This window comes from Bubalus kerabau, chromosome 4, assembly GCF_029407905.1.
Source record: "Bubalus kerabau isolate K-KA32 ecotype Philippines breed swamp buffalo chromosome 4, PCC_UOA_SB_1v2, whole genome shotgun sequence".
Classification (NCBI taxonomy): Eukaryota; Metazoa; Chordata; class Mammalia; order Artiodactyla; family Bovidae; genus Bubalus; species Bubalus kerabau.
In genome coordinates, this window is record NC_073627.1 from 162,148,212 (window position 1) to 162,215,685 (window position 67,474).

The following is a 67,474-nucleotide window of genomic DNA, read 5'->3' on the forward strand; positions in this document are numbered from 1 at the left end:
TGTCTGGCATCCCAGGGTCGAAGTTAAGAGGGCGAGTTCACAGCAGATTGACGGAACTCCTGTATCCACTGTGGGTTCATTTTAAGTGCCTGGAGCGAGGTTGGTCAAGCCCTTGCTGAGCTCGAGGGAGGGAGTCAGTCAGGGAGGACCGAGCTCAGGGTGAGAGTGAGGGGCAGCTAGCGCGGTGAGTCCTCCTCACCTGAGTGGGTTCTGGGGGCACCCTTGAGTTCAGGGGTGCCCTTTCAGTAGCCTCACTGGAGACTTGTTTGGGGGGTGAAGGAGGCAGAAGCCCACTTAGAAGACATGCTCATTCCTAGTGCTGGTGGTTTCTGAAGCAGTTTATACTATTTGGTTCGACTGTGAACCAGTATCCTTGCAGGGTTATGTTTGACGGTGGGCCTGAGCTGTGGGCATGGCTTTCCTTCTCCCACGCACCACACTCCCCTGACGTCTTTTTGGCAGCCCCTCCCCCCTCTGTGCACCCCTGATGATGGGCCTGAGCCCAGCCCCCCTGTTGCCATGGAGCCCCTTGTGACTGAGTGGGTTTCAGGTTCTGGGCTCCTGGGAGACATGCTGGAGGCAGAGCCTTCGTGCCATTTCTTCTAGAGACAGCAGTGCTGATGGTCATAGTGTGAGAGCAGTGTGTGTGAGAGTGGTGTGTGAGAGCGGGGTGTGAGAGCGGTGTGTGAGAGTGGTGTGTGTGAGAGTGGTGTGTGAGAGTGGTGTCTGAGAGTGGTGAGTGTGAGAGCAGTGGTTGTAGTGTGAATAGCGGTGGCCGTAGTGTGAGATCGGTGGTGATAGCTCCAGTGCTGAGCTATCTAACCGTGAAACAGCAGTTGCCCCCGAGTGGGGGACTGCCCCATACGCGAGGATGGGTCGCAGAAGGGCCCGCCTATGGGCACTTTTCCAGCGCTGCAACCCCAAGGCAAAAGCCAAGACAAGGAAGACCTCGGCCTCGGCCCAAGTTCTGGAAGCGGAGTGGACTGACGTGAGAACAGCTGGGGGCTGGGCCCGTAGGATTGTCCCTTACCCAGTGAAGCATTGGGGCTGTGTTTCATTTTGTTAGCATGGTTGTGGGCCCTGCCGGGGGTCCCTGCCAGCCAGGGCGTTTTGGTCTTCTGGGCAAGATCGACCCCAGCAGGTTGACCTTGTAAGTGGTTGTGCAGGTGCTGCGTGGAGGATGGCCGGGGGCCCCACCTTCTGAAGGGAAACGCTGGCTGGAGGAGTCACTGGGGCACGTGGATTGAGCTATAGAGTCAGTCCTTGAAGCAGAAAGGCTAAGCCCCTTATCGTCTCCCATCTTACAAAGCACAGAACAGTGTGTCCAGTATTTTAATGATGGCTACCTACTGCTTACATGTATAACATACACCCTCATAGTTCACATGTCTACTACATGCCTCTTACAAGTGTTGGGCAGTGTTCTAGGTGCTGAATGCTCAGTGTGTAGTAGGGGATATGCAGCCCAGGATTTTTTTATGTGTGTGAAGAAAAATAGAAGAATGAAAGATGCCGTGTGGTTCAGTTTGAGCAAGTTCACCACGTAGATGGCACCGTGTGCACGAAAATTGTGATAAAATACATAAAACATGAATTTAACCCTTTAACCAGTTTATTGAATGACTGTGTGACTTCAGTGGGGTCAGGCTAACAGATGGCTGTGGGGTGCCATCAGCCTTTTTCCCAGAGGAACACTCCAAAGCCTGGTGGCCTTGTAGATCTTCCCTTTCTTCTGCCCTGTCCCCAGTGGTTCTAGGTCACTGGTCTGTGTGTCGTTTAAGAACCTCTTTGTCCAGTTTGTTGTTAGGTTTATGTTTAGGAAAGTTTCTCAGACTTCCCTGGGTCTTGAGAAGGCAGGCTTGGATTCCAGGTTCTCCCCTGCCGCGTGCCTGCCAGATCGAGGTGGAGGCTAAAGGCTGGTCTGAGTTGTGGTGGTCTGTGTGGTCTTGGGGTCAGCGGACCCCTCTTCTCTGGAGGGGCAGGGAGACCCTCTGTGTGGAGGCTGGAGAGACTTGACAGGGTCAGTCTTCAGTCTCGCTCTCTTTTTAATTTGTGTTTGCATTTAGTTACTTACTCATTTAACTGTTTTCTAGGAGTTGGCATCACCTACGGAAGAAGTCAGTGCATGCCAAGAGCAGCTTCTAGCAAGAGGAAAAGAGATTGCCGAGATGAGAGCTGAAAGGGACAACACCAGGGTCAGTAGGGGGATTCTCACGTGTGGACAGTTGCCCCACGGGGGTCACCACTGGGTTCCGTGTTGCTGTCTTTAAACTCTGTCTGGTTTTCAAGTCATTTTTCACATCTTCCCACTGAGCAGACCGGGGTGGATCAGATCGGGGTTCTCATACTTTGCTTCAAATTGATGATGAGAGCTAATATAATTTTAGTACATTTGAGGGGGGAGTTCTCTTAACTTACATTTTTGTCCATGCTACAGTGTGTGTGAGGTCTTAGTTCCCCGACCAGGGATTAAAACTCAGGACCCCTGCAGCAGTGTGGAGTCTTAACTACTAGGCCACTGGGGAAGTCCACTCTAACTTTCGACTGAACTGGCGGGATTGCGACTTGCCTTAGCATGGTTTCGGTGTTAGCATGAGGCTGAGAGGAGTTATCGGCCCTGAATTCAAGTATGAGGTTGAAGGTGTTCCTTTGGCCCCGCCCTGCAGCTGCTGCTGGAGCACCTGGAATGCCTGGTTTCACGCTATGTGCCGTCCCTCCGGAGGAAGATGGGCAAGCAGAAGGCGCAGTCCCCGGCCGGCATGAGAAGCGAGGTGGAGGTGCTCACGGCCCTGAAATCACTGTTTGAGTACCACAAGGCCCTGGACGAGAAGGTACCCGCCACCCGGCCGTCCTGGATTTGGACACTTGCTGCCTTGTTAGGTGGATGATGCATGTATTTATGTAACTGGTTGACTTTTGAGCTTCTTGAATTCTTGTAAATACATTTTTTCTGTAAGAAGTCAGAATGTTATATGGTTAAAAAGTGTTGCCTGTGTACATGCTCATTCATGTCCAAGTCTTTGCGACCCTGTGGACTGTAGCCCACCATGCTCCTCTCTCCCTGGGACTTCCCAGGCAAGAATACTGGAGTGGGTGGCCATCTTCTACTCCAGGGGATCTTCCCGACCCAAGGATAGAACCTGCCCTCTTGCATTGGCAGGCGGATTCTTTACCACTGATCCACCTGGGAAGCCCCAGGTAAAAAGTATTAGTTGGCATAAATGTCTCAAGATTTATTATATTCTGTATATCAATTTGCAATTAAAAACTAGGTAATAGGATTATTTTAGGAACTTTTTTTTCCCTCTCTAACTTAGAATTTAAAGCTGTTAATAAGCAGATTTTCTTGACGTTAAGATCAATGAGATGTATTAAATGTCTTCTGTTACAGTAGCCGTGTTAAATTAGGGTGAGTGTACACTAAGATGTGCACTAACATATATACACACTTCAACACACAGTGACTCGGCCCCTTTTATTTCAGTTGAGAGCGATTACGAGGAGCACTTGAAAGGTGTAGTTTGTTAGAAGAAGAATTAGGTGCCACACATAAAGAGATAAGTTTGATCAGTCATCGTGTAATTTCCGTGAAGGGTTTGTCATTTGTATCCTTTCATTTAAAAGAACTATGAAGGCTGTAGTGGACATCAGATGTTATTTATCTTTCTGATTGAGGACCCTCCCACTTGGGTTATTTTAATGACTAGTAACCTAGACTTGTGGCTCAGAGCTGCAGGATCTCTTAAGTACCCCCTTTGTCCAGTAGAAGACAAAATTCTGACTCTAATCACCTGGTTCTCTTTGGGATGGATAGCATCACCATGTATTTTCTTTTTATGCTGTATTTCAGTTTTGAGTTGAGTTTTTCCAAATGGAGTTTTGCTGTCTTGACTTATTTCTTTATTCTGATTCAAACTTTTGGTTTTAGCTGATGATTCTTAAAGAGAAGAAAAACCCGGAAAAGATACTGATGGACGGGGTGCTTGATGTAAATCCCAAGCAAGAAAACATGCCAAGCGCCGATGGAAAGGCAAGTCCCCGGTCCCACTCGATCTGGTTCTCGTCTTACCATCCAGTCTGTGCAGGGCTGTTGGGACCTCTCACCAAAGCACCATGTAGTTCTGTGAGACTGTGGCAGTCGTGTGAGCTCCAGAGCACAGAAGGCAGTTTTGACCTCACCGGTTGCCCGGAAGTGCTGTGTTCCCTGCCTCCCAAAACAAGGCTGTCTAAGGCTTCCTTTCCCCCTTAGAGAACCCGCGACGGCTCTCTGGCTCGGGTGATCCAGCTCCAGGAAATCATAAACAACCAATTGCGGGAGAGCCAGATGAAGGAGCTCCTGAGCCAGATGAAGGAGCTTCTGGCAGCCCTCTCTGCCCAGGTGACAGAGATGGAGGAGGACCTGGACACGGCCAGGAAGGATCTCCTCAAGTCCGAGGAAGTAAACGTGAAACTAGAGCGGGACCTCCGCGAAGTGAGTGACGGTGGACGTGTCTGTTGTCCTGAGGTGGAATGTGGGTCCCTTGTTCTCCCGGTGGTCTCAGCCTGGGGATGGCTGCGTGAGCAAGAGCAGAGCTCTGGCGAGACCGCAACTGGCTGCCTCCCCACCTCTGCGTCGAGGTCTCGGGGTAGAAGAGGCCTGGTCCAGGCGGTCCGTTGGCAGTGGACCAACATAAGGGTAGCCCTAGCGCTGTGCTGCACCCTGGGTGTGGGCTGCTCATTTCTACAAGTTCTAGGGGGCCTAGTGTGTTCCTTTTTAAAAAGTTCATTCATCCATTCATTCATTGATTTGAGTATAGTTGCTTTACACTGCTGTGTCAATTTCTGCTGTACAGCAAAGTGAATCAATCATAAATATACACATATATATACACACACACACACATCTCCTTTTTTAGATTTCCTACCCATTAACTTCACCACAGAGCACTGAGTAGAGTTCCCTGTGCTGTACAGTAGGTCCTTACTCATTGTTGACTTTATGCATAGTATCAGTAGTGTATATGTGTCAACCCCAGTCTCCCAGTTCATCCCCCTACCTGCCTGTTGAATGTATTCCCGATGATGCTGAAATTTCCTTCTGATTCACTCAGGCGAGCCTGGTGACGTCTGTGGAGCCCGTTCTCTCGGAGAGATGGGAGCATGCTGTGTGGGCTCTGCTGAGGCAGCTTGCCTGGCCATCTTCTCTAGTTTCTGAGGTTCCGCTCCTTGAAGGGATGTGTGACAGTGACACGGCGGTCAGACAAGACGAGTGGCATTTGCTCACCCTCAGATCCTCAGGCCCGTGCTATGTAACCATGTAGAATCATGATGCTTCTGGTGGTCATGTCTGCGGGTATCATGATTTATGAGAAACTACCTAACAGTCATTGTGAAAACAGAAGAGTGTTGGGGGCTCAGGCCTCCTCCTCAGCTTTCCTTTGTACACAGGCAGACAGCCCACCCTGCCCCACCCCTCCACCGTGAGACCGTCTCAGAGAGAACCCCTCCAACATGTTTTCCAGCAGGTGGACTTGTTTAGTAGCCTGGTGTGAGTAATTCTGTGTGAGAACTCAAAACAGAAATATTTGCACATCTTTGTATAACCTGTTCACATTACTCTTTGGCAATAGGAGGAGATTAGGTGGCAGAGTTTAATATGTAGAGAATTCTGGAAAAAGCGTTTTTAGAACCTTTCACTTTTAATGTCAGGACTACATTGGTTACTTAGTGACTACGGAGGGACCTGAAATGGAGTTTGAGCTGGCGGACAGGAGCTGCACCGGCAGCAAGTTCTGGTCCTGGTGTGAGCGTTTCACACATGTGGTGTAACTCTGCTTTAGAAGAACTAGGCTTGAGAAGGCTGCTTCCAGTTGTGTTACACTTTGACTTGTGTTTCCACTCATTGATATTCTTACTTTAATTTTGAGGAAATTGCATGAGATTTTTCCAACTTTACCTGAGGAAATGAACCTCAGAGCTCCCTGTTGGATCTGTTGAAGGTCCCTCCCTGTTCTGGGTCAAGCACGCCTGTATGGTGTAGGAGACAGAGGTCCTCGTTTCATGCCAGATCCCTTCCCTCCTGGAATTCTTGCAATGACAGGGTAGTTTAGTGTACTTTTTGTTTGCTGTTTGGGTTTATTATGTAGAAAAGAAGCTTGGTAAATCGAGTGGCCAGACAGACATTAAGACAGATGGGTGCCATTGTGGCAAATGTGACATTTGAGGTACGCGCGATTTTGCTCACGTCTAAGAAAACTGCCATGTCTAGGAGTTTACTTTTGAGGATGCTAATTTTGTGTTTGATTTGAAACTTAGGATTTAGTCCAGCTTTTTTACTCTTAAGTGTGCTGGAGTATTCCATGATAATGACTTACTTTTCTCCTCTGTAATGCCCGGTGTAGGCCATGGCCCAGAAGGAGGACATGGAGAAGAGAATCACTACACTTGAGAAACGCTACCTCGCCGCACAGCGCAAAGCCTCCTCTGTGCATGACCTTGATGATAAACCTGAAAATGAAATCACAAATAAGGATTCTCTGCATCGACAGGTAATGGCCTTTACTGACCTGTGTCTGACTTTTATAGTAGTGAATACTGAGGAAGGAAGGTAAAGACCTTTTCATGTGACTCCCATGTTGGAAATCAAGTCCCAGTGTAAAGTTCTTATGACCCGAAAATACTGTGCTCGAAAGTGTGGATGTACATCATGATAAATCAACTGTACTGAAAAGAAATACAATGTTTAAAAACTGAGGGTGACTGCAACTTACAGGTTTGAATGGTTTGGGATTTGGTTTAACCATTTTGTGGAATTCCACTCCTGACTCTTTTGTTTTACTTGACTTGAATCTGTTGGCTTGTTAGCATTTTTCCTGAAAGAGCAGAGAGCAGCAGGGAACTTCAGGGCAGCTGGCTGCCTGTTGGGAACTGGGGTCTCTGTGACAAAAGGCAGGGTTAGAGCTCCAGTCTGATTAGGGTGTGTACTTCCTATGGTTTGGTGAGCTTTACTCGCTCCTGTTCCCGTGTGGTCTCAGATAATCAGGACTTACCCAGGAAAACCAAATCTGGCTTCTCCAAAACAAAGTGAGTCAGTCTGGTGTGTGACAAAGTGTATCATTGGCCCCACCACAAAAATAAAATCCTAGAAAGCCATTGAAATTTATGATGCGAAATGCTAATTAAGAGCATTACGATATACAAAATAATGGCTGTAAAAGGCAGATAAGAAAATACTATGTACCATATGCTGTTGTTTTCCGAGGGTTTTAAAGCATATCATATTGTTTATGTGTGTACATAGAGTAATACCCACACAGAAAGCATAAGAAAACTGCTTAGAAGCAAATGCTAACCTCTCAGGAACCCGAGTGTATAGATAACTTAATTTTTTTTCTTTTTCAAACAAGAATCTAAATGTTCTACATTGAAAGTTTTTCAGAGTAAGAAGATCTGTTAAAAGAATAATCGTGCATTTACAAATATTAGTTGACTGGCATTTCACCAGGCACACTCTGATCAGGTCTGTATTTCAGAGAAGATGAAAGCCGTGTTGTGGCTTACAAGCCCGTGGCCATCTGCGGTCGGTAGGGTTCCCTTCAAATGATGATTCTGGTGATGTTTTAAGAAGGGTCAGTACTGAACCCTTATTCCCTTAACTTGTCAATAAGAATGAATATGCTTCTACAGAAAACTGATCTTCTTTAATATATAAGAACTTTTTTTTTTTTTAAAGACTTCTTTGTGGACGTTTCAGATCAGATCAGATCAGATCAGTGCTCAGTCGTGTCCAACTCTTTGCGACCCCATGAATCGCAGCACGCCAGGCCTCCCTGTCCATCACCAATTCCCAGAGTTCACTCAGACTCATGTCCATCGAGTCAGTGATGCCATCCAGCCATCTCATCCTCTGTCGTCCCCTTCTCCTCTTGCCCCCAGTCCCTCCCAGCATCAGAGTCTTTTCCAATGAGTCAGCTCTCCGCGTGAGGTGGCCAAAGTACTGGAATTTCAGCTTTAGCATCATTCCTTCCAAAGAAGTCCCAGGGCTAATCTCCTTTAGAATGGACTGGTTGGATCTCTTTGCAGTCCAAGGGACTCTCAAGAGTCTTCTCCAACACCACAGTTCAAAAGCATCAATTCTTTGGCGCTCAGCTTTCTTCACAGTCCAAGTCACATCCATACATGACCACAGGAAAAACCATAGCCTTGACTAGACGGACCTTTGTTGGCAAAGTAATGTCTCTGCTTTTGAATATGCTATCTAGTTGGTCATAACTTTCCTTCCAAGGAGTAAGCGTCTTTTAATTTCATGGCTGCAGTCACCATCTGCAGTGATTTTGGAGCCCAGAAAAATAAAGTCTGACACTGTTTCCACTGTTTCCCCATCTATCTGCCATGAAGTGATGGGACCAGATGCCATGATCTTCATTTTCTGAATGTTGAGCTTTAAGCCAACTTTTTCACTCTCCACTTTCACCTTCATCAAGAGGCTTTTTAGTTCCTCTTCACTTTCTGCCATAAGGGTGGTGTCATCTGCATATCTGAGGTTATTGATATTTCTCCCGGCAATCTTGATTCCAGCTTGTGTTTCTTCCAGTCCAGCGTTTCTCATGATGTACTCTGCATATAAGTTAAATAAACAGGGTGACAGTATACAGCCTTGATGTACTCCTTTTCCTATTTGGAACCAGTCTGTTGTTCCATGTCCAGTTCTAACTGTTGCTTCCTGACCTGCATACAAATTTCTGAAGAGGCAGATCAGGTGGTCTGGTATTCCCATCTCTTTCAGAATTTTCCACAGTTTATTGTGATCCACACAGTCAAAGCCTTTGGCATAGTTAAAAGAGCAGAAATAGATGTTTTTCTGGAACTCTCTTGCTTTTTCCATGATCCATCGGATGTTGACAATTTGATCTCTGGTTCCTCTGCCTTTTCTAAAACCAGCTTGAACATCAGGAAGTTCACGGTTCACATATTGCTGAAGCCTGGCTTAGGGAATTTTAAGCATTACTTTACTAGCATGTGAGATGAGTACAATTGTGCAGTAGTTTGAGCTTTCTTTGGCATTGCCTTTCTTTGGGATTGGAATGAAAACTGACCTTTTCCAGTTCTGTGGCCACTGCTGAGTTTTCCAAATTTGCTGGCATATTGAGTGCAGCACTTTCACAGCATCATCTTTCAGGATTTGGAATAGCTCAACTGGAATTCCAGCACCTCCACTAGCTTTGTTCGTAGTGATGCTTTCTCAGGCCCACTTGACTTCACATTCCAGGATGTCTAGCTCTAGGTCAGTGATCACACCATCATGATTATCTGGGTCATGAAGATCGTTTTTGTACAGTTCTGTGTATTCTTGTCATCTCTTCTTAATATCTTCTGCTTCTGTTAGGTCCATACCATTTCTGTCCTTTATCGAGCCCATCTTTGCATGCAATGTTCCTTTGGTATCTCTGATTTTCTTGAAGAGACCTCTAGTCTTTCCCATTCTGTTGTTTTCCTCTATTTCTTTGCCTTGATCGCTGAAGAAGGCTTTCTTATCTCTTCTTGCTATTCTTTGGAACTCTGCATTCAGATGTTTATATCTTTCCTTTTCTCCTTTGCTTTTCGCTTCTCTCCTTTTCACAGCTATTTGTAAGGCCTCCCCAGACAGCCATTTTGCTTTTTTGCATTTCTTTTCCATGGAGATGGTCTTGATCCCTGTCTCCTGTACAATGTCACGAACCTCATTCCATAGCTCATCAGGCACTCTGTCTATCAGATCTAGGCCCTTAAATCTATTTCTCACTTCCACTGTATAATCATAAGGGATTTGATTTAGGTCATACCTGAATGGTCTAGTGGTTTTCCCTACTTTCTTCAATTTAAGTCTGAATTTGGCAATAAGGAGTTCATGGTCTGAGCCACAGTCAGCTCCTGGTCTTGTTTTTGCTGACTGTATAGAGCTTCTTCATCTTTGGCTGCAAAGAATATAATCAGTCTGATTTTGGTGTTGACCATCTGGTGATGTCCATGTGTAGAGTCTTCTCCTGTGTTGTTGGAAGAGGGTGTTTGTTATGACCAGTGCATTTTCTTGGCAAAACTCTATTAGTCTTTGCCCTGCTTCATTCCGTATTCCAAGGCCAAATTTGCCTGTTACTCCAGGTGTTTCTTGACTTCCTACTTTTGCATTCCAGTCCCCTGTAATGAAAAGGACATCTTTTTTGGGTGTTAGTTCTAAAAGGTCTTGTAGGTTTTCATAGAACCGTTCAACTTCATCTTCTTCAGCGTTACTGGTTGGGGCATAGACTTGGATTACTGTGATACTGAATGGTTTGCCTTGGAAACGAACAGAAATCATTCTGTCGTTTGTGAGATTGCATCCAAGTACTGCATTTCGGACTCTTTTGTTGACCATGATGGCCACTCCATTTCTTCTGAGGGATTCTTGCCCGCAGTAGTAGATATAATGGTCATCTGAGTTAAATTCACCCATTCCAGTCCTTTTCAGTTCGCTGATTCCTAGAATGTCGACATTCACTCTTGCCATCTCTTGTTTGACCACTTCCAATTTGCCTTGATTCATGGACCTGACATTCCAGGTTCCTATGCAATATTGCTCTTTACAGCATCGGAACTTGCTTCTATCACCAGTCACATCCACAGCTGGATATTCTTGTGGCTTTGGCTCCACCCCTTCATTCTTTCTGGAGTTATTTCTCCACTGATCTCTAGTAGCATATTGGGCACCTTCTGACCTGGGGAGTTTCTCTTTCAGTATCCTATCATTTTGCCTTTTCATACTATTCATGGGGACGTTTAGGAAAAGCAAATACTCTGGCAGGAGGTGTTCTGCCCACTGAGACCAAGCCCAGGAACAGAGAGAAAAATTCCCGTGACGCAGCTTCCGAAACAGAACTAATCCAGTAGACACGTGCATTTAGGTTTTGTCTCAGCTTACTAAAAACGGCAGCGGCTACACCACTTGGCCTGTTTGGATGCTCTGCTCTCCCTTTGTAGGAGGAGGATAAAAACCAACCTTTGCAGGAGCACCTGGAGCTGGAGGAGCAGAAGCTGCAGCAGACGCTGCCCAGGGCGGAGACGCTGCCAGAAGTGGAGGCTGAGCTGGCTCAGCGGGTGGCCGCGCTCTCCAAGGTGCTGCTCTGGGTCCTTGCGGGGCTGGCGCGGGGAGGGCCTGTTCCATGCTGTCCCACCGTGCCCCTCCCCGTGCTGCTCAGTCCACAAAGGAGCGCAGCCGCGGGGAGCGTGCTGCCCGGCTGAGATGGGAGCACGCCCTGAGTGTCAGACAGTCCCGGCTCCCGTGTCATCCCTCCGTTAATTTCCCTCCAGTTTTGTCCTGTGTTCTGAGTGTCCCCAGGACGCTTCAGCTCCAAGTCACTGCTGCTCAGAGTTCAGTCAGCACCTCAAAGCCTAGCAGGATAGAGAGCTAGAAAAATCCCATTCTCGTTTAAAAGATGGCCAAAATAGCTCTGTAATGAACACAGTTTTAAGTCTTGATTCATACATTGTTGAGTAAGTCACAGCGGGGCACGGTGCAGACCCGGGGCCCCACTCCCAGCTTGCAGTCCCCGGGAGCCCACGGGTGAGAGGCCGCGTCCCGGACCCGTGGCGCTGCTGGGGGCATGTTCCCCACAGCCCGCCAGCCACCCCGTCCTTCTGGTGGGAAAGGTGTTGCCCCACACTGCTGGTGGGTACTGGCTGGGCATGGAGAGGTGGGCCTGTGCTGGTGCGGCTGTCCGGAGCGTTGCCCAGAGCTCAGTGAGCGGCTGAGGGGCTTGCCATTCGCGGGAGGCCGGTGGTGCCGGGTGCTCGCAAACCCTCCCAGAGCAGGGTCACTAACAGCCGCCAGGGGGCACCCTTCTGCCTGTGATCTTCCTCTCAAGGGTTGGTTTCTTCTCTCCCCTGACATCTCTGCTGTCTGTCCCCGGTCGGCCTTGTAGTCTGAACTTTGGTCTTCCGGAAGCTCTGTCACTAAGGAGGCTAAACTGTTGGAACTGACCTCCCAGCTTAGGAAGGTAGAATGTGTGCTCTTGTGCGTCCCGTGCTTGCCACTGCCCTGCCCGCGCTGGCTCGCCACAGGCAGTCTGAGGAGGCTGTGCAGCGGCCGCGGGTGCGGGGCCCGGGGCGGGGGTGAGCACGTCTCCTCTCACGAGCCGGTCACCATCACCCTCCGTCAGCCACGTGTCACACGCGAAGCTGCGCTGGCTGCGTGAGCAGGCGAGCGGGCGTGCCCCCCGCGAACCCGGAGCCAGTGGTCTGCACAGAGCATAGCCCGCTTGCCACCCCTGCGGTCACAGCCCGCGTGTCATCAGGACAGGGTTGTTGCGAGTGGAGCTGACGCTGTTCTTGGCCGACAGGTGGAAGAGAGACACCGTAACATCAAGGAGAGGCTGCGCCAGATGGAGGCCCAACTGGAGGAGAACAAGAAGGAGCTGCTGTGGGTGCGTGTGCTGATGGGGAGGCCGCGTCCGGGCCAGAGACGTGGCTTGGGCGGGGGCCAGTTCTGCTGTCTCTGCCGCTCAGGTCTCTGCCGTCGAGTGTGTGTGTATAGCCCTGTCTGCTGGTCCAGGCACCCAACCTTGGGAGCAGGGCCAGATGTGGTCACCCGTAGGTGGTGGGCAGGGGCCAGGGGGTCCCCACGTTCAAAGAGGCTGCTTGTTGCTCTGACCAGCCAGGCCGGGGAGCTGCTCGGGATACAGTTGGACCTTACTAGTGCCCCTCAGACAAACCTAAGGGTGACAGCCTGAGGCCTATGGTGCCCAGCTGTGGAGGTGCTTGCCTCGGACATGGCGCTGGAGTCCCACATGCCCAACTGCTGGTCCAGACATGGTGTGTGTGTGTGTAGGATGGCTGCTCCTAGGCAGGAGGAGAACCATAGTTCTGCTGTGACAGAAGGCCTGTCAGGAAAGGGCGATGGTGGGGGCTCGCATCAGAGAGTCCTGAGAGAGGTTTCCCAGAAGGGTTGGCCACACGGTGATGCAGACCATTCAGGAAATGGAGTGGGGATCCCAGGTCCAGCCTCAAGTGTCAGTACTGTCCCCACCATACCTGTGTTCTTGGGCCTGACTGCAGAGCCTCACACGCGGGCTCCCGGGGGGCTGTGGTTCTGACTCCCATCATGAGACCTGCAGTGAGGCTCCCTCCCTGCTTAGGCAGAGAGGACAAGGTCTCCTGATCGGGGGTGCACTTCCTTACTTTCAGAACTGCTATTCAGAGGCTGTTGCGATTGGGATGCTGTTTATGACTAAGCCAATTCAAAGTCAATTTTTGTTTTGCTTTAAAAATATTTGAATGCCGATGCCTTATTGGGGAAGCTGTGACAGGTTTTATTTCCATGGGCTCAAAAAGGGGTGGCCCAGCCCTGGGGAGGGGTCGTGACACAGACAGAGGGCGAAGGTACTGCCCATGGGGGACAGGGAGCCGGCAAGCCAGCACCTCGAGGCTGCCCCTTGGTTGCTTTGAGGTCATATCTGGGAAATCAAGGCAGGACCTGGGAGAGAGTGGGGCAGGGGGAAGAGACTTGTGGAGAGAAGGGTGTGAGGTGTGAGAGCGGGAGGGTGGCATGGGGCCCAGCAGGCACTCTCCCGTGCATCTCAGATGACAGAGCCGACCTCGCGGTGTGAGGGGCCATCCCCAGAACAGCCCGAGGGCCTGTGCCCTGAGCGGAGAGCCACGGGGGTGCTGGCCCTCCCGTCCCCTGGCTGCCCCTGCTCGCTCCTGTCTGTGTGTGTTCAGACCAGCATGGGAAACAGAGGGCTGGGAACCTGCGAGGACGGCACTCCCCGGTGAACTAGTACCAGTGATAACCTCTGAGGGGGGACCCAGCGGCTGCGGAGCTGAAGGATTTTTTTCTAATTTTCCTTCAGCGTGGCTGATGGAAGCATGGATGTATTTTTTTACTTTTCGGTTTTTGTCTCTGACTCCATCAGCCCACCCTTGTGAATAACCTCATAGGATTGCCTTCCGTCCACACTAAGACCTGAGTGTCACCAGGCCATCTAGGAACTGGAGTCTCCTCCTGCCTGTTTCTTCAGTACTGCTCGCTTAAGAGATGGCAGTGTCTCATAAGCATGGCCCATGTGTCCAAAGTCAGGGCTTCCATGTAAAATTGTGTTCAGTTCCTGATAGACTTGAGCTGCCCAGAATGTCGCTGACGAGACGTGGTCCTGTCGTGCCTAGGTGCAGCCCCTGAAGGATCAGGACCGGGAGCACGGGCAGCAAGCCAGCGTGCTAGCCAACGTGGCCCAGGCGTTCGAGAGTGACGAGGGCGCGTCTGACGGCGAGGGTGACGGGGTCACCCTCTTCAGCTCGGCCTCTCTGCTGTCGCCCAGCGGGCAGGCCGATGCCGAGACTCTGGCCATGATGATTCAGGAGCAGCTGGACAAGATCAACGAAGAGATCCGGTGGGTGCGCCTGAGCCCAACTCCCCGGAAACTCGGTTCCTCTGAGGAGCTGTCTTCTGCTTAGAGAAGTCTGAGTGTTCCTTAGTAAGAAAACGGACTTCAGGTCTGCTTCAAGAAGTTTCAGTTCTGAGCTTGCCCTTGATTATAGAGCTCAGTCAGCCAGGGCATTCTGTCCACAGTGTGGTGTCGGCACTCTGCGGGGGCGGGTGTTGTGGGGTGTCCCCCTCTCAGCTCTGGGCCCCAAGGTGGGTGAGGTGCCGAGGCGGTGTCTCCTGCGGCCCGTGCATCCTCCGGCACTGAGGGTTCGCCCTCGTGTGTCCCTCGGAGCCTCCCACGTTCTGGTGAAAAGCAACCTGGAACAGAAAAGCTGGGGTTCTGGGGTTGGCAAATTCCCACTCAGATCTGCATTTCCTTTTTAACTTAATACAGTGTGAAGATTGGCTTGTTGTAAGATAGTGATATGTTACTGTATGTTACTCTCAGGACATGTGTTTGAGTTTTTCTCATCTCATCAGTATATTTAAAATGTTTTCTTTAGACACAGTCTTGGCAGTTCTAACAGTTTACAAAACAGGATAGAACCCAAAGGCCCGCCTTGTGGTGAGCAGGGGGCCTTGGGGTCTGGGTGCAGCGGGGTGGCTGGGGGCCCCGAGGCCTGCCTGGTGCCACACCCACGCACCTGTGCCTCCCGTCCCGAGTCCACGTTCAGAGTGGCCGCAGGCCGGTGACCCTGCACAGGACCTGGCAGAGCTGCTGCTCAGATTGTTCTTGTCCCGTCAGCCCTGGCCGAGGTGCCCGTTCCTGCCGGTCGAGTGCGGGGGCTCGGGCAAAAGGCAGGGGTGAACGGCACAGCCAGCAAACGCAGATGGTGCCGCCTGCACTTTTGATGCCGAGACAGACTGCCTTATGGGCCGTGTTTGAGCCACAGACAAGCTCAGAAAGACTGTCTTTCCCCATCCCTGTAGGAAATTTGGAACGGTTATATATTAATATTTTTGTTTTTACAGCAGGTGGTCAGGTAAAAGTGATTCTTTCCTTATGCAACAAGTTGACATGATGTAAATGGTAAATTCTGTCCATCAACTTGTCAACAATGAAAAACTTTCAAGATGTGTAAGTAGAAGTGAAACTTGAGAGTTTACTACCTGTAAGGATCTTGTATTTTAATTTGGAAACCATTTGCATAATCATGCATTTAACCTGTATATAAAATCATCCACGACACATTAGGGGAGAAGAGCAGTAACTAAATTCTAGGTTAATACAGCACATTGACATGAATCCAGAAACTCACACAAAGCTGGTGGAGAACTTCAAGTGATGCGTTTGTACATATACAACCTTTAAAAAAAAATTAAAAGATCAACTCAGCACTTCATCTGGTCTGGAGACTCGTGTTTAGAAACTCCAGCTTGCTCATGAATAGCTGTTTTGGTTATACAGAGTTCCGGATTCCCAATGGAAAAGACTTGAGGCACTGACCTGCATCTCTGCCCTGAGGGCAGGGAAGGTAAAGGTTGTCAACTTCAGGTATCTCCTCACATGGAGAGAGTCGCCACCCAGACCCCATCAGAATGGTAGAGTAAATAAGTCAAATCAAACGTGAATGATCAGGGACCACTTTGTAAGACCCAATGATAAGTTATTTTAAGTTTGAGAAGATTCCAAAGAGGGAAAGTTGAACCTTTTTGCTGAGATGTTAATTGAGCAACTGTTCGTGGAATTTGCTAATCGTGACACAGAATGCAAGCCCAAATTTGTTGTCCAGACACATGCCTCTGGTGACAAATGCAGGTGGTGATTTTATTCTATTTTAGGTTGATCCAAGAAAAGGCCGAGGGGATTGAGAGCAGGGTGGGCAAGAGGAGCCCAAGTAACCTTCGTCGTTTTAAAACCTTGAATTCCCTCAACCTGAATCCCGCCTCCTCGCATGCCAGCTCCTTCCCGCCCAGCAGAGGGCGCTCCAAGCCCCGAAGGAGGCGGCGCAGGCTGGCGCGGAAAGGAGACAAGCTGGACATCAAGACTCTGGTATGTGCCTGTGCTTCTCTCCGAGCACACTGTTTTTCTTTTGTTTGTTTGTTTTTTCTCTTTTCACCCAGAAGAAAATCAGGTACATTTGCTACACTCAGAGGTCTAAGATTTTTAAAACTGCCTAGGCTTTCATCGGGCTTCCCTAGTGGCTCAGACAGTAAAGCATCTGTCTGCAATGCAGGAGACCCGGGTATGATCCCTGGGTTGGGAAGATCCCCTGGAGAAGGAAATGGCAGCCCACTCCAGTATCCTTGCCTGGAAAATCCCATGGACCGCAGAGCCTGGTAGGCCACTGTCCATGGGGTCGCCAAGAGTCGGACACAACTGAGCGAGATCATTCCATAATCGCACAGCGACAAATTAGTCTTGATATTTGGACCACCAGCTTAGCACGTCATCATGAACTCAGCCAGAGCCTGCCTCTGTAACGTTGGGCCTGGCCTGTGCTGGGACAACAGCAGCTGCAGGGAAGTTGCTGTTCTCAGGGAGCAGACTGCTTCGTGAGAGTAACCGTAGGCAGCTCTCACGGCGTGTGGAAACCGGGCAGCACATTTCCCACTGGGGATGCCTGGCTGCAGGGTGCAGGGCGTGCGGCGGGAACCAAACCAGGAATCTAAACTGGTCTGCTTGCTGATGGGCCTGGCCGTGCGCTCAGGCCAGCTCTGCGTGTGAAACCAGGTTAAAAGCCCGGTGCCCCAGGGCCCCAGGGAAGAGGTCAGGCTTCTTCACTCTTCCGAGTCTGAAAACGGGATGACGACCTAGGGCTTTTGGTGACAGAGTGTGCAGCTCTGAAGCACGTGTCCCAGCTTTCTTCCCTGCTTGCTTAGGTTTTGTGCATTGCTGTTTACCCATGAAATCAGGTTCACAACACTCTGCTTTGTCACTGCACTTGTATTGTCCCTTTTTTGGTGTTCCACCCACTTCATGTTAGCTGCATTGTTAGTCAGCATATCATTAAATTAAGTGTGAATCATTGTAGCGGTATGTGAAGTGGTAACTAGTCCATTGTGTGGTCTTTGGAGACACTGTTTTTCTAATTTGCATCATTGGCTAATTCGTTGATATTTAAAATTCTTTGACGATTTCTCTGTGGTTTCATGCTTGATTTCCTTCCGAGTATTTGTAAAAGAACAGTTGTGTATATTTTGTCCTGTTGTTGGAGTTCTCTGACGGTGCGTCTGCTTTCATCATTGGTTTTGATTTCCTGGCTCATCCTGTTGTCTGCTTAGTGGTTGTCAATTCAGAGCGCAGCTTCCCACCACTGCCCCCTCTCGCCCCCGAGGCTGTAGTTCACCCATCCATCTCCCCTTCCCCGTCCTCCCACCTGTTCAGGTCATAGCAGTGCTGTGGGTGCACTTAGTCGGGTTTGTGCTTTGTCTTCATGTCTCATTAAATGGTGTTTTTCCCCCAGAGCAGTAAGTTTGAATTAGCCTATCACTATGCAGTTACAAGCATAATGTAGATGGATCCTCAACTACATATCATGTGTAATTCATAAATGAGATTATCCTTACCTATAGAAATGATCTTCTTAAGTGTAGAATTAATGGACTTTTGACACAATATCCTTTCTATGTTGGTGCTTGTATTTAAGACTATAAATCTCATCAGCTTTTGCACAGTTAATGTCTCTACTAGACTCTTTAAAAAACTATCTTCTCTGGTGAATAAAATGTAAAGACTGCACCTGCTATTATGCTAGCTTCCATTCTTACATATTTTCACAGGGCACCTGCTTTAATCAATTTATTTTGAGAAATTTTAAATCAAATTCTAGGTAAGCATTTTACATTAATATCCAATAGGTGGTTAGATTTGTTCAGTGTTAAAATAGGTATTATGGTAACTTCCTCATCAGTTAAATCACTATTTTAAAGTATAACATCTTTTTTATTAAGAGAAACTAACGTATAGAGAAGTTTGGCTGAGAAGAGACAACTGTTAAGGCCCTTTATTGTAGAGAATGCTGTGCTTTAATAAATCATGATGTTGTAATAGAATTGTATCTTCCTGAGTAATAATTTATAGTGTTTAGTAAATCTTGAATAGCTTATTTAATTTCTGTGGTCAAAAAAAATGTTCTGTTTCCAGTTACACGTTCTCTAAATCGTCATCTCACTTCTATGTTTGCCATCATTTTTGCTATACTGTGTTTGTCTATGCTGATTCTTGAAGTTTTAGTTTCAAAGTCACAATAAATCTGGTTTCTCTTCCTTTCTTTGCATGCATCTATCAGCCTAGTTGATAGAGGTAAACTATTTAGTAATTTAGCATGCCTTTGTTTCTCTGTGAAGTATTAGAGAGTCCTTATCATTTTACGTGAATGAACACTGTGTGGTTATGTACTGGTGAAGAATTGACATTTTAATGGAAGTAATGAAACTCACCCACCACTTAAAATATGTTGATGGTTCTGTTGGAAATAGGTCATTCGTTGGGACCATTGTAACAGTTTGCCTATATCCCACTTGTTTGCCTTCTAATCATCTCATGCTTATTTATAGTAGATATAGTATTATTTATTACTTTTAAAATTTTCTTTACTTATTTTTTTGGCCATGCTGCACAGCTTATGGGATCGTAGTTCCCCAACCAGGGATCAGACTGGTGTCCCGACAGTGAAAATGCCAAGTCCTAATGTCTGGACTACCATGGAATCTCCGCTTAGAGTTTTTTAAAAACAAATGACTGACTCAGAGCCATAGATGTTAGATTTGGAGGAAGCCAATTTAATGATGGTGGGTAGCAGTGTGCAGGTGACTCTGTGCGCCAGGCACCGTGTCAAATGCTTTCCGAGTCTGTCATGTAATCCTGCAGACACCCAGGTGAGGTCCAGGCTGCTGTTATCCCCATTCAGCAGACATGGACACTGAGGCTTCGAGAGGCCGGGCACCGTGCCCAGGCTCGCACACCCAGTAGCAACTGTATAAGTGAGACCTGTCTGGACCCCGAAGGGGTTAATCTGTTCCCCACACTGTTGCCACCACTGTCTTTCCTGTCTTCAGACCCAGGACCAGCGGAAAAGCTGGGAGTCCAGGCGAGATCATTTTTTTTAATTAGTTTATTTTTTAATTGAAGGGTAATTGCTTTACAGAACTTTGTTCTTTTCTGTCAAACCTCAACATGAACCATCCATAGGTACAGATACATCCCTTCCCTTTTGAACCTCCCTCCCATCTCCCTCCCCATCCCACCCCTCTAGGTTGAAACCAATCAGTTCTTAGTGAAGACCTAGGACGGAGGAGCCTGGTAGGCTGCAGTCCATGGGGTCGCTACGAGCCGGACACGACTGAGCGATTTCACTTTCACTTTTCACTTTCATGCATTGCAGAAGGAAATGGCAACCCACTCCAGTGTTCTTGCCTGGAGAATCCCAGGGACGGGGGAGCCTGGTGGGCTGCCGTCTATGGGGTCACACAGAGTCGGACACGACTGAAGTGACTTAGCAGCAGCAGTTTACTTTATGTAAACCACAGTAAGCGAACTACACTCAAACTGCAAGTACTTCAGTGTGTAGCCCCCAGTCTGTATGTTACTGAGAAATACAAGCCAGACACATGGTGCTCGCATGGAGGGGTTAGGTACCTTTTCTGTACTTCACTTGCTGTCATGGGTTCAGTAACCTGCATCATCACTAAACATGATCTTGGGTGGTGCTACAAGCTGTTTCCTTTTCTCCTTCAAACAGAAAGGTCTGGACGGCTTTGCTGAGAGGTTTCTTACTCTTGCTAGTAGTGCTCCTGAGCAGCATCTGGCGATGAACACAGTCCTTTCATCAGGGCAGTTCATGCCATGCAGGGTTCACAGTGCTGGCGTGGCTCCGCTGTCCTGCCTGTCGGGGCCATCGGGTCGCTGGATGCAAAGGAGGGCGGAGCCTGGCTGCAGGGAGGCTCCTGGCCAGGATCTCTGCACTCAGTAGGGTGCTCTCGCTGCCCCATGGCCCTGCTTCTCTTGAACAAGACAGTCCTTTAAGATGGCATTAAGCTAGAACAACACATTTTTTTGTACTTGGCGGATAGCATCGCTAATATGTTTTCAAATAAGTTTCTGGTTATAATGTAAAGCCTGTGTGATTGCCTTTTTTGACACAGTCTATCGTTAGCCAGTTTTACACTTACCTCACTCCCTCAGCTGCCACCTATACCAGAAGAGGTACAAGATGACAAGACCGCCATCAAATGTGAAGCCTCGACCCCCGCCTTGCTGCGGTTCCTTCGGCTAGACCGGCTGGACAGGGGGTCACAGCACAGAGCCAGCTACGAGGACATCAGGGACGCCCGCAAGTAAGGGGCCTGTGCGCCTCGTCGTTAGTCTCAGGAGCCCTGCGCCTCTTGTCTTCAAAGAGTTGCAAGGATGATTGTAAAGGAATCCCACTGGATTCGGTGCCTGTGTTTAGTGGTGAACTTCAGGTGCCGGGGTAGAAGAGTTCAGTGACCTCAGTGATTTTAAAAAACATCCGTCTCTATGTGTTGACTCCTGTGGGAGATTTCTTCCTGCTCTTGCTAGAGGTCTGCCCAGTCTGGGACGCGTTCCTGATGGTTATGGCTCCGTGCCTCTCGGATTTGTTCTTGAGGGTCCCTCCCTTTTTCTCAGGGGTCTCCTCTCAGGAGACTGTCTGTCACCTCCTGTGACTGACCCTGTCCTCATTCAGACCCCCACCTGCTGAGCTCCCGTCGTGAGCCAGGCAGCACTCGATGGAGGGCACATGTGGTCACCCGACCTGCAGCCCTGCGCACGGTGACCGTCACTCTCCTGCCACGGCCGGGGATGGTCACCCTGTGAGAGGCGGGGGGAACTGCCCAGAGCAGGGGAGCTCGCCTTCTCTGGGAGGGTCGTCACCTGCCAAGCAGCGACCCTGAGGGAGGGTTGGAGGGCCCTCTGCACCAGCTCGTCTGGAGTGAAGCCCTCCTCAGGGGAGAGCTCCAGGCAGAGAATCTCAGCTTCCCAGGGCCGTTGTCTGTGGCCGGAAGCCTGCATTGCTCGTGTGGAGTGTGGCTGGTGAAGCAGACTCCACTGTCTGCTGTGAGGTTGAGGCACGGGTGTTGCTGGGTGGCCAGTTCTATCAGTAGGTCTTGTGGAGGGGTGTGTGTTTGCACAAGGGCACCGGTTAAAGGTTGTTTTCTCTCCCCAAAGCTCGACAGGCTCTCAAGACAGCCCCGGGGGCAACCCCAGCAGCAGCCAGGACTCACTGCAGAAAGCCCCAAAGAAGAAGGGCATCAAGTCCTCCATCGGTCGTTTGTTTGGCAAGAAGGAGAAGGGCCGGCCTGGACACCCCGGCAAGGAGGCGCTAGGACCAGGTGGGTGCCTCACCGTTCAGAGGGAGGAGGGTCTGCATGCGTGTCTCTTCTGTGTCTCCCCCACTGTCCCCACGAGGCTCCTGTCACTCACGCTGGGTGTCCTCCTGGGAGGAGCAGAGGAGGCGTCTGTCTTCTTTAGGGTCCGAGATGATTGGATCAGTTGATGAATGGATGTGTGGATGGATGGAAGAATTAAGAGTTAAAGGATGGATGGATTAGTGAGTGGATGGATGGATGAACAGATGGCTAGCCAGATGGGTGGATGAACAGAGCACGGAATGAATATTGCAGATGTTTATACTGCAGTGCTAGAAACATACTCTACGAAATGGATTGAGTAGGAGCTGGGCAATGAGTGTTTCCTGCAGAACAGTGACAAGTGTTTGGAAACGGCCTAAGGGCTCATCAGTGAGGGGTGAGGTAAAATCTGTGGACACCCCACAAGGAACAGCACCCTCTTCTTCCTGCCACTTTCCCCATCCCCAGGAGCTCATCATGGGTTCTGCCCATGCCCCCTACTCCATCCCACAGCCACACAGGTCCTCCTGGCGTCTCCTCATCACACAGTGTTATCAGGCCCCCATCTCACTCGGCTTCATCTCCTGAAGGACAGGGTATGTTCCTGCCTCTTCAGCCAGAGATTTGTTGAGTGTCTTGTTTGTGCTGGGTGTGGGATGTATAGGGGTAAGTAAAACAGATATGGTCTGGAGCACAGTTAAGTGAGAAGAGAGAAAAAGCAGATTATTAAATGCTATCCTTATTATTAATAAATATAACGCTGAGATGGATGGTGCATTGATTATATACCAGATGCTGTGTGTGCCCCTTACCAAACAGGTGCTGCCACCTCCCTATTTACAGAGGAGGAGACAGTGATGGTCATGCGGTTAGGGAGTGGTGAGGGCAGGTTCACACCCATGCAGTGTGACCATGCACTTTGCCGAGCCCCAGCCACCTCTCTGGTGGATGCAACAGGAATGAGATGGTTCTATGGCATCACTGATTCGATGGACATGAGTTTGAGCAAACTCCAGGAGATAGTAAATTACAGGAAAGCCTGGAGTGCTGCAGTCCGCGGAGTGGCAAAGAGTCGGACACAACTGAGCGACTGAACTAAAACCTGAGTGTGTGCTGAACTGCTTCAGTCGTGTCTGACTCTCTGTGACCCCAGGGACTGTAGCCCACTAGCTCCTCTGTCTATGGGATTCTCCAGGCAAGAAGACGAGTGGGTTGCCATGCCCTCCTCCAGGGGAATCAAACCCCATCTCTTGTTATCTCTTGCAGTGGCAGGCAGGATCTTTACCACTAGAACCACCTGGAAAGCCCCAGTGAACGCTGACAACTAGGAAATGCAGAAAATAAGGGCTGCTCCTAAGTTAGAAGAGCAGCAAGCACAGATTGTAAAGAGGAAAACACACGATGACCGACAACAGTGCTGACAGAAACAAGCAGGGATGCGTTCACCCACATCAAGAAAATGCGCCCTTCGGAAGAGGAGCCCTTGGAGGGACAGTTGGAACCGGAATGGAACCGGAATGAAAACCGAGGCCATGGTCAGCAGAGCCCACTCACACGGCCCGAGTGAGCTTTCTGCGTCCCCAGAGCTGCTGGTGGTAACATCTGGGCGCTGAGGCCGGGCAACGTCCCCGAGTGAGCTAAGGCATCCCTGCTCTCCTTCCAGTGCTGCTGCGGGGCCCTCTGTGGGCGGCCACCCTCATCCCCTGCTCTGCCACCCACTGGGGCCCGACTGTTCCCCTGGGATCCTTTCAGCCCTTGAGCTTGTGTGTTCCCAGCCCTCTGCCACACCAGACCGGGACTCAACTCAGGACTTGGGCTTGAGATATCGAGGAGACCGTGAATCTGGAAGGACACAGCCCTGGGGCCCTCGAGTGACCACGTGAGAGAGCTGGAGAGCAAAGCCCCCTCGGGGAGGAAGCAGAGCTTTGAAACGTGCCCACACCCACCGCTGCTTCCGGCACAAGTGCCTCTTCTTTGCCTCTCCTTGGCCTGAAACAGGCCCCAGCTGCTACTGTTGTTCCGCAGGTGATTCCTAAAGATGCACCTCCTGCAAGAGCTATCGTCCTGCTGCTCTGGGGCTGCCTAAGTGTGCTCAGGAGTGTCAGACAAGTGGGGCTGCCACGCCTGATGCTGGGGAAGGGCCTGATGCTGGGGGAGTGCCTGATGCTGGACTAGGGCCTGATATTGGGGGAGGGCCTGATGCGGGACTAGGGTCTGATGCTGGGGGAAGGTCTGATGCTGGACTAGGGCCTGATGCTGGAGGAGGGCCTGATGCTGGACTAAGGCCTGATGCTGGGGGAGGTCCTGATCCTGGACTAGGGCCTGATGCTGGGGGCAAACGTCTGATGCTGGCGGGAGGTGTGATGATGGTGGGCAGCCTGCTCCCAGATGTACACAGAGTTGTGATTATAAATATGAGAAATGTTTTTTCATACTTTCCTGACCACCTTGCTATGTTCTTTTTTTCTGAAGCATAATTGCTGTGCAATATCGATTTGATTTCTGCCATACATCAACATGAATTAGCCATAGGTGTACATATATCCCCTCCCTCTTGAATCTCCCTCCCACCTCCCTTTGCTACATTCTTGTTTCTATGGATATATGAATAATAAAGACTGTTGACTAAAATAACATAAAAAGCTCCCACACACAAGTATGCACACGCACACTCCCTAGTGCATCATTCGGGTCCGCGTCAGGGTTGCCCTCGGCCACCCCGCCCTGGGATCCACGGTGAGCCTTGACACCTGCACTTTGTTCCCACCCTCGGCCCACTGCCCACGCCTCAGCAGCAGAGGGGCCCTGTCCCCACAGATGCTGAAGTGATGAAGCCTCTTGTCTCCGGAGCCAAGGGTACGAACACCTAGTCGGTCGTCCTTTGGGGACACCTATACTTCCGCCTTCTAGCCTTTCCATTGTATCCATCCGTTTCTCTTAACAGAATGTCCGTGTGATGACACGGGCTCCCATTACCAGCTCTGGTCTGTTCTCAGACCAGAGATTACAGAGATTACTGTTACAGCTTACCCTCGGCACTCTCTATTGGCAGCGGGAAATTTTGCTCCAGTACTTTATTGAAGCAGTGAGTGCAGTGAAGTCGCTCAGTCGTGTCCGACTCTTTGCCACCCCGTGGACTGTAGCCCGCCAGGCTCCTCTGTCCATGGGATTCTCCAGACAAGAATGCTGGAGTGGGTTGCCATTTCCTTCTTTAGGGGATCTTCCCAACCCAGGGATCGAACACGGGTCTCCGGCATTGCAGGCAGACGCTTCATCCTCTGAGCCACCAGGGAAGCTCTGACTTTATTGAAAGAAAGCAATAAATAATACTGTGATAAAAATAGTTCAAAAGTAGACTGGACATACTTTGTCACATATTCAGGAAGATCACAAAAGATTAATAGAAAAACAGAATGGTAACAATGAATTGTACAAGGAAATTAAAGGCAGAACCCACATGTAGAGAGACATGCTGTCTCTGTCTACCGAGATATCAGCTGCATAAGGCAGCATCATCTGAACGCATCTCTTACTAGCTTCTTTAATGTGCTGCCGAAAAAGTAAAAGTTACCTTTGCTACTTAAACTATCCAAAATGGCTATGTCATCAAAATCTAAAAATGTACCCCTAGGTCCATTCTTTAAACATGTTTACAAACAGATGTAAAAAGATGATTTACGTAAGAAAAATAAGGCCTTTGTCAGAGCTGCACTCTGCTGTCTGTCTGTCTGGGATGTGGCGCCCTCAGTGTTCAGCTCGATGGCTCCGCAGCGGGTGCAGGGCACCGCGGTTGGTCCTCGAAGAGTCTCACTGGAGGCGAGGGATCCAGGTCCACAGAGACTAGGTTACAGGAGAGATTTTCATAGTCTTCTTCTAGTCATCCTTTCAGCCCAAATTTCATTAGAAGCTCACATTTAACACCCAGTACTTTGAAATCGCTTCACACTGCAGACAAAAAGCATGTCTTCCTAGAAAAAAAAGTACAGTTTAAGTCAGTCGTTAAAATACAACAATTGGTTGAAATTAAGTTCGCTCATTTCAGAGTGATTGTTGGACAGCTTGGTTACATTCTGGAAGGATAATGCACACCGCGTCATGATGATTTTACAATCGCAGTAAAACCCCTTCTCTCATGGTTTAACATTTAAAAATTAAACAAGAATAATTACAATAAATGCATCATTTACAAAAGCCCTATATTTGTTCATAGGATTTATACAGACAAGCATTACAGTACATTCATTTGAAAGACTAAAATCAGGTATCAGAACATGAACTGATCTGAAAGGAGATTCATAGCCCGGATATACAAGAAAAAGTAAGTATATAAATGAAGTCATAAGTTTACATAAATATAAGAAACATTAAATTTTAAAATATTTTCTCTGTGGTATTCATGAATTTTTCACTAATTAAAAACTCTGTAATAAAATATCTTAGGGTCCATATAACAAGTATTCACAGATTAAAGATTGCATTGAGTTCAAAATGTAGTCTTTGTCGTATTCTGGACGCTGTATAATCGCCTGCAGAATTAGTGCAGGTAAACTGGAAACAAACAGACGAGTCAGTCCAGGGACGGCGGCTGGTGCCGGAGCCCCTGCCCCTTCAGACACCCCACCCCCACCCCATTCTGGGCTTCAGCTGCTTTGAGAATCCAGAGAAACACGAAGGACCAAGCAGATCAAGGAGAGAACTCTGTGGCTGACTTTATTCTGACATATAGCTAAAAGCTGCTGGTAAAAAAACTTAAAACTCAATCCAGCTTTCCAGCTGAGCCGTGAACAGGACAGAGCAGACAGCCTCGTGCTCTCAGAGCGGCTGGAGCAGGGCTGGGCTCCCGGGCTGGACCCACCAGAGGACCACCCAGAGCAGCACCTGCAAGGGACGGTGGCCCCTCAGCGGCAGCCGACCCCCAAATGCTGGTGCACTTCAGTGTTAAACACTGGCCTCCGGACGGAGAGGCCCAGGGCAGGGCAGCCTCGTGAACCCTGATGCTCTGGGCCCTGTTCCCTCTGAGAACGTGCACGCAGGGCGTGGCCAGCAGCACTGCCGCTGTGGGAGGGACACCCGTGTGCATGGACGCGAGGGAGACTCGGGCCGTGCTCTGACTACTCCGGCGGCAGCCAGGTGCCAAGGTCATGTTCTCTGCTGCTGAGGGCTCTCCCGGGCTGACCTCCGGAGACTCGCTGACCCTCCAGTCCTAGGGTGTCGCCTCCATGCCCTTGCGGGACCAGGCCAGCCTGTACTCACCCCGAAACTCAGCACCCCGAAACTGTAGCAGAATCCAGCCTCTGCATTCCCGCCACGCTTCCTGGTCCCAAGAGTGCGGGAGGAAGCGTGCAAACACAGACTGCGGGTAGTCGTGGAACGTCACATGGGGCACAAGGACACTCACACTCACACCCGCAGCAGCGCCCACTCCTACTGAGGGTCTGGGGAAACTTTTAGAGGGTGGATGAGGCGGAGAGAGCGAGCCTGGGGGCTGTCACGTGGGGGTCCCTGCCACCTGGGGGGGCGGGGTGGTCACACTAGAGCAGCACCGGCACATTCGATGACAGAAACGCCATCATGGGGACAGCTACTCCACGTGACCAGCTAGCTGCCAGTCTCTCCTGAGACCTCCAGATTCACAGAGCTCCAGATTCACATATTCGACACAGTCTATTGTTACCCAGTTTTACACTTACGTCATTCCCTCAGCTGCCAGCTTTACGGGAAGAGGTACGAGATGACAAGACCACCATCAAATGTGAAACCTCGACCCCCACCTCTCTGCGGTCCCTTCGGCTGGACCGGCTGCAGACGGGGTGCTGTGCACGGCCAGCCACGGGGACCTGAGGGACGCCCGCAAGTAAGGAGCCTGTGCGCCTCGTCGTCAGTTTCAGGAGCCCTGTGCCTCTTGAAAGTGATGGTAGGATAATTTTAAAGGAATCCCAGTGGATTTGGTGCCTGTGTCTAGGGGTGTGTGTGTGCGTGTGTGTGTTTTCTGGTAGGCAGGTTTCTCTGGATCTGGTGTTAAGGTGGATGTCTAACTCTGTGTGTGTGTGCGCACATGCACAAGTGGGTTGTTCTTTGCTCTGTTGCTACACGTGGCAAACTCTAGGAGGTTCTGGTGGCTTCATAGGGAACAATTCAAAGTACGAAGATTTTCTGACCACAGAGGATAATCTTAGTTCTGTCACTCAACCAGAGACAACATTGACTCAGGGAAAATGCCTTATCTATAAAACGTGAAAAAATGTTTTAGTATTCCAGAAAAAAAATCACTTGAATATAGTTTAACATTTTTGGCATTATAGATGTGAGAATCAGTTTGTTTCTCAAAACTATTTTCTTTCTATTAAGCCCAATTTGTCTCAAAGTTATTCTTTTAATTGCTAAATGTACACAGCCAACGCATCCACTTTCAGAGCATTTTTGAGGGTTGGTGAATCTCAGATTTTCACGTTGTGTGGAAACTCGCAGGGAGAGCACTGCAGGCTCACCAGGTGCTGGACACGCTCCGTGAGGAAGGGAGGCCGAGGCCGCGGGACCGTCCGCATCCCTGTTGGTCATCGCAGTGTCCCGGGCGTGCGGGGACTCCCCTCAGGCATCACGTACCTCCTGCTCCAAATGCTGTCTTTCCTCTTCCCCGTGGTGGACACTGTCACGCGCCAGCTCCAGGGGAAGCCGAGTCAGCAGGTGTGCTGAGCTGTGTGTGTCCTGAAGCCTCCCCGTGGGGCTCGTCCCCAGCTCCAGGCTCTGAGCTGAGCAGCGCTGCAGGAGTGGGGCATGGTGTTGGTGAAGGGGAGCCCAGCGAACCCTCGTAGGAGGTGCTGGGCTGTGTGGACGGTCAGTCTCTGAAAACAAGGCCACACCTGTTGTCTGGGTGGTGCCACGTGTGTAGCATTTGATGGGAAGAAGCTCACACAGCCATCTTGTTAGGAAAGACAGCTTGACCGTGGTGCTCATGTCCTGCTTTAAAGTGCCCGTTGTCATCCACAGATGGTGTGGCTTTCTCTCGGGCGTGTCTGTTCCCCATAGAATTCACGGTATTTCCGAATGTCTTTCTCCTGTGACTCTAACTTTAAGGCAAGGAAGCATGCCACGTCAGTTGACTGCTAAGCAAGTGTTTTGACGAATTGTACTTGGGGTCTCAAATTTGACCCTCGAGGGGGCAGAGGAGGTCTGAGCTAAGTAGCCCCGCAGGGTGGCCCGAGCAGGGTCACCACAGCGTTCCACAGAGCAGGTAGCCCCCCAGGCTCGTCTCTGAAGCTGTCTCTGTAAAGCTAGGTTTCAGCTGAGAGTGAGCCGGTGACAGCAGAGTGATGCAATATCCTATAGCCGAGGAAGGAAATAAACCCCAGCAGAAGCCAAGCGAGTCTTCCATTTGCTTCTGGATGGTGGTTGTGGTTGGGACGCAAACTCCAGGCACGTGATACATGCCTTGTTCCCCTGGGATATGGGAATTTAAAAAGTTTGCCTTTTTTAAAAACTCTCCCTGAGCTATTAAGGGGCTTCCCTGGTAGCTCAGACGGTAAAGCATCTGCCTTCACCGATGTGGCAAACCTGGGTTTGATCCCTGGGAGATCCAAGATCCCCTGGAGAAGGAAATGGTAACTAACCCACTCTAGTACTCTTGCCTGGAAAATTCCATGGGTGGAGGAGCCTGCTAGGCTACAGTCCATGGGGTTGCAAAAAGTTGGGCAGGACTGAGTGAATTCACTTTCACTTTCACTTCTTGAGCTATTAAGATACCTGTTGTGTTTTCTGGTATAATTATTCCTAGAAAACAGAATATTTACTATTCTAGGAAACTTAAGGTTGACTTAAAGGAACAGTTACTTGAAATTTGATGTGAACCATTTCGAGCTTTAACCATACATAGACTTCACAATCTTAAGTAAAGTCTAATGCCATTTGAGTGTATTGAAAAGCCACTGTGTATCTTTAGGGAATTCCCTAGCAGTCCAATAGCTAGGACTCTGCACTTCCACTGCATGGGGCCTGGGGTTTGATCCCTGGTTGGAGAACTAGGGTCCCACAAGCCACACAGGGGCCTAGTCAAAAAAGAATGACCAGTATCTTAATTTAGCACATAGCTAATTAGCTGAACAGCAGTGTAGGATAGAAACAGCCCCCATCCACCTCTCTCCTTGCTTGCTGTGTTAGAGTGCTCTGTGTTGAAAGTCTGCGCTGCTGTTTGTGTGTCTGTTGTGAAATGCTGTGCATCCCTGAAGCTCTCTCAGGGACAGGTTCCTCTGCTCAGACCCCGGTGTGGTTTCTTCTTCTATGTATCTGTCCTCCCTGTTTAGAAAGGGAAGAGTGGATGTTTTTCCTTGACTACCCTCCTCCCTTGGATGTGCAGACTTCTGAATCCTTTAAGGTTGGCAATAACTCTTTCATCGGGAAGGATGTGATTCTATAAGGAATTGCGGGGACTCATTCAGCATTTCATGACTCAGGGTTCTTTGTAATATGTCTGAACTCTCATTAAGTAGATGGCTTAGAAGATTAAAGGAAAATGATGGGATGCAGACTATTTCACTTTTGCAAATTTATAAAGAGAATAAATACTTAGGTTAACTTGTTTTATACCCGTGTGTAGTAGTGATTCTTGAATTTTGAATGTTTCGTTACTTGTAGGCATGAGTTGCTGGAGGAAGCCTGGAGACAAGGCGTGCCTTCGCACAGTGGGACGGGCCAACTGTTGTGGTCTGGCTGGAGGTGTGTATGCGCCCCCCCACCCCCACCCGCACCCGCACCCCTGTCCTGGGCCCCGTGTGTCAGTCCCTCCACAGCCATGCATAACCTCTTGCCTCCTGTCTCCCGTCCCAGTTCTGAGTCGGGTTGCCAGCCTGGTACGTGGCTGCTTGTGAGCCAACGTGAAGAGCGGCGTCATCATGCCTGCCCTGTTGGACATGGAGATCCAGCGTGAGATCGGCATCAGCAACCCGCTGCACCTGCTGAAGCTGCGCCTGGCGATCCAGGAGATCATGTCCCTGACCAGCCCCTCCGCCCCTCCCACGTCCAGAACGGTGCACCTCCCTCCTTCCGTAGGGAGAGTTCGCGCCCCGTTTGTGTCGCTTCCGGGGTTCTCTATACAGATGTCCACTGTTCCAGCTTAAATAAGGTTCTAGCATTCAAAACCATGACAGCTTTTCATTTGCGGCAGTTGTGTTGTTAAGATAGATGATTCAATACTTCAGACAGATCATCTTTGTAACAGATGGGCTGCAGCGGCAGTGTAATAGAGAAATGGGAGCTTTTGAAAACATGAAAAAGGGACTTCTGCAAACGTGAAAATTGTAAAAAAAAAAAAAAAAAAAAGGAAGTTTTTGAAAATGTATTAAAAGAAATGTAAATATAAATGTCAAGAAAGTGAAAGAGAAAAGGCTTAGCCTCCAGGCTGCATTGTTTTTCCCTCATTTGACTTGTCAGGCCTGTCCTCTTCAGCAGATTCCTTTTCAGGAGCTGTAGACCCTGGGCTCTCAGGGTTTAAGAGTCCATACATCCGCCAGGTCACACCAAGTCGTATCGTGCTCATCCAAGTTTCCTCCACGTGGGAAGACCTTGAAAGTCCTGTAAGAGGGTCCTCCTAGTTAGAAAAATTAAAACGAATCTGGTGGAAACGTGGATTGTTGCCAGGAGATCAGGGCCGGCCAGCTCCTCATTTCTCGAGTGCAGACTCAGGACACAGCTCAGTCCCCACGCTTGGTGTGTCCATTCTGGAGAGGAACCCTGGTGAGGAGACATGACCTCCCAGAGGTACCTGCCCTGAGGAGCAGGTGGAGCCTGACTCAGGCTCACAGTTATTTTACACAAAAAGCGTGAAGGCTTTCTCGTCCGTTTGTCTTCCTTGTTTCTAAGTGTGAGCGTGAGGGTGGTCAATCACCCCGCGCTGATGCGCTTGTTCCTAGCGTGTCTGCTCTGCTCTCTGTGCCCGAGGGTTCACCAGAGCCACCTTTTTAGAAATGAAGGTGCTGAGGGTTCCCCGGAGGTTTTATTAAAGTATCTCAGTAAAGGGAGCTTCTTATGAGTTGAGTTTAACAGGTGGTGAACTCAAGCAGCACCCCCGTGAGGATGGGGTTGGGGGTGGGGCATGCGAAGAATCCTGATGAGCTCCTGGGGATGGGGAAGGTGGCAGGAAGGAGGGGGAGGGCTGTTCCTTGTGGGGTATCCACAGATTGTACCTCCCCGCTCACTGATGAGCACTTAGGCCGTTTCCAAACACTTGTCACTGTTCTGGGGAAAACAATTATTGCCCAGCTCCTACTCAATTTTGTAGAATATGTTTCTAGAATTGCAGTGTAAACATCTCCTTTATTCATTCCATCCTCCGTTCATCCACCCTTCCAGCCAGCCAGCCATCTGTTCATCTATCCATCCACTCACTAATCCATCCATCCATCCACTCAGTAATTCATCCATCCATCCATCCACCCATCCATGCATCCACCTGTCCATCCAGTCAGCCAGTCATCTGTCCAGCCATCTATCTACTCACTAATCCATTCATCCACTCATCCATCCATCTTCCATCTGTCTATCAATCCATCCATCTATCCAACCACCCATCCATCCATCCACCCATCAACTCATTAATCCATCCAATCATCTGTTCATTTATCCATTTATCTGTTCATTTATCCATCCATCCATCTATACAAACTTCCTCCCTCCCTCCCCCAATCCTTTCCTTCCATCCTTCGTTCCTCAGTAGAACTTTACGATTTTGTGCATATTGGTATTTTATTCCTCTTAAGTTTAATCATAGAGTATTTCTATTTCTCCCAGCACCTTGCTTTTTTGGATTGCATCCTTTCTCCGCTGCAGTTTCCAGCAGGTACACTGATTCTTTTGCCAACAATAACTCTGGAGAGTTGTTAGCATCTGACTCCCTGACAGAGCTGTTCTATTATCACCATGTTTCAGCTGATACTTTTGAGTTTTTCAGGTAGGCCATCATATCATCTTCAATCAGTGGCTATTTTATTTCCCTCTTTCAGCAACTACAATTATTATTGACTTTTCTTGTCTGATAGCACATTCTAGAACTTTCAGAGCATTGATAATTTGCAGAGGTGATCACAACATCCTTGACTTGTCCCTGACTTTAATGAGACCACTAGTAACACATCACTATTCAGTGCGATTTTGGCCCTTGGCTTGAAATAGATCTTTCTAACTCTGTTTCAAAGCTGTCTTTTTTGCTTTTAAAGAGTTTTTAGCAGGAAGATGTTCAGTTCTATCCAGTGAAGTGGGAGACAGAGGATGAGATGGTCAGGTTGCATCACAGACTCAATGGACATGAGTTTGAGCAAACTCCAGGAGATAGTGAAGGACAGGGAAGCCTGGGGTGCTGCAGTTCATGGGGTTGCAAAGAGTAAGACACGACTTAGCAACAGAACAACAATAACAACAGCGGGAAGATGTTGCGTTCTATCCAATCTCTTCTTCAGCTTCAAGTCAAGAAGACCACACATGGAGGGGATTGTAGGAGGCCATGATTCTCCTGCCCTGGCCTGTAACTGCCCCCTTTGCCACATTACTTCGCAACATTTCCTGTAAAGAGGCATGGCATATTTCTACAGCTTCTGGGCTGGCCTTGTGACTTGGCTTGGCCAACAGAAAGAGGCAAAGTGACAAGCTTCCAGGGCCTTGAGAGCATTGCTCTCTGGCCACTTCCCTGTGAACTAGCCCAGGCCAGCCTGCTGGAGGACAAGACTCCCATCATTATCCCTGCCAACAGCCAGCTTGTCCATCATGAACCATGGCCACCCTTGAGCAGCCAACCTCAGCTAACCCACCAGCCGACTGTGGACGCAGGAGTGTCCCCACTGGAGATCGACCACACATCAGGCCCCCATCAGCCCCCCGACCCACAGCCTGATGAGAGAGAATGTGTGGCTGTTTGCAGCCACTAAGTTCTGGGTGGTTCACTGTGCAACAGTAGATAACCCACAATGGCTGTTCTCTTTGGGCCTGTTGAACATGAACTGTTATTTACAGTTGTGTCCTGGAAATCATAGAATGAGCCTGTACGTGTGATTGGGCCCAATTTTTTGACATCCTGCCGAGTTGCCCAAAACTCAGAAATGTGACCAGGCACTCTTTATCAGAATTGGCTGAGACTTTATCAAATCGAAGGCTCCATTTGTCTTATTGCTTCAAAAAATGATGCTACTGGGATTTCCCTGATGCTCCAGTGGCTAAGACCCCATGCTCCCAATGCAAAGGGCCTGGGATTGATCCCTGCTCAGGGAATTAGATCCCACATGCCATGACTAAAGATCCCACGTGCTGCAACTAAAAGATCCAGCGCGATGCAGCTAAGACCCAGCGTGGCCAAATAAGTAACTATTTAAAAACTGGTGCTAAGACCCAGCATGGCCAAATTAGTAAATATTTAAAAACTGGTGCTGGAGCCAACTTGTGGGAGAGGATGTGGTATGCTCCCTGGGTTGCCCAGGATGCTGGGTTCCAGGTGTGCGATGCTTAGAGGAGAATGAGTGTGATCTCCAGAGTGAGGACACGGTGGCCGACACCCAGAGGTCTTAGGCCCTGTAGACACAGCCAGCTGAGGCCACTTTCTGACTGGGGAGGAGGGAGGGGGGCTAGCGACAGTTGGTACCGTCCCGTAGTCCGTCACAAAGTCTAAGCCGAAAGAAGCTCCCAGAATACTGCTGTCCCTGGGGTTTTGCTGAGGTGGTTTTAAATTATGTCCTCAAGTTTTGGGGTGTTCCTCTTCTCAGAAGGGAACCCAATCTCCCTCCCCTTAAGTATGGACTGAGCTTAGTGACTCGCTTCTAATGAATAGAATAAGGTAGAAATGACAGCATGTAACTACTGAAAAGAGGGCCGTCAGAGGCATTTCAGACTCTTCCTCACTCTCTCTTGGACTTCCTGCCTTGGGCGAAGCCAGCCGCCATGTTGTGAGGACGCTCAAGCAGCCTGAGGAGAGGTCCGTGTGGGGAGGAGCTGAGGCTCGGCCAACAGCCCTGTGAGTGTGCCATCTTGCAGGCTGATCTTCCAGCCCCAGAACGACCTTCAGAAACCTGCAGCCCTCCATGACATCTTGACGATAACCTCATGAGGGACTCCCAAGCCAGAATCGCACAGCTAAGCCATTTCTGAATTTCTGACCCCACCGAAAGAACCTGAGATAATAAATACATGTTATTTTAAGCCACTAGGATCTGAGGTTGTTTGTTACACAGTGCAAGCTAACTAATATACTTCTTATGGTGGCTCTGGGTGGTCAGTTCATCCATGTCAACTTGTTCTCTTTCATGGACTCAAGGTTCTGGCACAGTTTTCTCTGCTCTAAGATCCCACTAGCATAGACCTCTTAGTTTACTGGATACCCTACTTAAAACATATGCCAACTCTTTGCTTGATAAAGAGTGAGTTTTGGTGTCTGAGACTGGTGTTGTACCTGAGAAGCAGGTCTCTGACCAAGGCTCTTTTACGACCTCTGCAAGAGAAGACCCCGGAAGCTGCCTGACATCTGTCCTAACCACCCTGCCGTTGGTCTCTCACCCTTGTGTAGGGTTTGGCAGCAAGCTCAACACAGGATACCCCGTGTAGACAGAAGTCATGTTATGGATAATTCCATGGTGGGATTACATGGTTGGTGAGAATGCGGAGGTAGATTGAAGCAGGGGTGGGTTCCAGCACTGCCCTCTCCTGATGTCTTCAAACCATCTTGTGGGAGCTTCACACATGGGCCAGAGACAGGCACACACGATACCTTTTTGGTAATGAAGCCCTTGCACACGGCCAGCACCCAGGAGCCCCCTTCCTGATCCCCAAGGGTAAGCCACTACCCCGATTCTTGTCTGCTCACAACGCTTCACTCACCTATTTCACTCACCTGTCCATCTGGACACCAAATTTGCCTCCAAATCCCCAGACGGAGTCAACCTGAAAGCAGTGCTTGGAGAGCTTTGACTGGTATTCATGGCCGACAGCTGACTGGAACAGGGGCAAAAGTGAAGCATCAGATGCCACCAGCATTGCCACACTGGACCCGCCCCCCAACCCTGAGGCAGCCTGCCCTTCTGCTCAGTGTGGGTGATGCAAACAAAATCACTCAACGTGGAAGCCGGCCCAGAGGGAGGTAACTCCAGGAGGCATCGCAACACCAGGGCCCCCTAGTCAGGTGTTCCTGAACCCTCTCCACACCAGGCTCCCCAGAAGTCTCCCAAGAACCCCAGCCATAGAGAGCCTTCTGAGGTGCCTGAGCATGAAGAAACAGGAGGCCAGCCCCCAACCAGAACCACAGAGCCAGCAGCCTGCCAACAACTCCTAAGCCCACTTCCAGGAAGACTGCTGGCAGTGATCACCCTCTTCAGGTGGGACACTGTCAAAGCACGTGACCCAGGAATCAGGGCACAAACTGGAACATGGATGACATGCTTCAGGCACACCCCACGTTCAGGGTCAACACCTGCCACACATCCAGCCCGCCCAGGTGTGCAGTGGGGCCTGCCACCGCCTCATCAGACCCCAGTCAGGGAAGTGGGTCTGGTGACTTCCCAAGCCCACATGCTGACTGAGCAGTCCACCCCGAGCTTTGCGCTGTGTGGTCAGCAAGCCATGGCCCATGCCCACCTCCAGCACCGAGATTCTTTGTAAATAAAGCTTTCTGGAACATACATATGTTTCTGAACAGTTGTTCATTTACAGAAAATCGATGCCTAACTTTGTGTCAAGACACTACAGCTAGTTCAGGAGCCATCCGAGACCCTGTGGTGGCCAGGAAGCTAAAAATATTTACACCCCGAACCCTGAGTGGCCCCGTGCTGCTCTAGTTGCCCAGGCCCGACCCTTAGAGGAAGGCACCAGGCTCCCTCGGCAGAATGGAGAGTGGTCATGGACCTCTCTGTGCACACTGAGGACACAGGACAGATGACTGACGCATGACCCAATGCCAGGCGAGGAGGCGGCTCGTCCAAAGCCTAGTTCCTACTTAGGGAGTCACCCCCACCTTGGCTCCCTCCTACAATAAAGCAAGGGGCCTGCCGGCCCACTACCAACTCCTCTCCCACTTGTTTATCTGGAACTTCAGCGGCAGCTTAGGGTCCAACCCCCACAGGGTCATCACCACTTCTGACAACTCTGCAGGCAGCTCAGGGAGCGCGTTCTTCCACAGCCGGGGAGCAAAGCAGGTTTTACTTTCCAGTCTGGAGCTGTTACTTTCTCTCCCTCCCAGGCTGGATCCAATGCCCACAGTTAACAGCCAATCCAGAGCACCGCGACCTCCAAAAACCTGTGGCAGAGACCACCCATCTGCAGCTTCAGGGGTCTCACCCGGAAAACATCAACAAGGGAACATGGAGGCAGCAGCACCCAAAGGATCTCCCAGCATGACTCTTCATCACTAAGAAGTCAGAGCAAACTCTTCCAAAAATGTGGCCAGAGTGAAAGCTTAGCGATTCTCCCAACTTTCTGATCAAAACAGCTTTCTCCCCCAGATTGGCCTTGGTCTTACACTGACGAGACTCTATTTCTTATCAGACAGTCAGCACCAGGCAGAGCACTGCAGGAAGCAGGGATGACACTCTGGTCGTGGGGGGCGCCCCTCTCTCAAGCAGGTGCTGGGCTATGAATGAAAAGCCCTGTCATTCTGGGCTGAGTCTGATCTGGGCACAAGGGGGACGGAGTGGAATTACAGAGGAACCCGACCCCAGCTGATACCTCAGCACAGAGTAAAGGCAGACATCTCAAGTTACCCAGCCTGGGAAACTCGCACCCACTTCACTGCAGACGCAGCACACCTGCTCCAGTCTACTGTCCTCTCTGCACAGCAGACACAGCCCCCAGCTGACTCAGCCTGCGAGGCCCAATAATAGCCATATGGGAAGCTTAAATAGACCCAGGAAATGAAAAATGTCTCCATAAAATCAAGATCGATGACCACTGAACAAACTCTGTGTTAGACAACACATGTAAGACACAGTATGGAAAAGAAAAAGACTTCGGAAGTAAAAAATGGGAAGGGAGAATGAGAAAGCTATTATATTGACAGAATTGTCTGGTCAGAATACAAGCAGTCTACAAAACGAAAATAAAATAGAAGGTAATGCACAGTTGGATGACATCATCGACTCAATGGGCATGAGTCTGAGGAAACTCCAGGAGATACTGAAGGACAGAGAAGCCTGGTGTGCTGCAGTACACGGGGTCACAAAGAGTTGCCCACGGCTGAGCGACTGAACAACAGCAACAACAATACCTGCTTGTGTCAAGTGAGTAGGAGAGATAATAGCTGTTGTCTGTGTGTGTGTATGTGTGTGTGTTAGTCGCTCAGTCGTGTCCAACTCTTTGTGACTCCATGGACTGTAGCCCACCAGGCTCCTCTGTCCATGAGATTTCCTAGGCAAGAGTACTGGAGTGGGTAGCATATACTTGTATGAGTCATACATGTATGTGTATTGTCTACTGGGTAAATGCTTCAAAGTGAAATTGTTGTGTCAGTGGGTTAGAGAATTTTATACTTTTGCTCAGATAATGATAAAGCCCTCAAAAAAAAGAAAAAAAGGCTGGACCATTTTAACTCACGCTAAGAGTAAACATTCAGAAAACTAAGATCATGGCATCTGGTCCCATCACTTCATGGCAAATAGATGGGGAAACAGTGGAAACAGTGAAAGACTTTATTTTTTTTTACTCCAAAATCACTGCAGATGGTGACTGCAGCCATGAAAATTAAAAGACGCTTACTTCTTGGAAGGAAAGTTATGACCAAACTAGACAGCATATTAAAAAGCAGAGACGTTACTTTGTCAACAAAGGTCCATCTAGTTAAGGCTATTGTATTTCCAGTAGTCATGTACGGATGTGAGAGTTGGACTATAAAGAAAGCTGAGCACTGAAGAATTGATGCTTTTAAACTGTGGAGTTGGAGAAGACTCTTGAGAGTCCCTTGGACTGCAAGGAGATCCAACCACTCCATCCTAAAGGAGATCAGTCCTGAGTGTTCATTGGAAGGACTGATGCTGAAGCTGAAACTCCAATACTTCGGCCACCTGGTATGAAGAGCTGACTCATTTGCAAAGACCCTGATGCTGGGAAAGATTGAGGGCAGGAGGAAAAGGGGATGACAGAGAATGAGATGGTTGGATGGCATCACTGACTCAGTGGACATGAGTTTGAGTAAACTCTGGGAGTTGGTGATGGACAGAGAAGCCTGGCATGCTGTGGTTCATGGGGTAGCGAAGAGTTGGACACGAGTGAGCAAGTGAACTGAACTGAAGAGTAAACAAGTTTCCCTGTCTCCCTACACCCTCGCCACATTGAACTTAAATCCTTTGCTAGTCTAAGAAGTAAAAATGGGGCACCACAGTATTGTGGTTTTAATTTCCATTCACATCACAGGAAAGATTCTTGTGCCTTTCCTTTTCATGTACAATGTGGGCTTGTCAAGGTGTCAGGATAGGAAAAGGGAAGAGCTTGTTGTTTTAGTCGCTAATTCATGTCCAACTCTTTGTGACCCCATGGACTGTAGCCCACCAGGCTCCTCTGTCCGTGGGATTTCCCAGTCATGAATACTGGAATGGGTTGCCATTTCCTCCTCCAGGGGATCTTCCCGACCCAGGAATCAAACCCAGGTCCCCTGCCCTGCAGGCAGATTCTTTACCGTCTGAGCCACCAGGGAAGCTCAATTCCATCCATAACTCCCCCTTAGTTTGCCTTCAGTGGTGTTGTCCAAACCAAGGAAGACATTTGATAGCTTCCACATCTCTCATTCCTTCCTTTTTCACCACAGTCCGTATGGGACTCATAGCATGCTTAAGAAGAAATATAAATATTGCACATACAGGGGCAAAAAGTCAGAGGCTGTATCTATAAATCTGTCAAATTAAAGGATAGATCTTGGGTCTAAAAAAAATTAAGTGCTATTGTGTCCACATAACTGGAGGGAGAAGATTAGACTTTCACATAACCTGTCAGAAGCCTGTGGGTCTCCAGTGGAAAACCCCAGGTATTATAAAAAGATTATTTTTTCTATGCTTCTACCACTTCTAAGTTGATCCAAAAAAGCAGGTATGATGGGTATTGTAATTTTTTTTCACTGATCTATATCCTTGCACAAACAATTATTTTCAATTCGTCCCTTGAACCAAAGCAAAAGTTCTTGGGCTTTTCCCTCCTTTTGTGCATCTCCACTCTGCCACAAGGAATTAATATCAGCTGTCTTTTTAAATGGCACCCCACTCCAGTACTCTTGCCTGGAAAATCCCATGGACGGAGGAGCCTGGTAGGCTGCAGTCCATGAGGTCACTAAGAGTCAGACACGACTGAGCAACTTCACTTTGACTTTTCACTTTCATGCATTGGAGAAGGAAATGGCAACCCACTCCAGTATTCTTGCCTAGAGAATCCCATGGACGGAGGAGCCTGGTGGGCTGCCATCTATGGGGTTGCACAGAGTCGGACACTACTGAAGCGACTTAGCAGCAGCAGTCTTTTTAAAACGTCGATCGATTTTTCCTTTGTGAACAAGTCTGTTCATATTATTACCTTTCCCAAGAAAGAAATAGACAATTGGTTGCTTTGTACGATACATATGCTTATATTGTCCCTGAAAGAATTTTCCAGTGACTAAACATACTTTTCCATTACTTTAGAATCTTGACCTGGCTATTGGTTTTCAAACCAGAATGAAAGGGAAGCTAGGAAATAAGTTTTGTAATATTGACAAGTCATTCCTACTTATTGTAAGACTTCTCGAAGCTGATCTCGAAGTTTTGGTAAGATATTCCAAGAGTCCAGAAAACTTATCTGCTTTTAAAACTTCTGGGATTCTCCAATACAGCTCTGCTTGAAGTGGCAAACTAAACTGTGGTCAAACTCCTTTGTTCTGTAAGTCCTCTGAGGGACCAACTATATATTCATCCTTCTTAAAATACCGAACCACGTTTCTCTGAGGCTTGGCCTCTTCATTTTGCTTAATATTGTTCCTGGGTTTTAGAAGGAAAAAGTAATCATCAAAAAAAAAAAAAAAAAAAATCAAAGGGCTTTTTCAAAGAGTTTATCCAGTAGTGAGACAAAAAGCTTTTCCTGTAAGATGGAGAATAAGACCAGGATGCGCTGTTTTACTACTTCTCTTCAATATCTTATTGGCAATTCTATGCACTTTATTTTGGCTATTATGACATCAGCTCCACCTCAGATCATCAGGCATTAGATCCTGGAGGTTGGGGAGCCCTGCTCTAGGGGGTGTTCCCTCTGTTGTTGGGGGTGGGCTCTGTAGGCGGTGTCACAGGCCTGGTTGCTGGGGCCTACCCTGTGTGGAGGCTGCCAGCGGTTCATTAGTGGTGCCTGGTCCCAAGGAAGCTGGCTGCAGAGCCCCATGGGACCTGGAGCTAGTGCTGGCTCACTGGTGGGCATGGCCAGGGTCCAGAGAACGCCAGGGCTGTTGCCCACCTACTGGTGGGTGAAGCCAGGTCCTGGGGTTAGTGCCAGATGACTGGCAGACAGAGCCATGCCCTGGAGTCTGGCTATAGGGCCCAAGTATCCCGAGTTGGGGTCAGATCACTGGTGCAGGGTGGGGGTAGGGGGTAGTTCCTGACACAGTTGGGGATCGAATCTGGCATGTCCTGAAGCTTGTATTGGCCTGCTAATGAAAGGTTGTTGTTGAATCACACGAATACACCAGGATTCTTGGCCCCCGGAGGAGAAGAATTCAATCCGGGGCCAGAGACGAGGCTTGATCGCTCAGAGCTTTTGTGTAATAAAGTTTTATTAAAGTATAAAGGAGATAGAGAAAGCTTCTGACATAGGCATCAGAAGGGGGCAGAAAGAGCACCCCCTTGCTAGTCTTCAGTTGGATGTTATATAGTCACTAGCAGTCTGTTAATAAAAGAAAGAAATGTCTTATAATTCAGAATAGCACCAGGCCCCTCGCCCATAAGATGCATTTTGAGATAATCTTGGGCCATAAAATAATTAACTTGAATCTTAAAGAAGGGCAGACGACCATACAAATAGTTTCATTTACATAGATTAGGGGAACAATATCTGAGTATAACATACTGGTTTGTCAAGTAGGTTTTGGGCCAAGAGGCGGAACCAACTTGGAGACAGAGTTTGGGGTAAAGACATAGTACATTAGCATAGCTTAAGACAAACATTTCCATAAGAAAAAGACATTGGTTATCTCTAGGCTCAAGAATAGCTAACTTCAGGTGAAACCAGGTGTCATTATGGCAACACAGTATTTTAAGAGAAACCTCTCTTTAAATTTGTATAGAGAAGGAAAAAAATATTGCTAGTATGTTTCCTCCTGCCGCTTAAGAGAGAGATAAAAATGTCTGACACTTGTAGGCTATTTCTTCCATTTGGAGACCCCTTGCCTTCCTGCCTGTTACCCTCTCACTAACAGGCAGGGTTGGGGCCCAGTTGGTCCTAGGACAGGGTGTCACCTGCTGTGTACAGGTTGCATCCACAGTCTGCAGGACTGTGGTTTTCTTGCATTCTGCCCCTTGGTGGGTGAGGCTGTCTGGAGGCTAGTGAAGGTTTTCTGGAGGGCAGGGCCCTTACCTGCCCACTGGCGGGGGAAGCTGGGTCTTGGCCCACTGGTGGGCAGTGCCATGTCTAGAGGCATGCCTAGAGGTGGCGGTGGGCTCAGGACGTCTTTACTCAGCTGTCTGATGATGGGTGGGACTGTTAGTTGTTTGGCCTGAAGCATCCCAGCACTGTGGACAGTGACTGCAATCATGAAATTAAAAGACACTTGCAGTTTGGAAGAAAAGCTGTGACAAACCTAGACATTACTTTCCGACAAAGGTCTGTATCGTCAAGGCTGTATTTTTTCCAGTAGTCATGAACAGATGTGAGAGTTGGACCAAAAAGAAGGCTGAGAATTGAGGCTTTTGAACTGTGGTGCTGGAGAAGACTCTTGAGAGTCCCTTGGACAGCAAGGAGATCAAACCAGTCAATCCTAAAGTAAATCAACCCTGAATATTCATTGGAAGGACTGATGCTGAAGCTGAAGCTGAAGCTCCAATACTTTGGCCACCCGATGCAAGAGCTGACTTATTGGAAAAGACCCTAATGCTAGGAAAGACTGAGTGCAGGAGGAGAAGGGGGCAACAGAGAGTAAAATGGTTGGATGGCATCATTGACTCAGTGGACATGAATTTGAACAAATTCTGGGAGATAGTGAAGGACACAGAAGCCTGGCATGCTACAGTCCATTTACATGCTGCAAAGTGTTAGACATGGCACCCCACTCCAGTACTCTTGCCTGGAAAATCCCATGGACGGAGGAGCCTGGTGCGCTGAAGTCCATGGGGTCTCTAAGAGTCGGACATGACTGAGCTACTTCACTTTCACTTTTCACTTTCATGCATTGGAGAAAGAAATGGCAACCCACTCCAGTGTTCTTGCCTGGAGAATCCCAGGGACGGAGGAGCCTGGTGGGCTGCTGTCTATGGGGTCGCACAGAGTTGGACACAACTGAAGTGACTTAGCAGTAGCAGCAAGTGTTAGACATGACTTAGCAACTGAACAATAACAACAACCCAGCAGTGGTGACTACAGGCTGTTGGGTGGGGCTGATCAACCCCACCCAACTCATTAGCTACTGGGGCTATGAGCTAGTGGGAATCCCACAATAGTGCCTATGAGCACCCGTGTCCACCAATAGAAGAAGCTTCCAAGTATGGCTGTTACTGTTCAGTTGCTAAGTTGTGTCCAACTCTTTGTGACCCCATAGACTAGCCAGCCAGGCTCCTCTGTCAATCCCCTTTATGGATCACAGTCTTGTCATGGCAAAGGGGCTTGCGTAATTCAATGAAGCTATGAGCTTATGCTATGCAGTGCCACCCAAGATGGGTGGGTCACGGTGAAGAGTTCTGATAAAACATGGTTCACTGGAAAAGGAAATGGCAACCCACTCCAGTATTCTTGCCATGAGAATCCCATGGACAGTGTGAAAAGTACAGCTGTTACCAGTGTCTATACCCACAGCCTGAGCCACACCCACCCACTGCCCCTCTGGGACACTCTTTAAGACCAGCAGGCAGCTCTAACCCAGCTTTCCATCAAGTGACCACTTTTGCCCTAGGTCCCAGTGCATGTGTGTGCTCTTGAAGACTGAAGTGTCTGTTTCCTCCAGTCCTGTGGGACACGCAAAATTAGGACCCTGCTTGCCTTCAAAGCCAAAGGCTCTGGGGGTTCATCTTGCTGATGCAGGATCCCTGGGCTGGAGAGCCCACCTGGGGCTCAGAACTCTCCGGTGGAAAAACCCTGCAATATAATTCCCTACTTTGTGGGTTGTCCACCCAGGAGTATGGTACTTGATGATAGTGTGAGTCTGCCCACTCCAACCATCTCAGTGTGGTTCCTGCTTTATGTCTTTAGTTGTTGAAGATCTATGCTGGTGGGTTCCTGTCTTTTTTATCAGTGCTTGCTCTGCAAATAGTTGTAATTTGGGCTGCCCATGAGAGGACCCAAGCTCAGGGTCTTTCTGCTCTGTCATCTTGCCCCATCTGTATTGTGATCTTGTTTTCAGAATGAAGACATGCAAGCGGGCTTCTCCTGGTGTCTCCTCCCCTTCTCTGGCTCCTCCTCCATTTGCCCTTCCCAGTTCTTCGTGGGAGGTCTCCTTGCTTGAGTACTCTTAGTGTGGAAGATGCACTGCAGCACCCTCAGCCCAGGGAGGGCAGATCACTTCCTCTTACTGTAAAAAATACTTTGTAAGCACTTCAGCCCTCCTTCCACCACACCTATCTCTATAGTATTCCAGTCATGGCAGGATGATGTTATGAAAGTAGTACTTCTCAGTTGATCTTTTCCATCTCAAAACTTTGTGTGCCCAAGACTGGCATGGCTGGACCCAAACTAGAATTGGCTGAATATTTAGGGACATTCAGGGTATGGTGCTCCAGTGGAGTTTGGTAAGGGTCCTACCTCAGTGGCCTTGGTGCAATAGTCCTTTCCTCTTCCCTTTCAGAGGTCCTGCCCTACTGCCCCCTGTTCCCTGGAAGTCACGTGTTTCTTGCTTTTGCTGTTCCTTTTGTGGAGGACACTCTGCCTTCATCTTCAGAGGAAGATAGAAATGAATTCTTGTCAATCAAGTGTCAGGTCACTTATCCCTTTCTCAGAGGACTTCCTTAGTGCCCACCTAAAGTATTAGCCTTGTCAGTGTTCATCATGTTTATTTAAGGTAAGCTTGATGAGAGCATGAAGGTGCCTTGTTTTATATCCAATCCAAAGAGCACCTGACCCACGATAGGCACTTAATTGTTTCACTAGTGGTTGTTTATCTTTTCACTCTTCTCTCCATTGGAAGTTCTTATTTTAGAAGAGTTTGTTGGAAATATCAAACAGTACAAGAAAGGCCATTAGGTACAAAATCCTCATGTGTTTATGAATTCATGACCAAATTAAATATGCAATTTTATATAAAAAGAGGCATGTTTGTGTTTTCCTCCCCCATCCTCCCATTCTCCTCTAGAGTTCTGAGTGATACGGGTGCAGGTGTGTGTGTTCTTGCCGTGTGACCCACTCCTTCCTTCTTGCTTTTATGCCTCAGGCTCAAGCTTGCCCTGTATGAATGTGTCTCCCGCTCTGACTCAAGATTTCTGGGCACCAGGTTCCTGGGGGACTGGAATTCAGCCCCTCCTCCATCCCTCTCCTCCCTGCCCTTCCCCTGACTGGGCTGGCCCAGGTCCCTCACAGCCTCCCCAGGTGGTATCTCTGAGTCCCACCTGGGCTTGCTGGGCTCCTGGAGGTATGGACTGGCTCTGACGGAGCTATTGGGAAGGGGTGCCAAGACCCTGCCTGCTGGAATCCTGCTGTGGCCTCTCACTTGTGAGCCTCCTGCCACCCCTGAGCCGCCTTCCCTTTCTGTCCCTGCTGGCCTTTCTGCATCCTCATCTTTGGGCCAGACGACTCAGGCCTGCAAGCTCATGGAGACCTAATTCCCCTGCCGTTAGATTTCAGGTCCTGGCTCTCCCATCCCCCTAGAGTTCTTTTTTTTTTTTTTTTTGGAACCCCCTAGAGTTCTTGAGAGGCCCCCACGGCCCCTCCTACAGCTTTCCCAGAGTGAAGGGGCTGGTGCAGAGCAGCACACCCCACCTCAGAGGGTCCCCTTCTGTCCCCTTCACCTCAGCTTCAGCCTGAGCTCAGCAGAAGTGAGCTGACCAGCCAGTAGAGGGCAGCACATGTCTGGTTTCCAAGCCTGCCACCTGGAGGACTTGGAGGGGAGGCAGCCAGGCCTTGAAGTCTAGGGCTCAGACACCAAGGGTCACAGCCATTCAAGACCTACTTGACCTGCCACCTCCTGCTCCTTCTCTTGACAAGGCCTTGACCTCAAATCTCTAGGTCTTGGCACCACAAAATTCATGCAGAGGTTCCATTTTGGGGGGGGTTGCTCTATGCCACATTATTGGGGGTGGAGCCCCCCACACCGGGCCCTGGGACCAAAACCCAGTTCCTCTCCCTAAAGCATCTTTCTTAGATGAGTCCTGAGTGCTGAGGACAGGAGCTCAGTCTCTCTGGCTCCACCTTCATCAGAGGGACCCTGTGTTCTGACTCTAACAAGGGTGTGTGGAATGAGATACAAATCAGAATCAGAAAAGGGGGACAGGGTCAGTTGTGGCCCAGCTTTCCCCCATGGGGCTGCAAGATACTGTCTTAATCCTCCACCATCCTCCAGTCTCCTCCCTCCTCTTCTTTGGACTGACCTTGGTTTTGCTCCTGTTCAATTCCCCCATTCTTCCCTGTTATCACCAACCAGCACTGGGTAAGGTCACGTACTTCATTACAATCCTTCTTTGCAAAGACTCCTATCCTCCATGTCAGTGCCCTTTTCCCTGACCTTTGACCCCTACCACATCCCACCCCTTCAACATGGTCATATCCTATGGAGTTACCTGCTGAAGTTGACAACAGACTGATTCTCACGATGGGTCCAACACCATGGTGATTCCCGAGCCCACCCTCCCCGCCCCTGCAACCTCATCCCCAGCATGCTGAAGGCCTGCACCGTGCCCTCCAGAGTCAGTCAGTGGGACCAGGACGTCCTTGGTCACAGCCGGTGACACTGCTTTCCTGAAAAGCATCGGAGTCAATTCTCCCACCTCGACCATTGCCTCATCCACATGGGGACCCCTGCTTGGCTTCGTAAGAATGAGAGCCATCCAGGGTCTTTTTCTGCTTTTCTTCCTTTGAGGGGACAGAGGCCACAGTGTTTTTGTCGGTGGTGATTTTGTTCATTGTGTATTTTTGCAAAATTTACCCTCTCCCCATTAGAAGCTGTGCTGGCCAGCAGCAGGGGGGAGGAGCCCAAAGGAGCATGGGATTGCTGTACTCAGGTCCCATCACCCTCTACTTTCTCTCCCCCTGTTCCAGTGTTTCCTTTTGTTTCCATTTCCAAACCTGAGCGGTAAAGGATGGGGGGAAAGAGAAGTTTCTCACTGCACCAAGAAGCACTGCTTCCAGGGCTGAAGCTCTGGAAAACCTCTGCCACCTTCTCAGGCCTGGTTGCCCACAGCCCCGGAAGCAATGCTGGCAGAGGGCAAGCCTTCTGCTTGCGGCTTCTGGCAGCTGCACCACAGAGGTGGAAGCCTGGAGTTGGGCTCTGAAGGCTTAATTTCTACCCTGACTTTTCCAGTGAGGGTTTGAGTAGGCTCCACGTGGAAAGGCCCACAAAGCCACTATAACCCTTCAAGTCCATAAATGGAGACGTGGGGCCAACAGAGGTAGGACCCTGCCTGCCCACTGCTGCTCCCTGGGAGGGGGCCGCCTGCGCAGACCAGGACACACAGCTTCCCAGCAGGAGAGTTTCCCCTTTGATGCTAGGGTTCTGCGACCCACAGACAAGATGCCACAGTCCTCAGCTCTCTCCCCGATGCCCGCCTCCAAGAGTTGTTTCCCGGCCAGCCATGGAATCAGGACCTCTGCACAGGGCCACTGCTCTGGTCCACGAGGCCAGGCTCCCTCCTCTCTGTGCTGAGCTATGTTGGCTGGTGAGAGCAGCTCCACCCAAAGGGTCCTGGTTATGCGAGTCCTCTGTCCCTGGGAGGTGGAGGCGGCGATGCGGAGGAGCAGAGGGGCAAAGACAAGTGGGGACAACAGAAGCAGGGTCAGAAGAGGGTGGCAGCATCTCAGACCACAGCCGAGGAGGAGGATGGGGATGCCGAGGAGGCGGCCGAAGAGGACGCCAAGGACGGACTGTTCCAGAACAGCCAGCGCCGCCTGGGCTGCTGCTTCAGGTGCAGATAGTCCTCCTTCTCACGCTCCTTCCGGGCCCGTTGGTAGTGGTCTTCCTCCTTCAGGTACCAGACTGGTGGCCACCGGTGTTTCTCGAAATACTGCTGGTTTTCTGGGGCAGAACGGCAGTAGGGCTGGGTGAGGAAGATGCAGGAGGAGGGGCAGAGGGACTCCCACCCCTGCCCCGCTGCCATGGAACATGCCTCTGGTCCTCCTAGGCCCACATGCCAACCCCTGGGGACCAGAAGCGGAAGCCCTGCCTTCACTGAGCGCCCAAAGAGAGTCAGTTGCCCAGGGAGTGGAGCCGACAGTCCACACTGGGGAAAGGCATTTCCACTTGCATTTTTCTTCAAAGGCAGAGGGAAGATCCTATCAAGGCTTGGAGAATAAAGCAGGCTGCAACAACAGATGAGGGAGAAATGGTGAGAAGAGCTGTGGGCAAGAAGATGCTCAGCCTGGCTGGGCCGACAGCAGGTGCAGCTGGCAGAGATGAGGTTCTGAGAGGGGAGGTGTGGGGGTTGGGGGTATGCAGGAGGTCAGATGGGAGGGAAGGCTAGGCTGAGGGGTTTGGACTTCTTCTAGAAGGTGTGGGGGCTCCACGAAAGTTTGGGACCAGGGAAGTGAGGCAGTTGGAGCTGTGCTTTAGAAAGAAAATGCTAGAAGGGTGACGAGGAGAGAGCAGGAGTGGGAGACCTGGTAGAGCACTAGTGGGGAGTAGGGTCACAGCAGAGCAGACGGTGCCCAGTGAAGAAACTGGGGGAGGCCAGCCACACCTCTCCCTGGATCCCATGAATCCTGGACCCCTGGATTCCTGTCAGGCCCCAGGACCTGAGACATCAATTAAGCAGAGACCAAGCTGCAGGGACCCCAGAGGATGCCCAGATCTGTGTTGTCCAAGCTGTGACTTGTGCCCATTCCTAGGTTATGAAATTAATGTCATGAGTCGTGAACAGTATTAAAAACAACTGATGAATTTTTCAATATGTGTACTAGGTCACAAGATACAATGTAATTCTTGATAACCTAGAGGGGTGGGATGTGGGGATGGGAGGGAGGCTCAAGAGGCAGGGGATATATGTATAATTATGGCTGATTTGCATTGTTGTTTGGCAGAAACCAACCAACATTGTAAAAATTAACAAACAAACAAAAATGTTTTTCTTAATGTGGAGTTTGGTCCACAAACATCTAAAAAATACCACCTCTAGTCTGACTGTACCTGTGAAAAGCAGGAGCTCAGAGGGGCAGAGTGAATTGCCCAAGGTCTCTGGTGGGCCGGGGCGGGGGGGCCGCCCTCCACACCAGTGCTTTTTCCAGGACCCCCTCCGCTGGGCTGGGTGCATGTTTGCAGGCTACTCCCCACCCACAGGGGTCTTTGGCAGCCTCTGGGCGCCCTGGGTCAGAGGCTTGGACCCAAGGAGAGGGAGATGACAAATGCCGCTGGGGATGCTCACCTGGGGACATGGCCTTCATGTCTCGGGGGAACTTGCGACACACATTGTTGTAGTTGGTGCAGATGTGGTGAAGACACCAGTCAGCCGACTGGTACGCACAGTGGAACTGGGAACAGACAGGAGCATGTCTGTGCTGGGACCTCTGGGCCAAGGTCTGCACACAGATGTCTACTTTGGCCTTCAGAGCCAGAGCTTTGGCGCAGGTGGGCAAAGGCCCTGAGTCACAAAGAACCCACCTCGAGAGGCAAGGCCACACAAAACCATGACGGAATGACATGGATTTGCTCCTTGGCCCCACCACCACCACCACCTCACCTGTGACCTGTCCCCAGCAGCCCCAGAAACCCACAGTCCTATGAGGTAGCCTCTTACTGGGTCTGCCCTCCTCAGATCTGACCCCTCATCCTCCATGCTGGACCAGAGCAGCCTGCATTAAGGTGCTGACAACCGGGCTTAGAGAGCTGGCCTCCCAGGCATATCTGCCATATTTTAACTTCATAAACTAATCTTTAGAATGTTTGGCATCCTGAGGATTCGTAGGGGAGATTTTGCTTGCCTGTTTTGGGTGGCTCAGACAGTAAAGAATCTGCCCGCAATGCAGGACACCTGGGTTCAATCCCTGGGTCAGCAGGATCCCCTTGAGGAGGAAATGGCAACCCACTTCAGTATTCTTGCCTGGAGAATCCCATAGACAGAGGAGCCTGGCAGGCTAAAGTGCACGGGGTTGCAGAGAGCCAGACATGACTGAGCAACTGACACTATCACTTGGGAAATTGGAGGAAGGAAGTCCATCTTAGATGGAGAGTCCCCAGTGTGTCTTAAATGACCCCAGCAGGCAGCAACCACGTCTATACAGGGCTCTGGTTTCCCTCTCCGGCCCAACGGTTGCCTGAAGTCTCCGTCCCTTCCTGCCACAGCCAGCCTCTTCTCTTGGCATGTTGGGGTGAATCCTCTGGCCTGCAAGATAAGATGGGTCTGCCCACTGGGGGAACCAAGTCTGTCAATGGGTTCCCTTCCTACCCACCACCTCCCGAACCCTCCCCATTTGCTGCCAACAGGCAGAGCCCAGAGCTGAGAATGTTGGAGAGATTCCTTCCCTGCCATCCTACCTGAGCCAGTTCCAGGAACACAAGGACGTCCCCGTCGATGTCCACCATCATCTGAGTTGCTTCCATCAGCCCAGTCACTGTGTACTGCTCTGTGACACACACACAGCCAGGAATGGGCTGAAGAACCACAGGAGTGGACAGGCACTTGTTTATCCCCGCCCCGACCCCAGCAGGGGCCCACAGCAGGGCAAAGAGAGGTCCAGGGCAAGTCTCAACAGGCCAGGAAAGGCCACAGGAGATTTAAGTCGGCTCCTACCAGTGAGAAAACCAGGATTGGAGCAAGACTTTCCCACTGGAGAGGAGGTGGGAAGTGAAGGCGGAGACTAGAATAACCTATGAAGTTTTTTAAGCTACATATGTTGCAGCAAGGAGTTATACAGGTGGGGTGAAAGCCCCCACCCCTGAGAATCAGCCATTGATACTGATGGGAGGGGGTATTAAATCTCAAATTTGCTGAGAACTATCGATTAGAACTAAGGATTAAATCAAGTTGTTCATTTTAATTTAAATTTTGTAACAAATTGTGTACTAACCTTGCATTTCATGTTAAGACCTTTCTAGGGAAGAAGTAAACACTTTGAGTTCTGAATTTTAACTGTAGCAGTATAAACTGATAAAGTATTTTATCTTTAAAAGTAATGTCTCTCAGCTGAGTCCATGGAAAAAGACCCAGAAAGAACAGCCATCCCAATAGCAAAAGCATTGCTAATGCAAATACTGTAGCCTTGAAATCCCATTTCCAACTACAGGAAGCCAAGACTTCCTAGAGAAATGGCTGATACCGGGTATGGGGCAGGAAATGTACACAATGAACCTGGCACATCTTGTCATTCCAGAGCATTGAAAGCTCCTCTACAGACTCTGCAGCCAACTCGAGAAGACTTCTACAGGTTAAAGGAACAGCAGAGTATCTGAGTTTCCATAAAGCTAATTGCAATGATTTAAAACCGATAGCTGGAATCAAGATTGCCGGGAGAAACATCAGTAACCTCAGATATGCAGAGGACACTATCTTTATGGCAGAAAGCAAAGAACTAAAGAACCTCTTGATGAAAGTGAAAGAGGAGAGTGAAAAAGTTGGCTTAAAACTCAACATTCAGAAAACTAAGATCATGGCATCCGGTCCCATGACTTCATGGCAAATAGATGGGGAAACAATGGAAATACTGAGAGACTTTATTTTGGGGGGCTCCAAAATCACTGCAGATGGTGACTGATGCCGTGAAATTAAAAGATGCTTGCTCCTTGAAAGAAAAGCTATGACCAACCTAGACAGCATATTAAAAAGCAGAGACATTACTCTACCAACAAAAGTCCATCTAGTCAAAGCTATGGTTTTTCCAGTAGTCATGTATGGATGTGAGAGTTGGACTATAAAGAAGGCTGAGTGCTAAAGAATTGATGCTTTTCAATTGTGGTGTTAGAGAAGACTCTTGAGAGTCCCCTGGACTGCAAGGAGATCCAACCAGTCAATCTTAAAGGAAATCAGTCCTGAATATTCATTGGAAGGACGGATGCTGAACCTGAGACTCCAATACTTTGGCCACTTGATGTGAAGAACCCACTCATTTGAAAAGATCCTGATGCTGGGAAAGATTGAAGGCAGGAGAAGGGGACGACAGAGGATGAGATGGGTGGATGGCATCACTGACGTGATGGACATGAGTTTGAGTAGGCTTCAGGAGTTGGTGATGGACAGGGATGCCTGGCATGTTGCAGTCCATGGGGTCACAAAGAGTCGAACACGACTGAGCAAGTGACCTGAACTAAAAACCAATAGAGTATGTTCAAGTCCAAAAATTCATAATCACATGTAATATTAATAACAAAAAATCAACTGGTCACTCTCAAAGGATGATAGGAAACAAATGTGTGTCTTGAAAACTGGTAAACAGGGACTTCCCTGATGGTCCAGTGGCTAAAACTCTACACTTCCAATGCAGGGGACCCAGGTTCAACCCCTGGTAAAGGAGCTAGATCCCACATGCCACAACTAAAGATCCTTCATGCCACCACTAAGACTCCACTGCAGCCAAATAAGTACATGAATATGAGAGAAAAGAAAAACAACTGGTAAATTAAAATGCCACATATTCACCTGCCTTTCCTACATGAACTATTCTACTGGGAAATCAAACTATAGGTGAGGGAAAGTTTCCCTCCTTTGGAAAGTATTCTAACAGATTAAAAAAGAAAAAAAAAAAGACCTGGAATATTACCATTTCACAACACTTAATAAATAAATGGATCCAGGCAATAAAACTCAAAGGCTGCTAACACCACAAAAAGAGAGAAAAGCAGATGATCTGTTTCTTGATGAAAAGCAGAAACAGCCTACAAAATGTAGTCTCACCAAAAGAAGACTGGATCTAATCTAGCCTCTAGACCTGAAGGCCAGTTGATAGGAAGGAAACATGGTGGATACAGAAAGGCGATCAGTAAATAAATCTAGGTTCCCTGGATCAGAGGGTTTTTCCAACATATCGCAAGGGAAATTTCTGTTTTTGTTTTTAACAGACAAGGTACTTACAGATTAAAAAAAACCTTAAAAGATATACAAAAAATAAAATCATGCTATAGTGTTTCAGGATGCACACTTGGATGACATAACTATGAAGAAGAGTAAGGAAAAGCTCTCATCAAATCTTAGCGCAATAGGCAGAACGGTTACTCTGGGGTGGGGAGGGCCTATGGTTGAGAGGGACAGACTGGGGGCTCCGGTGTGGCGAGCAAGGGCCACTTTGGTTTGTAATAATTTATTAAGATGAACACATATGACATGTTTTGTGCAATATTTAACATTTTAAAATTAAGCTTAAACTAATAACTTCATAGTAAGCTTATATCACAAAACATGTCACTTATTATACAACATTTGGCATTTTCCACTGTTCCTTGACAAGGTACATAGAAACGTATTTTTTAAAGATGATTTTTAGCGATTATGAAGCAATTCAAAGGAAAGGCCATTCAATGTTATTTTCTATAAGCCTTTCCATGCAGCAGTGAGAGGTAACATTTTTAATGGCTACCTTGCAAAATCCATCCACGTGTGCTTAACCAGTGTGCCTGTTTGACTTGTTTCTGATTGCTTGCTATGATGAAACAAACTTAAAGAAACACCTGAATACATTTTTTTTTTCATTTGGGCCATTTCTTTGCAGCAAGTCTTTCAAAAGTTATTTAGTCTAAGAGTTTAGACTGTTTTCTGTGTTCTGGGAATGCTGTACCACTTTTTCAAATTGTTGCAGCTGTGATCTTATTTATTTTTTATTTACTTATTGGTGGCATCACTCAGCATGCGGGATCTTAGTTCTCTTACCAGGGATCGAACCCGTGCCCCCTTCAGTGGAAGTGCAGCCTTAACCACCAGACCACCAGGGAATTCTGCAGTTGAAATCTCTAGAAACCTCTTACTCCCTGCCCTAAAGCCCTCGGTGTCCCCTGGCCTGCCTCTGCAGGCTCAGCTCTTGATATTTGATTCTGGTCTATCATTTCCACCTCTTCCAGGGACCAGGCGCCACTTTTCAACTCATTTATCATCATAGGATCGCTGCTTCCCTCATAGCCAAGTCCCAATCTTGATCATCTGCCAAGGGCCACAGCAGGTCTAACACCAGGTCCTTCCCTGAACCTCAGCTCAGTATCTGAGGCTTTGCTCTCTGCCGCCGACCCACCCAAGGACATTAACCTGGACATCAATGCCAGTACAGGTACCAACACCAACATCAAAGGAACGCACATGCTGACTCCAGCTCAGGAGCTCCACCTGTCGGCGGGCACCAAGGGCTCCAGACGGCTTCTCATCTGCACTGCACCATCTCTCCTCCTGCCCTGGCACCCCAAGCGCTGCTCCTTGTCTCCCTCCTGCCCCAGTCCCTGCTCCACCCAAGCCTCTGGGGTTGGTCCATCCTGAAACCTGAGCTCTAGCTCACAGGATCTTCCAGGAATCAAAGAATTAGGAGTGACCAACAATTAGGTCAATGTTTACTGTGTTTCTAGAAGAAGAAAGAGAAAGGGAAGGTGGAAGAGAAGAAGGAAATGAGAAAGGGGAAGAGAAAGGGAAGGTGGAAGAGAAGAAGGAAATGAGAAAGGGGAAGAAAAAGGAAAGGCAGAAGGAGGAGATGCAAGGGTAGGAATGAGGAATGGTGTTCTGTTCTTTTTGGCTTCTTAAGCTTGCCTGAGTGTGGCCAAGCTGAGAACCTCGAGCCCTGGCATCTACTGGTGCCCACTTGCTGCACCGCAATAACCTCTAGAGAGACCTATAAGGTGACCCCACCAAGCATCCCTCTCACACATCTCTTTACATCCACGTCCTCACCGCAACCCCAATATGCACAGATGTATCTCACGCTATGTTAACATATCCCCTTGGTGCTGGTGGCCTGTCCCCTAGGAGGAGACAGGTGAGAGAAGAAATCATGACTCCCAGGGGATCCCCTGACTCCTCCTCCTCCTCCCTGGAGGCTCCTCCCCTGGGCTTAGCTACCTGTGAGGGTGACCAAGTGCGGCAGGCAGAGGCGGTTGGCCAGGATGATGAGTTTCATCTCGTCCAGGTCGGGGCTGGAGGTGAACATGCCAGTGTACAGGTACTCCAGCATGGCCCACATGCAGCTTTTGCTTGTTTAAGGAAATACCACCTGTGAATGGGAAGGAATGGAGCAGGCTGCAGCAAGGTCCAGCTTTAGGGAAAGAGCAGCAGTTCCGAAGAACTCAGAAGGCTCTGGCCTGGACAGTTGGTCTCCCATAGACAGGCTGCCACCCCTCTGCGGTCCCTGGACCTGCTCAGAACCCCTCCTTCCCTAAAGGCTAATCTCCCACACCAACAGCCTGCAATGAACCCATCTGCTGAGCACCTGTGAGCAGGGCTCCAACAGCTTTTAAAAGGACCTGGACTCGCGTTAGCATCTTTCTGGTTTGGAGGAACCATGAAGGAGTCCTTCTGGTCACCTGCACCCAGCCCCACTCTATCCTTCGGGGAGCAGTGCAAGTGGGATGTGGATGAATGGAGCGAACACCAGCTGGTCTCTCTGGGCTGCTCAAAGCTACAGCTCTGGGCCTCTGGGATCTCTCCAGAGTGGGACCAACACAAAAACTGCTTTCTCATCAGCCGCCAGCCTCTCCAGGCTGCACTGGGAATTGGCTGGAACTTTACAGCTGCTTCTGTGGCTCTGAAGAGTTCCCATCTCACACTTTGCACATCTCAACCCACTCATGCTTCAGGGAGCAGAGGCAACTCAAACCTCGAACTCTCCTCTTCACCTCCCAGAAGGACTCCCTTTCCAGTGTGTGCTAAGTCGCTTAAGTCATGTCCGACTCTGTGTGACCCTATGGACTGTAACCCGCCAGGCTCCTCTGTCCACAGGAATCTCCAGGTAAGAATACTGGAAAAGGGTGCCCTTCCCTCCTCCAAAGGATCTTCCAGACCCAGAAATCTTAGGAAATCCCTTCTCAGGGTTATAGGATGCTATGCTCTAACATTCTTTGTTCAGCTTTTCATTCAAGTGTTTGCTGAGCACTGACTAAGGGACCAGAGCTGAGAAGGGTACTCAGCAGAAATAAAAGACCTCATCCCCATACTCAAGGGAAGCCTCAGATCAGCTGGAGAAACTTGGTGTGGACCCTTGGAACTTTAAGTAGATTCACAAAGGAGGACACTGTTAACTACAAGGCTGAGGGATGGACAGTCAGTGTCACAGTTCAGAGAAGGGCAGAAAGGAGATCAGACTTGAACTCCAGTCTTGATTTGGCTAGAACTCCCACTGACTCCTGATGTTTCCTCTTAGTAATTTTCTACCCACTGACTCCCACCCTACACCTTGACTATAAACCCCACTTGATCATGCTCAATTAAGAATTAAAACCACTTCTATACTGAGGTCTCTCTTCCTCTATTGCAATAGTTTCTGAATAAAAATCTGTTCTTACTGCTTTAAGAAAAAAGTTTTTTCTCAACTATAGAGCTAGGATGTGACCATAATGGTCCATCTTGGTATATTGCAAAGTCCATGACTATAGGAGCCATCTCATAAACTTCTCTTGGGCCCATCACTTGGTGGTTTGTACAGAGTCAAGGCTGAAGGAAGTACTGTGAAGTAACAGATGCCTCAGATGGAAAGGGAGTAAACCTCTCTCCCTCCCAGCCGTTTCCATCCTAGCCTTACCTCCCTGGTGGAACTCTCCACAAGTGGCCCCCCAAACATGGCAGCCATCTAGTCACAGCTAGAAATCAACAGGGGCTTGTGGGCGCTGATGGTGCCATCGTCCAGGATGAAGGTCACATCTGTTGAGTGAGAGAAGATGCATCACGTGAGGATGGGGTGAAAGAATATGGGACAACCAGCCCCACGGGTCGACACTGCTCCCAGATGACTGCTTCCTCCTGAAGCCACACTCTGTGAGCACCACATGACCACAATCTCAAGCTGGGGGCTCTAGGTTTCAGGAGCAGAGCCGCAGTATCTCCAGGACATCAGTGGCTGAGATGACTCAGAATGCTACTCGGACCAACCCAGATTCTGCAGAAAGAGCCTGGAGGGAAGTCCCCTGCCTTTGGGACACCAGCTCCTAAGCCTGTTTCATACCTGAGAAGGTGCCTTTGGCCAAGCACTCCTTAACCCGGTTGGTCCGGTGGACATGGAAGGCCTTGGTGATCTCCTGGTTCATGAAGGCCTCGTTGTTGAGGATGTTGGCCACCATCAAGTGCAGATCAAAGACCTCAAGCAGCTCAGCGATGTGGGCGATGTGCATGAGGTCTTGCTCATTCTCGTCCAGCTCCCCTGTGTACAGGTACTTGAGAACAGCCCGGAACGGCCCTGGCTGGATGGAGTTGTCCATTTTCACCACCACCATCAGCCGGGATTTATAAGTCAGTGGGTCTTCTGTCATCTCTTCCTGGATGCTCACAAAGGCTCGGCTCCAGGAAGACAGCACTCGACCCCGCCCAGGCAGGTACCCTGTCCCATTGCCCCGTAAGATCCCGTCGCTCGTGGATGCCCGGAGCCCAACAGGCCCAGAGCCCCCGCCCTCCTCCACGCTCTCACACACGTCAAAGCTGGCTGCCCGGAGCAGGAAGTCCCGGCCATGGTGGTGGTGGTGGTGTTGATCAGGGTGACCCCGGTGGTCCTCTGAGCGGGGACCCCCTGACTCCGAGGGTCCCCCAGCTCCCCCTCACTCAGGTCCATGAGGAACAGGTCGTAGAACTTGGAGGAGGATGTGGAGAGGTAGATCTTGTGGGCGAAGATGCGCACCCGCTCCTGAGGCACAAGGATGACATCTGCACACATCGGGTCCTCCAGGAGGTGGGCGGGGCACTCCTCGCTGCTGGAGGGGGGGTCGGGCACCACAATGAGCAGGGGCGGCGGCTTGGGGGGCAGGAAAGGTGCCTGTAGCAGGGGCTGCTGCACATTGCGGAGGTGGGACTTCCAGAACTGCAGGTGCCGGCGGGAGATAAGCGCTGCCCGGATGGCGTTGTCGAAGACATCCTTGATACCGAACTGCGCCCACACTCGTCTCGTAGTAGGGGATACCCAGCTCCTTGGCCACCTCTCGGCCCTTCTCTGGGGGAAGGATCTCATTGGGCTTCATGGGCCTGGCACATTCAAGAAGGGAAGCCAAATTCATGTCGGTGGTGGAGGGCTGGGGGGCAGGGAGATGCATTCCCCCGATCCTGTGTGTTTTTCTCCTGACTGGGGGCATCCCTGCTGAGGATCTGGGTCTAAGCCCCGTTCCTGCCCTGCTCATTTCCACTCCCTTTCTCCTCTGTTTGGCCAGATCCTACCATTCTTTCAAGGCTGACTTCTAAGCCCTTCTTCTTCCAGGAAGCCCTCCATGGTAGGTAGGCCTCTATGGCAGGCCTGGGTGATCTCCCCGGCTCAGAGTAGTGGGAGGGCTGACTGCCTCTCTGGCAATTAGCATGCTGGTTTTTAACATATTCACCTATCCAGTTCGTCTCCCAGCAAGATTATAAGCTCCTTTCATACAAAGATTACCTCTCCTTCTCCTTCTCTCCTCATGATGCTTAGCCCAGTATTGCCCACTCAGTGTGTAATAGATGGATGGATGGATGAAAGAATGATCATTCTAACTGGCCCCCTATGTGAATCTGCTTCAAATGGAGGGAGAGAAGTGAGGCTCTGTGCATTCTCTCAGGGCTGAGCAGAGAGTTGAGAGACACACAACCTCCCTCCACCCCCTCTTCCCCTTCCCCATCTGCCACCTTTCCCTCCCTAGGCACCAGGACTCCCTACCTAGCCAGGGTCTCCTGGCCCTATTGACAGCATCCAGGTCAGCGTAACGCAGGTCCAGCTGGCAGCCCACCAAGATGACAGGTGCTCGGGGGCAGAAGTGCTTGATTTCTGGGTACCACGTGGTCTTGACATGGTGGAGGGAGTTGGGGTTGGCAACGGAGAAGCACAGAACCACCACATCAGATCTGGGGGTGGGAGAGAGTGAGGTTATAGGCAAAAAAAGCTAGTGATAGGTTCCCTGCTGCTGGAACAAGGGAGAACACATACCCAACGGCACCCCTACACTGCAGCCCCACAACTGTCATATGGATCGGCTCACGTGATCTTCCCCAAAACATGTAATCATAGCACCTCCTATTTCTATACCCCCAAGTTAGCACTTGAGAGCTTTCAAAGACTCTTGGGTTGACCTCACAGCTCTCTTGAGATTTAGACATGACCACTTTTACCATCTCATCTGAGAAAACTCATCTCAGAACAGCCTTCCTAATTGCTCAAAGTCCCAGCGTTACTGGTTAACAGGGGAGAACTGAAACCTGGCCTCCTGATTGCAAAGCCGGCTCCCTGCCCAGCCCGGGCTGCCTTCCCGTCAAGGGTCTCCCAAGGCTGTTTTCTCCACTCCTTCCTCCCAGTTTCACAGAGTGAAATTCCTTTAACTCAGTTTCACAGAGTGTCCTCATACCTCGGGGAAAAACCCCACCCACTTGGCTCCCTGCAGGCAGCGGGGGCCTTCCCTACCTCCCATAAGCAAAGTGCTGGTCTTTGTGGTGGTCTCCGAAGGTATCCCAGAGGTGGAGAGACACGCTCACATTGTCCACCACGTCTCGGGAACGTTCTAGCATCTGGTGGGGGTGGGAGGGGGCGGGGTGGGACAGGGAGGGGGGGGAAGCGAAGGCAATGGTTCCTGGGGGCCCTGCATGCCAACTTGGGGTGGGGTTAGCTCACTCCTGGGTCCCACAGCATGGGGGCTTGAGGGACAACTAGTGTCTCCCTCTGTGTGTCCTAGAACACCTGAGTCCCCTAACAAGAGCTGGCCAGGACAGAAGAGACTCCAGAGGGCAGACAGTCACGGGAGTGATGCGATCTCCCAAGGAGCCCATCCTTGTTCCCAGCTGTACCTGCCATCAGATGTTTCCCAGCCTTGGGTCTTTGGGTATCATTAGCCAGCAGTTTCTTTTCTCCTGGCAGCTCTCATCTCTCCAAAGCACCACCCCTTTCCCAGCTCCAGGGCTTCCCATTACTGGGGGCTATGTTACACAAGATGCCCCAGGCTTCTGCTCAGACAAACACAAAAGGCTGGGGACTCCTCCCCTGGAGTGGGCTCCCTTCAGGCCTCTCCCAAGGATCTGTGCTCTTCAGCTGCCTCTACTCAACCTTTAAAGGGCTTCCGTGAGCTCAGCATAAGGCCCCTCTGGAGAGATCCCTGGGGAAGAAGCCCAGATGAGTGAGGCCATAGACTTGCAACCTTACCTCTTGGCATACCCGATACTGGTCAAGGGCCCAAACCGTGGGCACGTGGGTAGCAAGCAACTGGTACTGGGTGAGGGTGGCATTGCAGGCCCAGGCACAGATAAGCCTGGTCTTGCCCACAGCATTGTCCCCCACCACCACACACTTGATGGTCTCTACGTTTGGCCTTTCATAATCCATGTCAGAATCCATTAATTGGGACCTGAGGGAGAGAAGAGAAGCAGTCAAGACAACTTCGCACACCAGCCCCTGAGGGCCAGGGCCAGCAGCTCTTCTCTGCCGGGGCTGCCCCCTCTCTGAGCATTTGAGCAGAGAGCAGGACAAGGGAGTGGGTAGCTTTCCGGGCACAGGCTCCACATGGGCCCGAGGAAACAGGAGTCCCTTCAGGCTGAGAGGCACAGCTCCACTGGGTGAATCTCTGGTCTTCCTCCTGGTGTCTCCATCCTCCAGCAGCAGGGCTTCTGGTTGGGGAATGCCAGAGAGAGATCCCAAGGCGGAGTCTGCTCGGGGGCTGGTCCCCACTCTCCTGGGAAGAGAGGTGTCTGCCTAGGCAGCTCATTTATCATCTGCTCTCCTCCTCCAGCTTTGTCTTAATTTTATTTCCTCTTCAGGTCCCATTCCAGCTCATGTCTACACCCCTTCCCCACAGTATATGGTGATGTATTTTATAACTTAGAAAAATTCTGTATCCCTAAAACACGTAGTGTTTCTTTTGTGGGAAAAATATTTATGAATGAGATTGTATGATATTGTGGCAGGAGGTTGGGTGGAGGACAGTAGAGAAGTATCAGTGAGTATAAATTTCATATTTTGTACCCAGCACATAGCTCGACACTTAGATATTATTCCATTAAAAAAGAAAGAAAGAAATCACCTAGACCTGCATTCTGGTTTCATGTCTATTGGTAAAGAGCTGCAGGCACTCAGAGAGGCAGGTTTCCTCTCAGATTCCTCCTCTGTGAAGTAAAGGTTTCTACATTATGATCTTGAGTTTTTTTCCTAGCTCCTGCTTTCTGATTTTAAATGTAGTATCTCCTGTAAATGTGTGATTGCAGAAATCCTCTGGTTCTGGGGAGTCTGAAGAACAGAGTATCACCTAAACATCAGTGTGTCATGGCTGTGCTATTTCTATACCGATGCCCCAATATGTTTTTGGCCAGATACTGAAGCAGCCTAACTTCAGCCATAAAGTACAAACATTGCAGATATTTCAAACTCTGCAATGCCTCTATGATGCACAATGCCCCATGTCATTTCTCCTGCTTATTGACAATGCCTCATTATTGTTGTATAAATATGCATACCCTGTTGCATTCCCCATTTATTTCTAGTTCTCATTCCTATGATTTACAGCCATTAGGACTTGGCAAAAAGAGTAATGAGAAGGAAAATACATTATTCTTAGCTTGTGAGATTTACTAAAAGATGCTTACTCCTTGGAAGGAAAGTTATGACCAACCTAGACAGCGTATTAAAAAGCAGAGACATTACTTTGCCAACAAAGGTCCGTCGAGTCAAGGCTATGGTTATTCCAGTGTGCGAGTTGGACTATAAAGAAAGCTGAGCGCCGAAGAATTGATGCTTTGAACTGTGGTGTTGGAGAAGACTCTTGAGAGTCCCATGGACTGCAAGGGGATCCAACCAATCTATCCTAAAGGAGATCAATCCTGGGTGTTCATTGGAAGGACTGATATTGAAGCTGAAACTCCAATACTTTGGCCACCTGATGCGAAGAACTGACTCATCTGAAAAGACCCTGATGCTTGGAAAGATCGAGGGCAGGAGGAGAAGGGGACAACAGAGGATGAGATGGTTGGATGGCATCACCGACTCAATGGACATGGGTTTGGGTGGACTCCGGCAGTTGGTGATGGACAGGGAGGCCTGGTGTGCTGAAGTTCATGGGGTCACAAAGAGTCAGACACAACTGAGCAACTGAACCGAACTGAACTGAACTGTGAGGTTTACAGAGGGAGAAGGCAGGCTTGTTAATATTCTATTCAGGCACTGCTGTATTACGGGAGACTTTCCCAATCTCTTTCTTTCCTCTTCCTTCCTTCCTGCTCTAGGCTGGATTAGGTGCCGCTCCTTATCCTTCTGTAATCCTGTGTTCCTATCATTTATTGTGCCAGATTGTTTGCTTTCATTTACTTTATTATTATTGGCTGCACTAGATCTCTGTTGTTGGGCGGGTGGGAGGTTTTCTGTCCTTATAGCAAGTGGGGGCTACTCTGCGTTGCAACGCATGAGCGTCTCACTGCGGTTAGGTGGCATCTCTGTTGCAGGGCACAGGCTCTAGGGGCATGGGCTTCAGTAGTTGCAGCTCCTGGGCTCTAGAGTGTAGGCTAAGTAGTTGTGGCACACAGGTTTAGTTGCTTAGAGGCACTTAGGATCTTCCCAGACCAGGGATCAAACTCATGTCCCCTGCATTGGCAGGTGGATTCTTATCCACTGTACCACCAGCGAAGTCCCCCATGTTGTTTTCTAAGTTTCTGTTTTTGTGCCTGTATCTCTGACTAGCTGAAGTGCCCTCCTGTTACGGACTGTGTTGTTAATTATGTGTGTTTCTAGCACTGTGCCTGGCATATCTGGAGGACTTTGTTGAATGAATAAATGAATGAATTTAATTGACCAAACTCTGAATAAAGAAACACGTCTCCCTGCAAGAGTACATGGCCTTTATGATCAGCCGCGAGACCGAGAACGTCAAGTCCAGCGAGGAGATTGAGAGTGCCTTCCGGGCCCTGAGCTCCGAAGGGAAGCCTTATGTGACCAAGGAGGAGCTGTACCAGAACCTGACTCGGGAACAAGCCGACTACTGCGTCTCCCACATGAAGCCCTACGTGGATGGCAAGGGCCGCGAACTCCCCACTGCTTTTGACTACGTCGAGTTTACCCGCTCGCTCTTCGTGAACTGATCCTCTGCTCCTAGGTTAGCCTGGCCCACACTGCTTGCCCTACCGTCGCCTTGCTGCATGTCAACTCCTCTCTGTGCTCTTAAGAAAAATACTCCAGACAGTGTTGCTCTCCAGTGTAACCTTAACTTGCTTAGCTTGGTTTAAGATTTAGTAGAAAACGGTGCTTCAGTAACCGGCTTTAGGTCCAGTTGCCATTGCCATGTTGCTGTGGGGACCCAATTCCTGTCTCAAGGCCGGCTGCCCCATTCCGACTACAGAAAAATCTGAGCAGCCAGCTAGTTCCCCTCTTGTTCGCCCTCCCTCAGTTTTCATGTAAAAGACAAATAAATGACTTGACTCCCCCCCCAAAAAAAAAAAAAAATAAAGAAAGAAACAATTTAATCAAATTGTTATCCTTTATTGCATAACAATATTTACCTGAATACAATGTATTAATACAATAGTTGAATCTTTGATCTGTTCGAATGACTGTTTGTTTCTTAGCTGTTTGGGGCCGAAATACCTCTAAATTTAATTGCCTCCATGTTCAGACGGAGGAGTTTGAGCAAAGAACAGGTGTGGGAAATCCCTTTTCTTTCTTCAAAGCACCCAGACCACAGAGGCTGTTGCTATCTACCTATTAACAGCCACGACTCTTTAGAATGACTCAGTGACCATTTGTGATTCTGTTCAATTTTACTCCAAAGAATTGATCCCTGTTTATTTTTTTAATATTTATTTATTTGGCAGTGTTGGGTCTGAGCTGTGGCATGCAGGATCTTTTGTTGTGGCACCTGGGCTCAGTAGTTGAGCTTAGTCACATGTGGGATCTTAGTTCTTTGATCAAGGATGAAACCCATATCCCCTGCATTGGAAGGCAGATTCTTAACCACTGGATCACCAGGCAATCCAAATGTATCACTTTTTCATCTCACTGTCTTCTCTTCCACTCTTTCCTTCTAAATTGTTCTATATTTCCAGTCCAGCATAAAAGTAACTTGGAAGCCATCATTTTGTCCTAACAAAGATCTGAAAAACCAATAAATGAACAACTCTTAGACCCATCAGAGAACTGAGGTCAAAGGGCAAACTTCTATCACCAAAACTGGGGAAACAGATAAGCTACAGAGAATCACACTTACCAGAGCAGACACCTGCAAGAGAAATCCTCCTTTGAAACCAGTATCAAAGTATCAAAAAACTATATGTGGATAAGTCTGAAAATTAAAAACACCAAAAACGCCAGTCTTAGAAGGAATCCCTCGAAGTGAGGAGTTTTACTTCCAGGAGCTCTGCCAGGTTCTCACAGTGAAGATTAAAAAAAAATCCTGTTGCTTCCCGAAGGGAGGAGGGGGACTCTAGCAATTTGAAACAGGGTTTAGGAGAAACTTATTTTTGGTGTTCTTTGGAAGGAATGATGCTAAAGCTGAAACTCCAGTACTTTGGCCACTTCATGCAAAGAGTCGACTCATTGGAAAAGACTCTGATGCTGGGAGGGATTGGGGGCAGGAGGAGCAGGGGATGACAGAGGATGAGATGGCTGGATGGCATCACCAACTCGATGGACATGAGTTTAGGTGAACTCCGCGAGTTGGTGATGGACAGGGAGGCCTGGCGTGCTGCGATTCATGGGTTGGCAGAGTCGGACATGGCTGAGTGACTGAACTGAACTGAACTGTGGTTTTATTAACCATTCAAGTACAATAGGATCTGGGAGTGTTAGTCTCAATTGTATCCGACACTTTGTGACCCCCATGGTCTGTAGCCCACCAGGCTCCTCTGTCCATGGGATTTCCCAGCAAGAATAATGGATTAGTTTGCCATGCCCTCCTCCAGGGATTCTTCCTGACCTGGGGATCGAAACTGGGTTTCCCGCATTGCTGGCAGATATTTTACCGTCAAAGCCACCAGGGAAGTAGCATCCAGGAAGATGTGGGCAAAATCAGGATTTCAAAGTTTCAGCATCTTAACAGTATGAAGGAAGTCCCTACATACGCTCCTCAAAAATGCTTTTCTGCATCTTTTGATATGAGCAAACCATTTTCTTCTTTAGCTTGTTGATGTGGTGGATTATGCTGAATGATTTTCCGATATTAAACCAGTCTTGCATACCTGGGGTACATCCCACTTGGTCATGGTGTATAATTCTTCTTATGCTTGATTAGATGTGCTAATGTTTTGTTGAGGATTTTTGCATGGACATTTGAAAGATATTAGTCTGTAGTTGTCTTTTCTTGTCATGTCTTTCGTTTTGATATTAGGGTAATGCAGGCCTCATAGAATGAGTTAGGAAATATTCCCTCTGCTTCTATTTTCTGGAAGAGACTGGAAAATTGGTAGAATTTCTTCTTTAAATGTTTGGTAGAACTCACCAGTGAACCCATCTGGGCCTGGTACTTTCTGTTTGGGTATTTTATTCATTACTGATTTGATTTCTTTAACAGATATAGGCCTATTCAGATTTTCTATTTCTTCTTGTTTAAGTTTTGGTAGATTTCCAATCTACCAAATGGAAATGGTCCATTTTATCAGGGTTATCAAATTCATAGACATAGTAGTAGTTCATAATATTACTTGAGTATTCTGTCAACATCCTGGGGATTAGTTGTTATGGTCTCTGCTTCTTCCTTGAAATTTGTCATTTCTCTCTCTCTCTCCACCACCTCCCCCCACTTCTCTCTATCCCATGAACCTCATGGGAGATTTCTCACTTTTACTGATCTTTTCAAACATCCAGCTTTGGTCTGGTTGATATTCTTTATTGATTTCCTGTTTTCAGTTGTGTTGATTTTTGCTCTGGTTTTTATTTGTTCTTTTCTTTCTCTTCCTTTGAATTTAACTTGCTCTTCTTTTTGCTAGTTTTCTAAGATGAAATCTTAGACTATTGATTTTAGATCTTCCTTCCTTTCTCACATGTGCATTCATTGCTACAAAGTTGCCTCCATGCACTGCTTGTGCTGCAGCCCACAAAGTTTAATACATTTTAGTTTTACTTCCATTTAGTTCAAAATATTCCATTTCTCTAAATCCTTTTTCATGTGACCATGTGTGATTGAGAAATTATTATTTAATTTCCAATATTTTAGGATTTTCCAGTTGTTTCTGTTATCGATTTCTATAGTTTTATTCCATTGTGGTTTGAGAGCAGACATTGTAAGATTTTTATTCTTTAAAACTTGGTAAGGAGTGTTTTATGGCCCAGATGTGATCTATCTTGGTGAATATTCCATGTCAGCTTGAAAAGAACATGTATTCTGTTGGTTTTGGATGAAGTAGACTATAGATGTCACAGATGCAGTTGACTGATGGTGTTGTTGAGCTCAACTAGGATCTTACTGATTTTCTGCTTGATGGATCTATCTGTTACTGATGGAGGCTATCGAAGTCTTTAGCTATAATAGAGGATTCTTTTATTTCTCCTTGCCTTTCTATCAATTTTTGCTTCATGTATATTTTGACACTCTGTTGTTAGGTGCATTCACATTAAAGATTGTTATGTCTTTGGAAAAATTATGCAGAATTGACTTTTTTTTTTCATTGCATGTTGCCCCTCTGTAATCCTGATAATTTTCCTTACTCTGAAGTCTGCTTTGTCTGAAATTAATATAAGCATCCCACCTTTCTAGTTTTAGTGTTAGCATATTTTTCTCTACACTTTTACTGCTTGTCTGTATCTCCATTGCCTTTTTTTCCCCCAAACATCATGCAGTTGAGTGTTGTTTGTTTTTATCCACTTTGACAGTCCCTGCCTTTCAGTTGGGGTATTTCGACCACTGATGTTTTAATTATTATGTATATAGTTGAGTTATAAATCTAAAATATTTGTTACTGTTCTGTATTCATTGCCTTGTTGTTTGTTTCTTGTATTGACTTCCACTTTTTCTGGCTTCTGTGGGTTTAATTGAACACTTTATGTGATTTCATTTTTAACCTCTGTTGGCATATAAGTTTTACTTCTTCTTTTTCTATTTGTACTTTCTAAGTAGCTGTCCTTTGGTTTACAAAGGGCAACCAAGCCTGTGCACCAAAACTACTGAGCCCACCTGCTGCAACTAAGACAGTGCAGCCACATACACAAATGACAAGAACTTAAAAATAAAACTAATCCAAGTCCTTTTTCTAATAACACTATCACTTCACAGGCAGTACAGGTACTCAACAGCAATGCCATCCCAATCCCTCCCTCCCATCCTTCATAATACTGCTTTCATTCATTTCACTTATCAAGAAGTTATCATCACTACATACCTTTTGGCTAGTATCATTTGGAGCAAATTATTATCTGTGGCATCAAATGGGCTTCTCTGTGGCTCAGACGGTAAAGACACCTGCAATGTAGGAGACCTGGGTTTGATTCCTGGGT

At 48.9% G+C, this 67,474-nt stretch overlaps 1 protein-coding gene and 1 pseudogene across 1 annotated transcript; one reads left to right on the top strand and one right to left on the bottom strand.

Moving 5' to 3' along the window:
- Positions 1-1,067: 1,067 nt before the first annotated feature.
- LOC129651028 (liprin-alpha-1-like) lies at positions 1,068-30,831 on the top strand. Its single transcript, XM_055579758.1, is given in 21 exon segments — positions 1,068-1,150; positions 1,207-1,255; positions 2,094-2,195; positions 2,667-2,835; positions 3,487-3,578; positions 3,929-4,030; positions 4,250-4,471; positions 6,381-6,527; positions 10,972-11,106; positions 11,913-11,987; positions 12,330-12,413; positions 14,152-14,375; positions 16,193-16,403; positions 20,538-20,689; positions 21,540-21,733; positions 27,193-27,243; positions 29,048-29,075; positions 30,350-30,387; positions 30,390-30,430; positions 30,542-30,578; positions 30,581-30,831. Coding segments are annotated over 21 exon segments (2,487 nt in total).
- A 16,995-nt stretch (positions 30,832-47,826) lies between these two features.
- LOC129651728 (rho-related BTB domain-containing protein 2-like) lies at positions 47,827-60,424 on the bottom strand (annotated as a pseudogene).
- Between the last annotated feature and the right edge of the window lie 7,050 nt (positions 60,425-67,474).